General features: G+C 50.4%; 1 protein-coding gene across 4 annotated transcripts; it reads right to left on the bottom strand.

The window, feature by feature from the left end:
• Positions 1-11,445: 11,445 nt before the first annotated feature.
• Positions 11,446-37,997, bottom strand: SERINC2 (serine incorporator 2). Of its 4 annotated transcripts, none has more exons than XM_025399429.1 (11): positions 37,704-37,997; positions 37,120-37,170; positions 23,149-23,310; positions 21,810-22,000; positions 21,284-21,363; positions 20,781-20,918; positions 19,838-20,007; positions 17,586-17,676; positions 17,118-17,259; positions 12,937-13,158; positions 11,446-12,066 (listed from the first exon to the last, which is right to left on the bottom strand). In XM_025399429.1, the coding sequence occupies exons 1-11, from the start codon at positions 37,716-37,718 to the stop codon at positions 11,931-11,933; spliced, it is 1,398 nt and encodes a 465-aa protein (XP_025255214.1). In that variant the 5' UTR covers positions 37,719-37,997; the 3' UTR covers positions 11,446-11,930. The 4 variants fall into 4 exon arrangements, with proteins under 4 accessions (XP_025255214.1, XP_025255241.1, XP_025255231.1 ...); XM_025399456.1 differs by lacking the exons at positions 37,120-37,170; positions 37,704-37,997 and adding exons at positions 31,472-31,506; positions 32,818-33,769; XM_025399446.1 differs by lacking the exons at positions 37,120-37,170; positions 37,704-37,997 and adding an exon at positions 34,277-34,464.
• Between the last annotated feature and the right edge of the window lie 24,482 nt (positions 37,998-62,479).

Here is a 62,479-nt window from a genome sequence, read left to right as displayed (position 1 = left end):
AAAAAAGAGAGAAGGGGGGGGGGGGGGAGGGGGGGAGGGAGGGAGGGAGGGAGGGAGGGAGTGCAATATAGATGAACCTTAAAAACATTATGCTAAGTGCAAGAAGCCAGACACAAAAGGTCACAGAGTGTATGATTCCATTCATATAAAATATCCAGAATAGGCAAACCCACAGAAACAGGAAGCAGATTCGTGGCTGCAAAAAATGAGGGGAGGAGGAATGGGGAGTGATTGCTTCTTGGGTATGAGGTTTCCTTCTGCGGTGATGAGAATGTTTTGGAACTGGATAGAGGCTGTGGTTGCTTAACATTATGAATGTACTCAATACCACTGAATTGTATCTTTAAAATGGTTAATTTTGTTATGTGAGGGGAACCCTGGCTCTAACTGAGAACCCCCTGCAGCACAGGACAAAGGCACAGAAAAGTGGGGTGAATGATATTGAATGTCAGTCTGTTGAATGCATTGCTGTGTGCAAGTATGCTCATGTCCATGTGTGTACATATGCAATGTACACATGTGTGCATATGTGCATGCATACATGTGTATATGAATCTGTGTGTGTGTGTGTGATGGGAGGACACTTGTGCCAGCAATAGGCCATTGAGACCAGACGGAAAGAGGCATTCTCAAAGAGACCACCACAGACTCTTCTGTGAGGACCTGGACCAGAGCTCCTAAGGGCCATTGGGCCAAGACAGGAAATAGATGTTAGCTGTCAAATCGCCTAAAACTACCCCTTATTTTACTAATGAAAAAAGCCAGGCCAGAAGAGTTCTACCTCTTTCCCAGGGCCACACTACAAGTCAGTGGCACTGACTTAAACCCCAGCCAGGTCTCCAGGATTAGGGTCCATGTTTTCTACTTGAGGTGTGACGAGGGTCTTAGGTTTTACCTGGGGTATCCTTCCACTTTGGGCACCCAGCCCTGAGGACACCCAAAAGTTCTGGGCCTCCACCACCCTCTGACTGCTCAGCAGTTTCTGGATCCTGGTGGTTCAGGGGCGTGTTCCAATGTACTTCAACAACAGCAAACATTTACAGAAGTCTGCTCTCCGCCAGGCCCTGGGGAGTGGAAGGTGACAGAATGCATCAGTTATGATTCCTCCCCCCAACTTGAGCAATCCCTAGGCTTGTGGGGGCATTAGGTAAACAATCTCAACAGAGTCAGGAGGCCAACAAGGAGGCAAGGGCCCCTGAGAGGGCATCTTGACTGCTATCAAAGAGGAAACTGAGGCTCAGAGGATCCCTGACCTGGCTGAGGCCACCCAACCCAGATGCAGCTAAGCCTAGAATTTGAACCTGATAACCTACAGGTCACATTTGGCAGGCTTCCCAATCCACCTCCAGGGAAAGGTCTTGTGATTCATGGCAATATCCTGTCCCTGAATAAAGAATCTTATCACAGGTCCCTCAAATCTTACGTGACTTCCTCCAACTGTTGACGTGCTGATTAATATGTAACCTACTGACATGGAAAAGGACACTGATTTGTGTCTGAATCATGAAGTTTACTGCCTTACATGTAGAGCATTTTCATCTGTGTTATATCACCTGTGGTCAGTGATTGTAACCTCTGTATCGTGCCCTCCAACAAGAAAGGAAAAATCTGAAATGAGGAGCCCCCTGCCCCTTCTCCTAAACTTTCTTATAAAAGCAATCCCACTTGTTACAGACTTGGGAAGACGCCTAATTGTGTTGGTGTGTCTTCCAGGTCAATCCTCACATTTGGTTTCTGACAAACTTTTATCAAATTACTTCTGCCTCAACAGCCTTAATTTTGGTCAACAAACCCAATATATTTGAGTCCGAACCCATGCTTTTAGAATATAGAAGGTAGCAGAGCAGAGAGTGTGGACTTAGGTGTCACCTCGACTTGTGTCCAAATCCAAGGCTCAGCACCTTATTGACTGTGTGCCTTGGATGATACTTCTCCTTGCCTTAGTTTTCTCATCATGAAATAGAAGCATGAATATGTCTACTTCAGGGAGTGGGTGGGAGAGTTAGTTGACATGACGCATGGAAATGGTGGAGCCGCTGTCTGGCACATAACAAGTGCTCAGTAAGTATGAACCATTTACCTTATGCCCTTAACCTGCCAGCCCCAGACTTTTCAGGCTGTAAGAGAGGGTAGAGGCCAGGTGGCTCCTCTGGGATCTTCCAAGGGGCACAAGTCAGGTCCCTCTTCCAGGCTGACCTTGTGTACAGTAAAGACTTTAAGCTTGCCAAAAAGAGGTCTGGCCTTTGTCCTTGGTAAGTAATCTCTGTTTGTCTGGGGGTCTTCGGCTAGCCAGATAGCAACACTTGGATGTAGCTTTGGAAGACCAACCACATGATTTAGGGGAGGAGCTCTGGGTCACACTATCTCAGTTGATCTGGAGACTGAAATCAACCACATGGACAATCAATCAATGCTGCCTGTGTAATGGAGGCCCAATAAAAACTCTGAACTGCAGAGCTCAGGCGAGCCTCCATGGTTGACAATACTCCATGCACATCGTCATATGTGGATGCTGGGAAGTAACGCATCCTGGCTTCAGAGAGAGAGGACAGTGGGAACTCCACATCTGATACTTCTCTAGACTCTGCTCTATGCACAGCTTCCCTTAACTGACCTTAATCTTTATCCTTTCCCTGTAATAAACCATAACCCTGAGCCCAATAACTTTCAGTGGATTCTGTGAGTCCTAGTGAATAACAAAATTTAAGGATGGTTTTGGAAATTCCTGGACTTGCAATTGATGTCAGAAGTGAGGGTGGGCCTGGCCAACATGGTGAAACCCCGTCTCTACTAAAGATACAAAAAATTAGCTGGGTGTGGTGGTGGACGCCTGTAATCCCAGCTACTCGGGAGGCTGAGGCAGGAGAATCACTTGGAATCGGAAGGCAGAGGTTACAGTGAGCTGAGATCACGCCATTGCACTCCAGTCTGGGTGACAGGGTGAGACTCTGTCTCAAAAAAAAAAAAAAAAAAGAAGTGAGGGTGGTTGCCTGGGCATGGTGGCTTATGCCCATAATCCTAGCATTTGGGGAGGCCAAGGCAGGTGGATTGCTTGAGCCCAGGAGTTGGGGACCAGCCTAGGCAACATGGCAGAACTTCATCTCTAGCTAAAAAAAAAAAAAAAAACGAGGAGAAGAAGAAGTGAGGGTGATCTTGTGGACTGTGTTCCATCTCAGCTATAATTGGCCAAACCCTCACACCCTGGCATGTTAAACAAATGAGAAAGTGATCGGGTTTTCCAGAACAGCTCATAGTCAAAGAAGATGCATCCAAACCCTGCACGGAGTGCTTTAAGTGCAGTTTGTCTCTACATCTCTCCAGCAACCCTGTGCGTAGGAGCTCATCATCCCTTTTACAAACAAGGAAGCTGGGGCTCAAAGAGGTGAGGTAAGGGGAGGAGCCAGATGCAAGCCCGGGCCTGCCTGACTCCACACGCAGGATCTGACCACCATACAGTACTGCTGTCTCCCAAGGGCCCTTCTACGCTCACTGGCTAAGATGTCACCAGTCTGGGACCTCTTGGGAAGTCAAATGGAGAAAGGCTGAGGCTTTTCAGAGCAGGGTGGTATCAGGCCTCTTTGGTGACCCCATGACAACATCTTCATCACTCTCAACAGCCTGATCACAGCACTTGGCCCTGCATCAGAGCTTGCAAACACAAATGTCTTCATGCGCCAGACAGGTCCCTTAAAGGATGAAGCACCAGGTGAACGCAGAGGAGGAGCAGTGGTAAGTGGGGCGGATGGAGAAGGCGCTCCGTAGCCAAGTATCACAATCTGTGTTGAGTTCTTGTTTGATTTTTTTTTTTTTTTTTTTCAGAAGCATAGTCTGTTGTCCAGGCTGGAGTGCAGTGGCACAATCATAGCACACTACGGCCTTGAACTCCTGGGCTCAAGCGATCCTCCCACCTCAGCCTTTCAAGTAGCTGGGACTACAGGCACACGCCACCATGCCCAGCTAATTTTGGTATTTTTTGGTAGATATGGAGTTTTGCTATGTTGCCCAGGCTGGTCTCAAGCTCCTGGCCTCAAACAATCCTCCCACCTTGGCCTCCACAAGTGTTGGGATTACAGGCATGAGCCACCACACCCTGCCTATTCTTGTTTCGTCATACACAGCGAGGACCAAACTAGACACGCCTTTGGGGCCCAGCCTGCGACCTCTGAACCACATAGCCCTGCCCTTCTCCCTTTTGCAGCTTCACCCCAAACCACAGAGCTCCAGCCCCTACACTTCACACCGGCCCTGTCCTCTCCCTGCAGAGCCTCTGCAGGTGCTGTTCACTGCATGCACTCTCCCCATTCTCTGTGCCCCTCTGGGCTCTCACCACTTCTGCAAGTCTCAGCTTCACAGTCATTTCTCAGAATTGTGCTTTGACCCTGCACACCTCAGTAAATAGAGCTCAGGTCTGTTGACCCAGCCCAGGGCTCCTCCTCTCCCAACTCCTTTATAAACTCACCACTCCTGCCCCCAGGCTTTCCCATGGCTGCTGCAGAATCAACTGATGTTCATTCAGATGGTCAGCCGGTCAATCAACGAACCCGGCGCTTGCTGAATACCTTCTCTTTATCAGGCTCTGTTCTAGGCACTGGGAAACTATAAACAACAAAGATAGATTCTCGCCATCATTGACCATATGAGGAGTCAGAGAATATAATTAGATACATAATTACACCCAGTAACAAAGGCCATGCAGGCCTGGGCAACATAGTGAGACCTCATCTCTCCTAAAAATGAAAAGAAAAATTAGCCAGGCATGGTGGTGTGTGCCTGTAGTCCTAGCTACTCAGGAGACCAAGGCAATAGAATCACTTGAGCCTGGGAGGTTGAGGCTGCAATGAGCTATGATACCACCACTGCACTCCAGCCTGGCTGACAGGAAGATTCTATCTCAAAACAAGAAAGAAAAAAGGCTATGCAGAGAATACGGAGTGGGCTAATTAGACTAGGGGTCAGGGTCTCCATCTCCCTCTTCTCTTTCGAATTCCTTGCTCTACACCAGCAGGTTTGCTATAGGGATTAAAGCTCCTTGCTTCAAAGCGGGGCACATGAAACAGTTCCATAAACATTGACTCCTGTTATCATTTTCCCCCCACATCCTGCCACTTGCCATTCATAGCCACCTCCAGAGGGGCAAAAGGCAGGTGCCCCTAGAGGGAGAGGGAAGACTAAGGTGACCTCATCTGTCAGCCTAGCCTTCTCTCTTAGTACCTGAGAACTGATAGCCAGGGAAAGGAAGGGGTTATATCTTCTTTGGCCCCCACTCTCCCCAGCATGGTGCTAGGCCCTTTACAGATGTGCTCCCACTAACCCAGGCAGCATGCCATGGGGTGGATGCTACTACGATCTTCATTCTGCAGATGGGGAAACTGAGGCCCAGAGAGTCCCTGGCAGCTGGGGGGCAAAGCTGAGAGATGAGAACCTGGAGGATCTTGGCTCTGAAGCCCATATTCTTCCTGGAGTCCGGCAAGCTTCCAGAATCATCACGGCCGCAGATGGTAGCAATAACAAAACAAAACAACAAAACACTGAAGGCAACGTAGGTGCCCATCAATTGAGGATTAGTTACATAAACAATGGAATATTCATTCCATAGAATCCTATGCTGCTGCTTGAAAAAAGTCAAGTAGATAAATACTTTTCATACTCCTATACTGTTTAAATGGAGCTTTATTTAAAAACCATAAACTTGCAGCCAGGCACGGTGGCTCCCGCCTGTAACCCCAGCACTCTGGGAGGCCGAGGCAGGCGGATCACTTGAGGTCAGGAGTTTGATACCAGCCTGGCCAACATGGTGAAACCCTGTCTCTACTAAAAATACAAAAATATTAGCTGAGTATGGTGGCGCATGCCTGTAATCCCCGCTACTCAGGAGGCTGAGGCATAAGAATCGCTTGAACCAGGGAGGCAGAGGTTGCAGTGAGCCAAGATTGCACCATTGCACTCCAGCCTAGGCAACAAGAGTGAGATTCCGTCTCAAAAAGAAAAAGTAAAAGCAAACAAACAAACCATAACCTTGCATTATATCTAAAATTATTTTAGAGTGGATTTGAGGTCTGGTGCAGTGGCTCATGCCTGTATTCCCAGCACTTTGGGAGGCTGATGTGGGCAGATCACTTGAGGTTAGCAGTTTGAGACCAGCCTGACTAACATGGTGAAACCCGGTCTCTACCAAAGAAAAATAATAATAATACAAGAGTTAGCCAGGCGTGATGGTGTGCGCCTGTAGTCCCAGCTACTCAGGAGGCTGAGGCATAGGAATCGCTTGAACCTGGGAGGCAGAGATTGCAGTGAGTGGAGATCTCACCACTGCATTCCAGCCTGGGCAACAGAGTGAGATCCTGTCTAAAAAATAAAATTCAATTAAAAATAAATAAATAAAGTGGATATGACACTCAATTCACAGGTGTGCAAGAAACAGCATCAATCATTTGCTTTATATCAACATTTTCTCTCCCTTGTTTTGGAAACAGAGTCTCACTGTGACGCCCAGGCTAGAGTGCAGTGGCACAATCTCAGCCCACTGCAGCTTCGACCTCCTGGGCTCAAAGGACCCTCCCACCTCAGCCTCCCAAGTAGCTGGGACTACAGGTGCATGCCACTACACTTGGCTGATTTTTTTGTGTTTGATAGAGATGAAGTCTCACTATGTTGCCCAGACTGGTCTCAAGGTCCTGGGCTCAAGTGATCCTCCTGCCCCTGCCTCCCAAAGTGCTGGTATTACTGGCGTGAGCCACTGCACCTGACCCATTCGCTGTGCATCAACTTTCTATCCAAATTTTCCATCCCACCATGCTGGTGGGAAATTCAGCCTCAGCCCATTCATCATTCTCTCTGACACGCACACGTCCCTCACCAGGACAGAGCAAAAGTCCTGGGGTCACCTGTAGCAGTAAGTCAGTGGGCAGGGAGGGAAGAACCTAGCATCATCTGACACCAATCCACACTGGTTACTGCCAAAATACCCACTGTCCCAGCCCACCAGGGCAGACTGCAGATCTGGGCTGGAGACCATGCTTTTCTCTCTCGAGGTCTCCAGCTGTGACTCACTCTCTCCTCTCCCTCCAGGAAGCCCCTGTGCTGCCTCCATCACTGCCCCGTCCCTCACTACCCATGAGCTCCTCCATGAACCCAGGTTTTTGGAAACCAGAGTTAGGAGAGGAGTTATATTTTGCAGGTAACTCTCTCCTACTTGCTGCGCCCCCACAAATTTCCCCCAAAAGGGGGAAGGAGGCCCAAAACCTTCAAAAAACTATCTTGTCATAATTTATCCTACTGGCAAACACATATGTATATTATACAAACATATATAATACACATATGTTTATAAATATACACATTAATATGGGGAGGTTGTGCACACACAGTACACTATTGACAGCCAATGTCCCTGAGTAATGGAGACAGGTTTCTCCTGTTTGTTATTTTTATTTTCACTAAAATTAATGACCATCTCACAAGTCATATCAGTTAGCAATGTATTCAGTTGCAAGGAAAGTAATACTCAACTAACAGGGGCTTACATGTATTGGGGTTTGTTTTCCTCCTCACATAACAGGCATCTGGAGTCAAGGATAGCAGAGTTGATGTAGCGACTTAAAGATGCATCAAAGACCCAGACTCTTCCTTTTTTTCCTTTTCCTTTTTTGTTTTTTGAGACAGGGTCTGGCTCTGTTGCCCAGGCTGGAGTGTAATGGTGCCATCTTGGCTCACTGCAAGCTCTGCCTCCCGGGTTCACGCCATTCTCCTGCCTCAGCCTCCCGAGTAGCTGGGACTACAGGCGCCCACCACCACGCCCAGCTAATTTTTTGTATTTTTAGTAGAGACGGGGTTTCACAGTTTTAGCCAGGATGGTCTCGATATCCTGACCTCATGATCCACCCACCTTGGCCTCCCAAAGTGCTGGGATTACAAGTGTTTTGTTTGTGTTTGTGTGTGTGTGTGTGGTTTTTTTTTTTTTTTTTTTTTTGAGACGGAGTCTCGCTCTGTTGCCAGGCTAGAGTGCAGTAGCGCAATCTTAGATCACTACAACCTCCGCCTCCTGAGGTAGATTCTCCTACCTCAGCCTCCTGAGTAGCTGGCATTACAGGTGCACACAACCACACCCAGCTAATTTCTGTATTTTTAGTAGAGACGGGGTTTCACCATGTTGGTCAGGCTGGTTTCAAACTCCTGACCTCGTGATCCTCCCGCCTTTGCCTCCCAAAGTGCTGGGATTACAGGCACGAGCCACCGTGACCAGCCCAAATTTTTTATTTTTTGTAGAGATGGGACCTCACAGTTGTCCAGGCTGGTCTTGAACTCCTGAACTCAAGTGATCCTTCTGCCTCTGCCCCGCAAAGTGTTGGGGTTATAGGCATGAGCCACTGCGCCCGGCCAACTTCCTATTTTTCTGAACACCATCTTCTCCAGGTTGGTTTCTCATCCTCAGACTTGTTGCCTCATTGTCCCAAGACAGCTGCTGCAGCCCCAGGCACTGTGGTTGTGTCCAAAGAGGAGAAGGAAGAAGCAGTGCTGTGTAACAGGAAAGCAAAAACTCCTGGAAATGTCCATGAACATTTCCACTTAGATCTAATTAGCCTGAAGGCTCCTAACTCTGAGGGAAGCTGCAAAGTGACCACCTGGCTTTTCCAGCCTTGGTGATGGAGGCAGGAAAGGGCACAGGGATTGGGAACGGCAGGCTCCTCGCATGCACCACACTGCCTCTGTTCCTGACATGACCTATAAGCTTTGCACTCACTCTGCCCAGATACTCATTCCACAGCCTGGGTCCAAAGATGCGCCAGGACAGGCAGAGCTGCGGCTGCCACTGGTATTTCTGCAGTGATAACTGCCCAGGCCTGGGGACTGTGGCACAGTGTCCAGGGGCAGAGCATGGGCCCTCAGGGCCGAGGGCAGTGTTTTCCCCATTACCAGTCCAGCAGCGAAGCCCAGTGTGTCAGGGGCTGGCAGACAAAAAGAGCGGAATCCTATGGGCCTCTCCCACCTACTGACAAAGGAGGGGAGGTGACAAAGGAGAGTAAGAGGAAAGAGAAGTGACAGAGAGGATGGAGAAGAGGAGGTGACTGAGAAAGAACAGGAGGTGGAGGAAAGATGAGGGTTATGGAGGAGAAGGGAAGACAGGAGGGTATGTGGAAACCACAATGCTGGGCAGCAGGAGACAAGGGGGCGCCCAGCACACAGGCTAGGTGGACGTCCTGGGTCCTAGGTGGGCAGCTGGTCAGGCCTGACATCGACCAGCAGGTTCATGAGCATAGCCAATGCCTGGAGGGAAGAACAGGGGCTGAGGAGACACAGGGGTAAGCCCTACCTGGGGGACTAGAGGTGACTTCCCAAAGGTGGTGACCTCCACACTGGGGACCTGCAGCTCCCTAGCCAGGCTCCTCAGTCTGGCCCCTGCCCCTTCCCAGCCAGTCCCACTCCAGCCCAGCCCAGCAAAGAACTCATGCTCAGTACATTTGTTGAATGAATAATTTAAAACCTATAGAGCAAGCAACAAGGCTACAAAAGCTGGACAAAATTGCCCACTTAAGCCGGGCGTGGTGGCTCACGTCTGTAATCCTAGCACTTTGGGAGGCTGAGACAGGTGGCTCACCTGAGGTCAAGAGTTCAAGACCAGCCTGGCCAATATGATGAACCCGTCTGTACTAAAAATACAAATATATATATATATATATAGCTGGGCGTGGAGGTGTGTGCCTGTAATCCCAGCTGCCCAGGAGGATGAGGCAGGAGAATCACTGGAACCTGGGAGGCGGAGGTTGCAGTGAACTGAGATCGTGCCACCACACTCGGGCCTTGGTGACAGAGTGAGACTCAGTCTCAAAAAAAAAAAAAAAAAAAAAAAAAAAAGCCCACTTGCACAAATGCAAAGAAAAGGTTATCAAGAGCACAATGTGGGCTTTTTCTCCCAAGGGTGAAATAAGAAAAGCAGCAAAATCTGTGATTGGGGGAAGGAGGTTCAGGCTGCTCTGAAGAGAGGGGTCTCTGTTAGCTGAAAGGCATCAGGGACAAGAACATCTGCAAGATCCATTCCAGCAGCGACAGAAGCCCTCTCGGCCCCTGCCCCAGCAGGTCCCAACTCCCTCTGCCCTGAGCCCTGGCACCTGCCTCCAGCTGCTGCACTCCCCTCGATCTCATCCAGGGAAACCTTTCTAAAACGGCAATCTTAAAATGACATGCCCCTGCTGTGCTCCAAATCATGTAGGATCTTTCCATGGTCAGCCCACACCTTCACCACTTCTCCCATGCTCTAAAACCCTCCATGGCTCCCCACTACCAGCAGGTCTCCCCACCATGACTCTCAAGGGCCTGTGTGATTTGGCCTGGCCCATGTCTCCAAGCTCATACTAACCTCCCCACCCCATCCATCTCTGCGCTCTGGCCACCTTGGCTTCTCCCTGGTCCTTGAACCCCACACCCTCAGCTCCTGTGTTGTCCCCCTGCCCTCAGCGCTGTGGCTCCTCTTGGCCCAGCTGACTCCTACACATCCTCCAGATGCCTGTCCTGCCTCCTCGGTGACTCCACAGGTCCCTGTGCAGCCCCACCAATGCACTCACCCCAGAACCCAGGAGAGCCTTAGAGGCAGGCTGTGTTCCCAGCACCCATCCCCAGCACCTTCGTACCTATTTTTTATCCCCACAAATGGAAGAGATGAATGGCCTGCGGTCCATCGTCGTAACAAGACCAGGCCTTGGGGCCCTAGCCAGGAACCTGTCAGTCGCTCTCACATCTCTCTGCCCTTGCGAGATGGGGGCTGATGTTATTTCTCAAGAACCCGCCGTGCCAGGCAGTTTGCATGGGCTGCTCCCTCTGATCCTCACAACAGCCTAGGAGTGGGTGGCATCGTTCCCAATGAATGGCCCAGGGAAGAGAAGGACCCATCTGGAGCTGGACAGCAGCCCCACGGCTTCCGTGGTACAGAGGGATTGGGGCCAGCCTGGCTGACTCAAGAGCTCCTCCCCACAGCACCCCAAGGCCTGGGGTTTGACTCACCAGGGCAGGTACCAAAGGTGGTAATGATTCCAGGCAGGTCAGAGGTGGGCAGGACCTTGAGGCAGGCCCTGGTGAGAGGGGCCCTGAAAACCACCTTCTGGCCCTGTCATCGCCCCCTCCACGCCCCGTGACTCGCTCTCACTGCTCTCCCTCGGATGATCAGATGGTTGGGCAGCCTCCTGCTGGCCCCACTGCCTCCAGGGTCTCCTTTTCTGACCACCAGACACACCCCTTTCCCAAAACCCTGGTTTGCCCCTCCTTCCTCATTGACCCCCTCCCCTCAGGCGCTCCATGACCCAGAAGACAGAGCCCAGGCCATTCTGTCTGCCTTTGAGGCTCCTCCTGGTCTGGCCCTGATGTCCCAGCCTCCTCTGCCCTAACATTCCATTCCCAAACCCCACACCGGCCCCCATGCAGTGGGGCTCCATGCTGAGGGTGAGGGGCACAGAACATGGTACACGCACTGGCTTGTTTATTAGACAAAGTCTTAGAGACACAGTAAGGCACGAAGTCCAGGAAGGGGGCAGGGTCCCCTGGGGGATGTGACCAGGAACACCATGGCCTCAGTGCCGGATGCCTCACTGTGGTGGGAGCTCTCTGTCCTCCAGCGGCTCTGAGCAGCTGTCTCCAGCAGCCTGGCTCCCATGGAGCCTGAGGACAAGGGAGCCCTTTCATCCCGAGACGCTGAGTATGGGCAACAGGGGGGAGGGGAAGGAAGAGGCAGCTCCACCGTGTGGATGTGGCAGGGGGATGGGGCTCCTCGGACCCTGAAGGCACTAAGACTAGAGGGCCTGGCTCAGGGGCAGGTCCTGGAGCTGGGGCAGGAGTGGGGGCTCAGCCTGGCTGATTGGTGCGGGGAGGGGGCAGGTTGGCTGTCACTGAGCCGAGAGGCACCAGGTGGCAGGAGGCACCAGGTGGCAGGCTGTGAGGCTGCCTCAACTGAAGTCACGGTTGCGCAGGAGGAGTGGGGCTACCAGGGTCCACAGGTAGAGGAGCAGCCCCGCCCAGCTGGCACAGATCTTCACCCACACGGCGGTCCACGTGCTGATCATCTTCCGGGTCTCGCCCGGCCTGGAACACACCATCTTCCCCATGAGCCCGGTGCCCAGTCTGGTGACTTCCGTCTTGGCCCCTGGCCTTACGACCCAGTTGTGACCCCGGACTTCAACTCTGGCTCTTCCCCTGTAACTCCAATCCGTCTCTGACATTTTTAACACCTGGCCTTGTGACCATGGACAGAGCTCCTGACCTCGACTCCCATCTTGAGTCCAGTGTTAGTCCGTGAGATCATGACCTGCCTCCTGGTCTCCAACTTTGTGATCCTAATTCTGGGACCTCAATCCTAGCCTCTGAACTTCAGACCCTGGAGCTCCTGACCTTAGTCCTCACTGTTACCCTTGATTCTGACCTTTGATCCTGTAACTTAGGAGTAGCTCCTGACCTTATTACTGTCATTTAGCTCCTTGACCCTGCCACTTCAATCCTGGCTTTATGGCCTCCTACTATCAATTTTAACTTTAACCAAATGACCAAATATGTGACACTAAATGACCACAATCCCAGCCCTAGACCTCATGACTTCCATCCTTGACCTTGTAACTTTGGTTCTGAACTCCACATCCTCATCCTAACCTTCCAACCATGAAGCCCAAATCTGACCCCATGACCCCTGATTTTTAAACCCCACCTGCCCTGCACAGGCCCAGCCCCAGCTGCTGTGCCTTCCCTGGTTCAGTCTCCTAGTGAAGGTGCGGGAGCTGAGCAGATGAACGCACTGGTGGGGAAACTGGAGCAGGGAAGGGGCAGGCTCTACAGAGGGTCCTCAATACACACCTCCACCCCCAAGCCTTAAGCAGACATCAGGAAAACCCAGTGAGGAGAGATGTGTGGACCTGCACCCCGCACCCCTGGGCTCTGTCCATGCCCCACCGGGCTACGCACTTGTACCAGTTGGTGAGCGTCATCATGATGTGCAGTGAGGCCAGCACCAGGCAGAAGTGGAAGAAGGAGTAGCTGTAGGTGACACCGTCCTGCTCGTTGTCAAAGGCCCGGCCCTCACAGGCCGCCACCTGCTGCTGCTGCTGCTGTGTGGCCTCTAGCATAGGTGGGCCCTCCTCGGTCTGCATCAGGCTGTTCACCTGCCGGTGGTCTGAGGAGCGCAGACTGCAGGGGAGGGAGGAAGGTGGGCAAATAGATAGCCCTGGCGTTGGTCATAACACTGGACGCAAATGGTCCCAGAGCCTCGGAGGCCAGCGACCCAGTTACTGGGCCCGGGAGTTAACAAACTACTTTGCCTCTCAACTCTACCCCTACCCCCACTCCCATTTTCTGTGTGACCTTGAGCAAAACAATTAACCTCTCTGAGCCTCTGATTCCTTGTCTGTAAAATAAGGGATAATCGTACCTCCTCTAGAGGGCTGCTGGGGGGACTAGATGGGATAATGACGTAAGGTCTCTAGCATAGTGTTTGGCACAGAATATAAATTCAATCAACAGTCACTGTTGTTAGGATTGTGCCTTTGCCATTTCCATAAACACGTATCGAGTACCTAATACTACAAAGCACCATACCAGGTACTACATCCATTAAGAATGTTAATAATTAATCACACTCGTTTGCCATTAAGTTTCCATTTTATTAGTGTCAGGTGGTTTTACCAATGACCTCCCTTCCCTTCGTGCTTACACTAAAAAAAAGAACAGCAGTAATGATTGTATGTCATGCTTTCTGCGATAAGCCTTGATGTTTTTAACAGAATTTGATAGTTTGAGACATAAAAATTTTTGAAAAACCAACTCCCATTTCCAAAAAAAGTGAAAAGAAGGAGAGCTGGATTCTAGTCCCACCACACCAGCAAATTGAGAAATCACCCCTTGCTGTGCATCAGTGCGTCCCTACCCAACCTACCTACCCTATTCACCCTACCCACCCTACATACCCTATCCACCCTGCCTACCCTACACACCCTATCCACCCTATCCACCCTATCTACCCTACAACCACCCTATCCACCCTCTCCACCCTGCCTACCCTACATACCCTATCCACCCTACCCACCCTATCCACCCTATCCACCCTATTCACCTCACCTACCCTACACACCCTATCCACCCTAACCACCCTACCCACCCTATCCACCCTCTCCGCCCTACCCACCCTATTCACCCTCTCCACCCTGCCTACCCTACATACCCTATCCACCCTGCCTACCCTACACACCCTACTCACCCTAACCACCCTGCCTACCCTATCCACCCTACCTACCCTACATACCCTATCCACCCTACCTACCCTACACACCCTATCCATCCTATCCACCCTATCCACCCTACCCACCCTATCCACCCTACCCACCCTACCCACCCTATCCACCCTACCCACCCTACCCACCCTAACCACCCTATCCACCCTACCTACCCTACACACCCTATCCACCCTATCCACCCTACCTACCCTACACACCCTACCCACCCTACACACCCTATCCACCCTACCCACCCTACCCACCCTACCCACCCTATCCACCCTACCTACCCTACACACCTTATCCACCCTAACCACCCTACCCACCCTACCCACCCTATCCACCCTAACCACCCTACCCACCCTACGCACCCTATCCACCCTACCTACCCTACACACCCTAACCACCCTACCCACCCTACCCACCCTATCCACCCTATCCAACCTAACCACCCTATCCACCCTACCCACCCTAACCACTCTATCCACCCTATCCACCCTACACACCCTAACCACCCTATCCAACCTACCCACCCTATCCACCCTACCCACCCTAACCACCCTACCCACCCTATCCACCCTACCTACCCTACACATCCTATCCACCCTAACCACCCTACCCACCCTATCCACCCTACCCACCCTACACACTCTATCCACCCTACCTACCCTATGTACCAAATACCATATGGATATCTCATGCATGAGCCCAGATTGGGTGGTCCTGGCCCTCATGGGTTACATATGCTTCTTTGCTGCCTGTGCTGTAAGAACCATGCTAAGAACAGACCTGTGCCCTGGGCTCTCAGCAGTGCATGTGCCAGGGAGCTGTGGGTGTGGAAGCGGCAGGAAAAACAGCTGTGCCAGGTCAGGAAGGGGAAGGGACAAAGAACCAGGGGCAGGGAAAGATTTCCAAGCTCCTCAGCCACCGGCCACCGTGTGCTCATGGCCTCCTCCCTGGGTCTCAGTTTCCCTATCTGTAAAATCAAGGTAATCAGGCCAGGAGTGGTCCACTCCTGTAATCCAAATACTTTGGTAGGCAGATTGCTAGGGCCAGGAGTTAAAGGCCATCCTGGGAAACATAGTGTCTCTACAAAAGAAAAAAAAAAAAAAAGTTTTTTAAGTAGCCAGGCATGGTGGTATGCACCTGTAGTCTCAGAGACTCAGGAGGCTAAGGTGGGAGGATCACTTGAGCCCAGGAGTTTGAGGTGACAGTGAGCTGTGATCGTGCCATTGCACTCCAGCCTGGGTGACAGGAAGACCCTGTCTCAAAAAAGAAAAGGGAGAGGAGTGGGGAGGGGAGGGGAGGGGAGGGAAAGGTAGAGGAGAGGACACAGAGGTAATTCAAGCCTTTCCAGCTTGAAAAGGAATCAAATGTGACAAAGAAGACACATGTTTATGAACTGTACAGAACTGACTTAGAGAAAATGTTTTGAAAAAGGCCAAAACAGAACAAAATGTGAAAGAGTCTTAAAATGATCTAGCCCAGGGGCCTGGAGGCAGGGGTGCTGTTGGAACTGGGATGGATGGATGGGGGAAGATCAGGGGAGCAGAGCCAAGATTCCCTCTAGAGTTAAAGGCAGATGGAAAGTGGCGCCTGGAGAAATGCAGGGTCACAGGGAAGCAAACTCAGGGTCTGCCAGATGCAGTGTAAACAATAATTAAACCTAATCTTATGATCTAGTGACTCATAAGAACAGCTACCCACAGCTACCTAGTTGTGCAAATGTTCACAATATTATGTTCATACTAATATACAAATGTTCACAATATTATGCAAATGTTCACAATAATATGCAACACTTAATCTGGCAAATTCCTAGGCTCAAGCAATCCTCCCACCTCAGCCTCTTCAGTCACTGGAACTACAAGGTGCACACCACCATGCCTGACTAATTACAAAACTTTTTTTTTCTAGAGACATTATGTTGCCTAGGCTGGCCTTAAACTCCTGGGCCCAAGCAATCCTCCTGCTTCAGCGTGGCAAAGTGTTTGGATTACAAATAACTTACTACTTGCCAAGTTCCTTTCTAAGTGTTTTTGTTTTGTTTTGTTAATTTTTAAAAAAAAGACAGGGTCTCACTATGTTGCCCAGGCTGGTCTCAATCTCCTGGGCCCAAGAGATCCTCCCACTTTGGCCTCCCAAAGTGCTGTGAGCCACCACGCCTGGCCCCTTTATATGTGTTTTACACATACTGATTCATCTATAGCCCTTCAACAATCCAATGAGGGAGGTACTATTTTTATCTCTATTTTACAGACAAGGAAATTGAGGCTAGAGAGGTTAAGTGACTTGCCCAGGATCACATAGCCAGTAAGTGGCAATGCTAGGCTCAAATGCAGGCAGTCTGGCTGCGGAGTCCACACGGATAAACACCTACTAAGATGTTAAGCCCTTTGAAAAGAGCCGCTATGTGACCTTCAGCATGAGCTGCCTTGTCTCAGGGGAGCGTGTTGGGTCACAGACACATCCACTACAATGGAGGTTGTCATCCTCTTCTTACTGAGGAGGAAACAGGAGCTCAGAAAGGTTTAGCCACTTACCCCAAGCCACACAGCAGGTGAGAAACAGTCCCTGGATCCACCGACCCCAGTCCATGCTCCTTCCCTGACCCCACAGCTGTCTGTGCCCAACTGAACTGGCCCAGTATGCAGGAAAGGGCCATGAGCCAGGAGGCAAGGTCACGCCCACCTCTGTTGCCCATTCATGCCGTGCCCTCTGAGGGACTCAGTTTCTCCTCCCGCACAATGCAAGAGTGGGACACATTGAATTCGAAGAGCACCTTCCAGCTTGGTATCCTGGCTCCCACACCCTCCCCTCACTCTGGCTCAGGGCCCCCAATCATGATCCTTCCCCAGAATCCAGACCTGGCCATACCTGATGAAGAGGGTGCACAGGAGGAAGATGATGAGGCCCACAATGCTCGGGGCATCCCACCACTGGGTCTCATAGCCCTCAGGGCCTGCCATGACCGTCTCATTGCCCAGCTGGGTTGGCAAGTGGGGGTTGCATTTCTGTTCTGAGGATGAGAGCACAATCACCCTCAGTCCATGTAGGCCAGGCCTAGGTAGCCAAGTGGCCCTGAGGATGGCTAGAGAGCCACCCCAATAGACAGACAGATGCACAGCCAACCACCCCACTCCCAGCAACAGAGTGCTCAGCAGTCACAAGGGCAGAGAGACAACTCAGGAACAGACGGGCCCTCCCATCTCATGGGAGGACTGAGTCTCAGAATGGGCTGGAGCAGGGATGTCCCTGTCACTTGTGAGGGTCCCCAGCCCCACAGCAGGCCGATGCTGACCCAGGAACGAGGCCAGGCCTCCTTGAGCCTGGGCCCATACTCACCAGGGACACTGGATAGGGCTGACCAGGTGACAAACATGGTATAGAGGGTGATGACTGAGGCCTGCAGCAGACCCGAGTTGGGCTGGGCGTCCTGGCAAGAGTCGTTCACTGATAAGATCCCTGCCGGACCAGAGACACCCCACCCCACCCAGCCCACTCACACCAGCCAAGGGACCTCAGAAGCTCCCACCCACCTAGGATACCCCACCACACCCCACTTAGGGAGAACACCAGCCAGGCCACCTACCACCCACCTCACTAACCAAAGGCTGAGTCCTAATTCTTCTTTCTCTTAACACCCCTCAGATTACCCGCCCTCCTCCCCTGCTGAAAACCCATCTCATCACACTCTGAATTCCTTCATCTCTGCCTGGCCCGCTGCCCGGCCCCTCCCTGCTCTCTGTCTGGAGAGTCTGCCCAGCCTCTCCCACTGCAGGGCCTTTGCCCTCGCTGTGCCCTCCCTCTGACATATTCCTTCCCAGCATCTCCGCACAGGCAGCCTGTCTTCAGTATTCAGACAGGACTCCCATGGAGCCCTAGGAACCCTGACTACAGCAGCCCTGTAACTGCCAGCCACCTACCTTTCAGCCCACACCCTCTCTAATGTTCCACATTGCACATATTACCCAAAATCACCTCATTGGGCCTAGTCCCCTGTTGCCTGTCCTTCCCCACCCCTCACCACACATGCACTTAAAAACATGGACCTAAACTCTGTGATTAAGAGCACAGGTGGCTGGACATGGCAGCTCATGCCTGTAATCCCAGCGCTTTGGGAGGCTGAGGCGGGCAGATTGTTTGAAACCAGAAGTTCAGAAGTTCAAGACCAGCCTGGCCAACATGGCAAGACCCTGTCTACTAAAAATACAAAAATTAGCTGGGTGTGGTGGCAGGCACCTGTAATCCAAGTTACTTGGAAGGCTGAGGCATGAGAATCACTTGAACCTGGGAGGCGGAGGTTGGTGGCAGTGAGCCAAGATCACACCACTGAACTCCAGCCTAAGTGACAGGCAAGATCCTGTCTCAAAAAACCAAAAACAAAAAAAATTTTAGGCCAGGTGTGGTGGCTCATGCCTGTAATCCCAGCACTTTGGGAGGCTGAGGTGGGCAGATCACTGGTTACTTGGGAGGCTGAAGCACGAGAATCGCTTGAACCTGGGAGGCAGAGGTTGCAGTGAGCCAAGATTACACCACTGCACTCCAGCCTGGACAACAGAGCCAGTGTCTCCAAAAAAAAAAAAAAAGAAAAGAAAAGAAAAAGAAAAAAGAAAACCAGAGCACAGACTCTGAAGCCAGTCCGCCTGGGTTCGAATCCCAGTTCCCCATGTGACCTTGGCTAGGCCTCTTCTCTAAGCCTTTGCTTCCTCACCTGTAAAGTGAGGATGAAGATGGCGTGAGGATCAAATAACAAGTCCGAGGCCACTAACTACTGGCTATCATCATTATTGCTTCTTCCCTTCCTCACAGCCATATCTCCAACATCTAGAAGAGGGCCTGGTACACAGAAGTGCTCGAGAGGTATTTGCTGCATAAATACTGATTGCTGTGTGACCTGGGATACAGATATTACCTTCTCTGGGCTTCAACTTTTCTTACTGGGAAATGAGAGTCTGACCAGAAGGGAGGTTCCTAGCCTTTCTGCTAAAGACCCCCGAAGACTACCTAAGCCCCCTGAAGCTGCTGGTGTGCTGAGATCTCAAACCGCAAAGCACCACTGGACTCACAAGGGGCTCCAGCGGTACTTTCTGAAGAACACGCAGTTCCTCTGGGAGCTCCTGCCCATTATTCCAGATGGTCTTGGATTGGAAATGTGAAATTGCACCTTCCTACGCTACTTCCAGAGGTGTCTAGGAATCATCACCCAGGGACTCCCTGTAATGTTCTACTGATTTGCATAAAAACAAAAATGACAACAATAATAACTACTATAATAGCTAATGTCTGAGGGAAATCTACAGGCCAGGCATGGAGTGTTTACAAATAGGATCTCAATCCTGAGAATAACTCCAACAGTAGGTCTTATTATCTCCATTTTATATTTGAGAGGCAGAGAGAGGTTAGGGCACCTCCTAAAGACACCCAGCATGAAGCCATGAGAGCCTGTCTGTAACCTGGGGAGGCTGACCTGGGAGCCCACACACTCAGGCCGAGCCTCTGTGATGACAGCCCTAGCCCCAGGACCCGGGTTCCTACAAGAAGTCCCACCCACCAAGGGGCTGGGCCTCAAGCCGGGGAGGGACAGGCAGGCTAACCTGGACCTTGGGCAGGACAGCAGCAATGGACACGCAGACACAGAAGGTGAGGTTGAGACTGATGAAGACCTTGCCCTCATGGCAGCCGCTGGGCTCAGTGTAGTAGATGAACATCAGCACCACGGCCGCGATCGACAGCAAGTAGAAGAGGAGAGTGAAGAAGAGGAGGCCTGGGCCAGAGGGGTAGTGAGAGGGTAGGCGTGGGGTGGGGCAGGAGGAATAAGCACTCCCACTCCTTCAAGGGGCCTTGTTGGCAGCTCTCCCCCTCTCCAGCTCTCGGTTTCCCCATCTGAAGAATGACGTCACTGCCTTTCACCAACACCTTTGTGAGTTATTGCCCCACCCTGAGCTAACATGGTTCACCTGCTACCTTGTAATAAGGGAACTGTGACAATAAATACAATGAACTCAAAACAGTCTTGCAAAAACTGAACCAGGTACAGAGCGGTCTGCTGTTGACCCGCCCTCCCTGTCCAAGAGAGACTGGCAAGTTTAGGGAGATGTGGAAACCAAACAGCGCCCAGGTGAGCCTTTCTCCTCATTGTGTTCAGAACTGAAAGAGAACCAGGGACTCACTCTGCTACTGGGGTTTCAGGGACCAGGTGTCACTTGAAGTTCAGCCTGGGCACTACCAAAAGGGCTTCACACGCTGCTGGCTATGCATGGCCCACCCTGCAGGAACCCCCAAACAAGACCCCTCCAAGGCCTCTCCAGGTCGGCTCTCCTCGGATCCCCCAGAAGTCACCCGGGATCAGCTGGCTCCCCCCATCTGCCTGAGACAATTAGAATCTTTCCCTAAGGCAGTGGCTGCTGGGGATGCCCCCCCAGTTTTATCTAAAGTTTTATCTAAGTTTTATCTGCTTCAGAGACCCTCAATTTCTCAGGCGGCCCCAGCCCTGTCCAGGCTCGAGTCCCCATACAGAGGCAGGGTGGCAGCACTGACCTGCGTACCAGGCGCGGGAGTCGCACTCCTCGGCCTTGCCCAGCCACCGCTGGTTCCAGGAGTGTGCAAAGTCGATGAGCAGCACCAGCTGGATGAGGATGAAGAGGAAGGAGCCCACGACGCCAAAGTAGAACCAGACTGGGTGGGGAGAGGCGAGTAAGGCGAGGAGAGTCCCTCTCTCACATCTACTCATTCAACAAGTGTTTCTGCTACGCCCTGCATTGGGGACACTGAGAAGAACAGAGTCCCTGCCCTCAGGGAGCCCCTAGCTATGCACAGAGGGAAGGATATGGGTCATGGCAAGGCAGCTCCCCCTACCCCTGGGTTGCACAAAGGCCGTGTGGCCAGGCACCACAGTGCTGTCTCATGGGTGGGGAGTAAGGACCCAGCCAGCAGCCTGGGGTCCGTGTGTCCCAGCAAAGAGCAGTTCCACCACATTCCTCCAACCTGCTGCCCTGCCTCCCTCCCCAGAGCCCCCCATGCCTCCTGCCAAGCCCGCCTACTGTTGGAGAAGGAGCCGTCAGGGATGTAGAAGGCACCCACGGTGAGGCCCACCAGGATCAGGAACTTAAAGAACCAAAACCTATGGAAAGGGTGGGGGATGGACAAGGAAGCTGAGTGCAGGCAGAGAAACTGGAAGCCAGACTGGGCCTGGCCCCAGAGCCCCCTCCCACAAAGAGCAGGTGCTGGGAGGGGTAAGGATAGGCTGTCTGATGGTCTGATGGGCACAGGAAGTCTCTCCTGGTCCTGGAAAAAATGCTAAAGGGCAGGAGGAAGGACCAAGCAGCGGTGAGGGTGGTCACCCAGGTCCAGCCCCAGCTGTGTCACTGAAGTGTTGCAGGGCCTGAGGCTTGCTGCCACCCTTTCTGAGCCTTACTCTTCATCTGAGAAATGGATATAACTCAGAGTTGTTCTGCATGCTGTGGCTCCTGACTCTAAGGGTGGGGTCTGCAGATCCCTGAACAGGCAGAGGAGCAGGCAAGGCACTGGGGTAAGGTCCCAGGGTGCAGGCAGGGACCCCTCTCTCACCCATTCTGGATGGCAGCCCGGGGGTCCCGGCTGCTGCTCACGCAGAGCATGACCAGGGTGAAAAAGAAGAAGAAGGCTGCCGTGGCGAAGCACATGCGGTAGACAGCGCGGTAGCCAAGCAGGGAGCCACAGTCGATGTGGCCCTGCAGGACGGTGGGGATCCCAGCCCCCTCCTCACACACCCAGGGCAGCTGTGGAGACAGACAGAGCAGCGTCAAGGCCCCATCCCACACAGAACCCTGGCAGCTCCCTTTATAAACCAAAGCCCTGATCTCCCAAGGCTGGCCAGGAAAGAGGCTTTCCCAGCAGGGGCTGGACCAGGCAGGGAGGGGAGCCCCCCACCTCTGTCTCCACTGCCTCCACCTCCATTCCTAGCCCTCTCTGGGGCTGAAGCCCTGGGAGGCAGCTCCCCAATTACATCGTTAATGTTTATTTCCCATAGCCTCAGTAACTATGGCGCTGTCTAAAGCAGGGGTTCCCGCCGGGCGTGGTGGCTCACGCCTATAATCCCAGCACTTTGGGAAGCCGAGGTGGGCAGATCACGAGGTCAGGAAATCGAGACCATCCTGGCTCACATGGTGAAAGCCCGTCTCTACCAAAAATTTAAAAAAAAAAAAAATTAGCCGGGCTTGGTGGCGGGTGCCTGTAGTCCCAGCTACTTAGGAGCCTGAGGCAGGAGAATGGCGTCAACCCAAGAGGCAGAGCTTCCAGTGAGATCGCGCCAACGCACTCCAGCCTGGGTGACAGAACGAGACTCCATCTCAATCAATCAATCAATCAATCAATAAAGCAGGGGTTCCCAAAGTGTTCTCCACCCACCACCTATATCAGAACCACCTGAGATGCTTGGGAAAACAGAGATTCTGAGGCCCCTCTCCCATGGAATAGAGCCTCAAGGTGGGGTCTAGGAACCTGCATTTCTACTAACTCCTCAGGGAGTCTCATCTTTATATAAACTAAAATGTGTATAAGGCATGCATGGTGATGCCCACGTCCCCCTGGGTCTGTGCTTGGCTGTAAAACACTGAGACGAAGGGAAGAGTTAGGAGCCCCAACCTGGGCTTGAGCACTAGGCGGGAGAAAAGCATCCACTAGGCCAGTGTCCAGGGGGCCAATAATGATTAATAAGACTTTCCAAGGAGACTGTGGCCTAAGAGAAAGAAGAATCCCCACAAGAGGCTCAAGCCCTCCTCCCCTCATTTCCAACCTCAAATCATCAGTGCACCCAAACACCCTGCCTCCTCTTCTGGATGAGCTGTGACCCCAAGCCTGGACCCTCTATCCTGGAGCCACTGAGGCCCCTCACTGGAGGCCGCCCTGCCACCCCTGGGGCACTCACCTTGTAGAGCTGACTCTCCACGCCTGGGCTCAGCATAATGATGGACACCAGCACCCCCAGGAAGAGGAAGAACGTGAAGATGAGGCGGCTCACGGTGGAGTTGCGACTGGCAGGGCAGCAGCTGCACAGGATGCAGGGGGCAGAGCCGCAGAGGCAGGACGCCTGCAAGACAGCACTGTCACTCTCCCCTCTCCTCTTCACTGCCCAAGCGCGCACCTCCCACCACCTGCCCAGAGGTCAGCGGATCTGTGCTGCGCTAGGCAGGAGCACACTGTTCCCGAGCCCATTGAACTTCAGGTCCGAGAGGGAGGCTGGGTCATATAGGGCTACACAGCCAGTAACCACAGAACCCAGACTCAAACCTGAGTCTATCTCAAGTGATACTGTGGCTTGAGAGAGAGAGCCAGCAGGTCACACTGTTTCTTATGGAGGGAGAGTGGTTTTAAAAAAAAAAAAAAATCACAAAGCCAGCCGTCACTGATTACCTTTGTGACCTTATACAAGTCACTCAACCTCTCTGTACCTCAGTGTCCTCTTCCGTAACATAGTGGTATGTACTCCTCACAAAGCAGTTGTGAGAATGAAATGGAAATTCCATATTGTAGCCCCCGTGGGCTCCCTTTCCCCTTCCCCACTTAATTTCCCCCCTCCCCGGGACTTCCTGCCGTCAGCGAGGCTTTATGTTTTGTCAGCCTCCGCTTTCCAGCAGGGCAGGGATTTTTGTGTTTTGTTCATTGTAATATTCCTAGAAATTGGAACAGTGCCTGTCACACAGCAGGAGCTTACAGGCTATCTGTTGAAGGAATGTGAAGTGTTTAGCATGGTACCAGTCACATATTAAGACCTCAGAAAACAGCAAGTGCATAATAAACATCAGTCGGATGAACGGAATGATTTTCGGCTCTGAGGCTATACCAGCACTAGACAGCAGGTGGCGGTCTAACCCTTTCCCTCTCCAGGGTCCTTTGCCCCAGTTGCGGTCAGCCCTTCCCCTGGGCTGGCTGAAATCATTCAGGGGCTGGTGATGCCACACTATGCCACACCTGAAAAGGAGACTCTCCCTCCTGGGAGCCCAGTCCACAGCCCAGCCTTTGAGGAAACAAGCCCCACATCCAGATACCTCTGATAAACTTTATCTTCCCCTAAACAGCCCCTACTCCTCACTCAAGGATTTAAGAGCCTAGAGAGCAAGAGACATAGGCCCCGCCCTCCTGGAGCCTACACAAGCAGAAAAAACACTAAAATCGTGACTCACATCGTGATAAGTGCTAAGAAGGACGTGTGCCCACTGCCAGAAGAGTGCTAACGCGGCCTAGGTTTGATTGAGGGTGGCTTGTCAGGGAAGCCCTCCTTGAAGAAGTGACTTTTTTTTTTTTTTTTTTTTTTTTTTTTTTTGAGACGGAGTCTCGCTCTGTCGCCCAGGCTGGAGTGCAGTGGCGCGATCTCGGCTCACTGCAAGCTCCGCCTCCCGGGCTTACGCCATTCTCCTGCCTCAGCCTCCCGAGTAGCTGGGACCACAGGCGCCCGCCACCTCGCCCGGCTAGTTTTTTGTATTTTTTTTTTTTTTAGTAGAGACGGGGTTTCACCGTGTTTGCCAGGATGGTCTCGATCTCCTGACCTCGTGATCCGCCCGTCTCGGCCTCCCAAAGTGCTGGGATTACAGGCTTGAGCCACCGCGCCCGGCCGAAGAAGTGACTTTTAAGCTGAGAGCAGGCCAGGCGCGGTGGCTCACACCTGCAATCCCAGCATTTTGGGAGGCCAAGGCAGGAGGATCACTTGAGCCCAGGAGTTGGAGAATAGCCTGGGCAGCATAGCGAGACTGGATATTTTAAAAAGAAGGTTTTTCTTGTTTGCTTTTGTTTTGTTGTTATTGTTGTTTGAGATAGGGTCTTGCCCTGTCACCCAGGCCGGAGTGCAGTGGCACAATCTCAGCTCACTACAACCTTTGCCTCCTGGGCTGAAGCCATCCTCCCACCTCAGCTTCCTGAGTAACTGGGACTACAAGCACACACCACCATGCCTGGTTAATTTTTGTATTTTTTGTAGAGATGGAGTTTCACCACGTTGCCCAGACTGGTCTCAAACTCCTGGGCTCAAGCAATCTGCCCACTCAGCCTCCCAAAGTGCTAGGATTACAGGCATGAGCCACTGCACCTGGCCTTTTAGAAAGAAATATTTTTAAATAAAATAATACTCTGAGAGCAGAGGGATGAGGAGACACTGCCAGACCAAAGGAAGGAAAGAAAGTTTCAGACAGGTGGCTTTGGGGTGGGTAGGGGCTGGGCATTTGAGGAATAGAAAGAAGGCCCTTGTGGCCAAAGCTTGGTGTGCAGACAGTCAGCGGTGAGTATGAGGTTAGACAGGCTGGCAAGGCCAGACGACATAGGCACCAGCAGTCAGGAACAGGACCCTGGTTTTCATCCTAAGAGCAGTGGGCACCCACTCGAGGGGCTGGAGCCAATGGTCAGGAATTGAAAGATGAGCTTTGAAGAGAGCAGGCTGGCAGGGGCCCCTTGCTCCTCACAGACCTCCACCCGTCTTTCTGGACTGGTCACAAGGCACACAGCACGCCCTGCTGGGGGGTATCTGCCTCCCTTCCTACTCTCCCCCAGACTAGAAATGCTCCTAGCCTATCTCTCGCTCACACAGATGCTAAACAAAATGCTTTGGAAATGAAACTATTCCTCATGGTTTAAATCAAAACAGTCTACCTGTCCAGCAACTTCTGGTTACATTTTGCAGCTTCCACCCCAAGACCTGCCTCCTATCCGTGGCTGTTTTGGTGGGTGAGAGGATAAGAAATGCCTGAAAAATGTTTTATAGCCATAAAGCAGTGGTTCCAAACCTTTCTGGCACCAGGAACCAGTTTCAGGGAAGACACTTTTCCACAGATGGCAGCAGGGGTGCTGGCAGGGGGCAAATATGGTTTTGGGATGATATTATTCCACCTCTGATCATCAGGCATTAGATTCTCACAAGGAGCACGCAATTTAGATCCCTAGAATGCACAGTTCACAACAGGGTTCGCACTCCTATAAGAATCTAAAGCTGCCACTGATCTGACAGGAGGCAGAGCTCAGGCAGTAATGCTTGTTCACCTGCTGTTCACTTCCTGCTGTGTGGCCCAGTTCTTAACAGGCCATGGATAGATACTGGTCCATGGCCCAGGGGTTGGGGACCCCTGCTATAAAGAACATTCTGGTTATCAGATAGAGCGAGTTATTAGTCCCATTTTATAGATGTGGAAATTGAGACCAGAGGGGCTAAGAGACTTACCAGAGGCCACACAGCAAGTTGATAACAGCACTGAGATTCAAGTAGTATTAGTGACAGCTGCCATTTACAGAGGGTTACTCAGTCTCAGGCTCTCTAATAAGCACTTTATCTACATTAAGCTTCACTGATGCTATGAATTTTGTGGTAACTTCCCATTTTCAAATGAGAAAACTGAGACAGATAGGTGGCATGACCAAGGTCACACAGCAAGTAGGCTGAGGAGCTGGGATGCAAATTCAGATCTGTGTGCACCAAGGGCCAGGCTCTGCCTATAGGACTACGCTGGTTCCCAGCTTGCTAATTCACTGATGGTCATCTCATTTAATTTAAATACATTCCAGTGATGAAAAAACAAAAAAGCAACACACACACACACACAAACCCCAAGACCAGAAAACCAAGGGAGGCCAGTGGGTACTGATTCAGGAGCCAGGTGCCCAGGTGCCCCATCAGGTCCTGACTCTGGCTTGTTACCATTTAATTTCAATTTGAGACATCTAAGACACAAGAAAGCTGTTCCGCTTTCAGAGCGCTTGGCCTTTCAGTTTGCTCTGGTTCTTAAAGATCAAACCTCCAGGTGTTCCTGATGCCTGAAACCTCAGGATTTCCAAGGGCCTGATCAGCAGTCAGAGAGACCAGGTCAAAGAGAAAAACACACACTGCTTCCAGAGCATCCTTGGAAATGTTCATCCACCTTGGTGCATTCACTCCACCCCGGAATGGTTCCTACAAGAACCTCTTCCATTTGACCAAAATGTCATTTTATATATATTTAAATCTCTTCCTACAGAAATGCCAGACCATGGGAGTAAGGGTAGATGTGTGCACATATACACAAACACACGGAAATTCATTGTGGCACTGATCATAATAGGAAAATAATAGGGGAAAAATTGTTTTTGAGGCAGGGTCTCGTTCTGTCACCCAGACTAAAGTGTAGTGGTGCCATCTCAGTTCACTGCAACCTCCACCTCTGGGGCTCAAGCAATCCTCCCACCTCAGCCTCCCGAGTAGCTGGGACCATAGGCACCAGCCACCATGCCCAGCTAATTTTTGGTTTTGGTTTCTTGGTTTTTGTTTCAAGAAAGGGTCTGGCTCTGTCACCCAGGCTGGAGTGTAGTGGTGTGATCTCAGCTCACTGAAGCCTCAACCTCCTGGGCTCCAAAGTGGCCCTCCACTTCTGGATATCTATCCTCCGACCTCAGCCTCCCAAGCAGCTGGGACCACAGGCATGCACCACCACAACTGGCTAATTTTTGTATTTTTTGGTGGAGACAGGGTTTTCTCATGTTGACCAGGCTGGTCTCGAACTCCTGGGCTCAAGGAATCCTCCCACCTTGGCCTTCCAAAGTGCTGGGATTATAGGCATGAGCTACCATGCCTGGCCACTAGGGGAAAATTGAAAATAACAAAACACCCATCAATACACCATGGTACTCCATAAAACGGACATCTCTGCTGAATGGGGCAAATATGTAGGTAAATTAAATGTATATAAATTGTATATAATTAATTGTATATAAATAATACTTGTATATAAATAATACTTCAATTAAGTTAAATTTACAAATATAAAGATTTTATATAAAGAAAAAAATAAGTTTTAGGTTTTGTGAGCCTACTGGAGTCTCAAGAAACTACAAATAACCTAAATGTCTAACACCTGGGGACAGCTGTGGCCCTTTCACTCCATGGAATGCTACAGAGCCAGAAAGACGGAGTCCCTGGCTCCAGAGCAACATGGAATAATGCTTGTGATGCAGCGTGAAAGGAAGGCAGACTGGAAAACGGTTCCCACACTACGATTCCAACCACTCCCCTCTTCCTGCAGATGCGCTCAAGGGCAGCAACGGAAAAGCCCCAGAACACTTACAGTGGCTGAATCTTAGCACCAGCCCAGGTTCTCAGAACGAAGAACTCAGAATTTAAGAAGCCCCGGGCCTTAGAGTCTTACAGCTGCAAGGTTCCTTGGCATTCAACGAATCCATTCTCTTTCCAATGAAGAACCACACAGAAAGCATCTGGCCATGCTCTGCTGCTTGCACACTGCCAGTGACAAGGAGCTCACTACCTCCCAAGGCAAGGCAGGTAGCTCTGGGGCCGTGAGTGGTTTGGCATTATGTGAACAGTCTGTCACTGAGTCATTCACATTGTCTCCTGGTTGTCCTTAGAGTCAGGGACAGAAGTTCTTAGAACCACTCATGGGGCGCTGGGTGGGGAGAGGAGGCAGCTAAGGGCTGGATGACAGTTTTGAATTTTTCTATTTAAAACAAACTGGCCGTCTGGGCATGGTGGTTCATGCCTGTAATCCCAGCACTTTGAAAAGCCAACATGGGCAGATTACTTGAGGTCAGGAGTTTGAGACCATCCCGCCAACATGGTGAAACCTTATCTCTACTAAAGACACAAAAATTAGCCAGGCATGGTGACAGGCACTTGTAATCCCAGCTACTCAGGAGGTTGAGGCAGGAGACTTGCTTGAACCCAGGAGGCAGAAGTTGCAGTGAGCTGAATCACACCATTGCACTCCAGCCTGGGTGACAGAGCAAGAACTTGTCTCAAAAAATAAAATAAAATAAAATAAAATAAAATATAAAACAAAGTGGCCCTCCACTTCTGGATATATATCCAAAAGAAATGAAGCAGGGACTCACATATTTACACACCCATGTTCATAGCAGAATTATTCACAGTAGCCACAAGGTGAAAACAAGCTAAATGTCCATTGGTGGATGAGATGAATGGATAAACAAAATGTGGTATATCCATACCCATACAATGGAATATTATTTGTTCTTAAAAAAGAATGAGGCTGGCCGTGGAGGCTCACGCCTGCAATCCCAGCACTTCGGGAGGCCAAGGCAGGTGGATCACCTGAGGTCAGGAGTTTGAGAGCAGCCTGGCCAACATGGTGAAACCCTCTCTCTACTAAAAATACAAAAAAATTAGCCAGGCATGGTGGTACATGCCTGTAGTCCCAGCTACTCGGGAGGCTGAGGCAAGAGAATTGCCTGAACCCGGGAGGTGGAAGTTGCAGTGAGCCAACATTGCACCACTGCACTCCAGCCTGGGTAACAGAGCAGGACTCCGTCTCCAAAGAAAAAAAAAAAAGGAATGAAATTTTGACACATGCTATAACATGGATAAACCCTCAAGGCATTATGCTAAGTGAAATAAGCCAGACATCAAAGAACAAATATTGTATGACTCCACTTAGATGGAGAGAGTAGCCAAACTCAGAGAGAAAAGCAGTGAGTGAATTGGTGGTTATGAGGGGCTGCGGAGTTACTGTTTAGTGGGAGTTTCAGTCTGGCAATACGAAAAAGTTCTGTAGAAGGATGGTGCTGATGGTTGCAAAACAGTATCAGTGTACTTAACGCTACACTTAAAAATTGTTAAAATGGTACATTTTACATTATGCATCTTTTACCTCAATTTTTTTTAAGGGAGGGGGCAGGGAGTTTTCAAAGAAGAGCAGGAAGAGGGGAAAGGGTATTCCCAGCAAAGAGAATGACACGTGCAGAGCTACAGGGACACTGTATTTTCAGGGCAGCTGAAAGGGTGAGAAAACCTGCAGAGGTCATGGAAATGGTGGCCAATGTCCCTGTATGCCATGCCAGGGAGTCTGGACTTCACCCTGAAAGCAACAGGGAATGATTGCGAAAGAAGAGGAATGGCAGCAAATTTGCATTGTAGAAATCTCACTTTGACCACAAAAAGACAGGCCACGGGGTGGTGTGTGGTACCTTTGGGGGAAGGGAAGAGTCAGAGGCTGTTGTCAGTAATCCAGATGAGGGATGACAGTAAGAAGATGTCCTGGAGTTACTGTGTGCCTACTGTGTGCTGGCACTACTCCTTCTGACAATGCCATTCATTCGGGATTTATTTTTATTACAGTTGTATTTATTAGATCTCCATTTTAATATACGTGTCTTCTAAAATAAATTACCAGCCGGGTGTGGTGGCTCATGCCTGTAATCCCAGCACTTTGGGAGGCCAAGGCTGGTGGATAACTTGAGATCAGGAGTTCGAGACCAGCCTGGCCAACGTGGTGAAACCCCATCTCTATTAAAAACACAAAAATTAGCTGGGCATGGAGGCACATGCCTGTAATCCCAGCTACTCGGGAGGTTGAGGCAGGAGAATCACTTGAACCTGGAGGCAGAGGTTGCAGTGAGCTGGAATGGTGCCACTGCACTCCAGTCTGGACAACAGAGCAAGACTTCATCTCAAAAAAATAAAGTAAAGTAAAATAAAATAACACACAAACTCCTTGAAGACTAAAATAAAAGGTTAAAAGAGTAAATTTTTAAACATATATTTCGTCACAATTTAAAAAATGCAAAACTGGCCCCAGCAAGCGTGCACCTTGCTGCTTTCATGAACAACTCCATAACTGGCTGAGCCGCCCCAGGGCTAGTCAAAACACAGCAGAGAAGAGGTCAGCCGGAAATGTCCCAAGGTACACTTACTTCCCCCATGCAGTGCCAAGAATGCAGGTCCTAATGCTGGCTCTGCCACAACTTGTAGTCTGACCTCAAGCAAGTCTCTCCTCCCCTCCATGGGGCTTAGTTTCCTTGTCTATAAAATGATCTCCTGGGGCAGGAGAGGACAGTGGCTCAGAGCCCAGGCTCTACAGTTAGGCAGCCCTGGGTCTCACTGGCTTCAGCACTTCCTTGCATGTAGTCTTGAGTCATATACCACTGCGGGGTGTTTATGGACTGGCCACTGCACACCAGCTTGGTGCTAACTATGCAGCTGTACTAACCTCAGTCCCATTTAATCCTCACAACAGGCTAAGGGGCAGACACCATTGTTCTCTCCACTTTACAGACAAGCGGATGGGCAAAGTGACTGCCCACAGTCACAGAGATGCGAAGAGGCAAAGCTAGAATCCGAGTCCAGTGGTCTGACCCAAAGGCCTTTCACACTCCCTAGGATGTACAAGACCCTCTTTGCAGACTGACCAAGTCATCATGTGCTGACTTTCCTGGTGGCCCCATCCCCTGTGGACCCATCTTACCTCCCCATCCAAAGCAGGACCCACCTTCAGCCCAGTTCACCTTCAGCCCAGTTCCAATGCTGAGAAGCACAATCAGAAGATGAGTCACACCTAGGAGGGTACAAAAGTCTTCCCCACTGACCCATGCATGCAAAAAAAGTCCCTCCTAAAGTTGCCCAGAAATGCCACATAGAACTTCACTCCTGTGCAGCAAGTCTTCACTGCAACAGGATGGTACTGGTGTCCAGAAGTGCCCAACTGCGCCACTTAATGCTGTGTGGCTGTGAAGAAGTCACCTTCACTCTCTGAGCCAGTTTCCTCATCTGTGAAACAGGAACAATATTAACTGACCCGGTGGGGTTGTTGTGAGGATTAAATGGAGATATATATATACACACACACACACACACACACACACACACACACACACTGCTCACTGCAGTGTGGGGCCTAGGCCACTGCTGGACAGCTCCATGCCACGAGTGTTGGGATAGTTATCTGTAAAATGGGCTAACGATTTCATAGGGTGGAGGAGGTGGGGAGAGCCAATGAAATGGCATGGTGAGGGGCTCGGAACAGTACCTGGCTCAGTAAATGTCAGAAGCCAGAACCTCAGTAAATGACGGAGGCCAGAATCCCAAGGGGATGGCACTGAAGGGAGGGCCAGGTCCCTTGCTGATATTACTCACTAAGTTACCTCCCAATTCTTCCCTGGACCAACTCTATGCCTCAGGCAGCCAGGATGTGGGGAAGGGAGGGAAGGTGTGGGCAGAAGCCTGGACCAGGAATCAGATGTTGACCCTAACTATGCAGTTCTCCATCCTTTCCCTGTGCAACCTTCGGCAAGTCAGCTAACTTCTCTGGGCCGCAGCTTTCTCATCTGTAAACAGATGGTTTGAGCCAGCCTATCTGCTCTCAGCATTGTAGAATGCTGTGACTCAGAGACCAGCATTTGGCTTTGCATTGTCTCCAAATGGAATTCTCCACCCACCTTTCCTTGATGTTAGCAATAATTCCCACACGGAGCACTTACGATGTGCCAGGAGCTGTGCCTCATCTCCTAACAGCATTGTGAGAAAGGTCCTGTTACTGTCAACTGCCAGATGGGGTGACCAAGGCACACAGGGCTGGCAGGCTGCCCCTCAACATCTCCACCGCCAGCCCAGCCCAGCAGGGCCTGTGCCTCACCAGGTGTAATCATAGCTCACTGCATCCTCCATCTCCTGGGCTCAAGTGATCCTCCTGCCTCAGGCTCCTGAGTAGCTGGGACTACAGGGTGCATGCCACCATGCCCACCTACCGCTTCTTCTAAGACCCCAGCCTCTCACTCTAAACCCATCCTCCCTTCTCTCCATCTGTTCTTCAAACTCCACTGACTCCCAACAGCCTGCTGGGAGCAACAGATGGAAATCAGGTCCACTGTGGAAGCTCTGCCTCCCTCACCAGGAAGCAAACCTTTGTGGGCAGAGACCTGGCCCAAACCTTGAATTCTTTGGGCTGGGAGGGATTTCAGGCACCAGCTTGATTCCTCCTCCCGCACACGCACACGCACACGAAAAAAGGAGGCCTAGTGAGGCAAGAGGCTCTCTTGCCTCTCTGTTCTGTCTATGCTAATCTCATTCTCAGAAAATGGCTGTGAAGTAAATCTCTAGACCCCCAGCTCTCCCCTACATCTCCTCCTCTCTCTCTCTCTCTCTCTCTCTCACACACACACACACACACACACACACACACACACACACACACACACGTCAGGGACAAAGGAAAGCGAGTCCCGAGATTCAGCAGCCGCTGGAGCCCCTTCTCCCTCTCAGGGCCTCTTTGTGTGGGGCCAGAGGGGGAGGGGGCTGCCTGAATGAACCTCAGATTTAATGAGGGGAAGAGGGAAGGAGGGGGCCGGGGAAAGGGAGGGGAGAACGGGCCTCCCAGCCGGGGTCTTGCTGGAGCCCCTCCCCTCTGTGGCTGCAGCCACAGAACAGAGGCTGGCCTCCCCCCAGGTCCCGAACCCGCGACCGGGCACTCCCCGCGCACACCTGAACCTCCCTCGATTCCTGCTGTCCCAACCCAGAGTTCTGCCTGGTGGTCCGTGACGACCTGCACCCTCCTCACTCGAGGGCAGCTAAGAAAGTCCGGGGCTCCCTCCCCACCCATCCCAGTCTCCGCGCTGGGGCCCAGAGGGTCCGCGGCGAGCTGGGGAAGTGCCTGGGAGGCAGCGCGAGCCAGACTGAGGACGGCGGACGGGACCGCAGAGACTGAGGGACGGACGGACAGACGGACAGAAGACAGTAGAAGGACAAAGACAGTCGGAGGAACGACGGACAGAGACACGAACCAGACAAATACGAAAGGACAGGCGGAGCCCGAGCGACAGGAACAGAATGACTGGCAGGCGGCCAGAGGGGCAGGGCAGGGCACTCGCCAGGAGGGACGGGGCCCGGCCGACCCACACACAGAACCAGGGGGTCGGGGACGGGGACAGAGGCCACCCCGAGGACCGTCCCAAGTGGGGCGACGAGGGCCCACAGAGCTGCCCAGACCCCGGGCTCCAGATTCAATATCTCCAGGTCCCAGGAGGGCGCCCGCCGAGGGCACTCCCCTCCTGCCCGCGGAAACCCGAGCCGGGACCGCAGCTGCCCGGCGCCTGCCGGTCGGGACTGAGCAGGGGGACGCGGGCAGCGGGATCGGGGTGCCGAGTGAGGGTCCGGAGGGCGAGCAGGCGGGGCACTGGCCCAGAAAGACAAGTTTGCAGGAAGGAAAAAGAAGAAACTACTCGAAGCAGAACAGAAGAAAGTGAGGGCCCGCAGCAGGAACGGGCGGCGCGCGCGGGCGGGCGCCGGGGTTGGGACTCACGCAGCTGAGCAGGGAGCAGGCTCCCAGGCAGGCCCCCATGGCGGCGGCTCCAGGCTCCGGGCGCCCGGCGCTAGGCGCGGGGCGCGGACCTCGGGATCCGGGTGCCGGGCCAGGCCCCTCCTCGGTCCCGGCCCCGCCCCGGCCCCGCCCCAGCTACCGAAGCCGCTCGACGCTTTCCGGCGGCGCTCCGGGCCTCCCCAGACTCACCTGGGGCAGGTGCCCGGGAGGAGGGATCCTAGACAAAGGGGGCGGTCGGGGATTCCCGCGGCCACGCGAGCCGCTCAACCTGACCCAACCCTGGCCCGAGCTCGCATCCTGCTCCAAAGCGAGCATTCGCAAAGCGACCTCGGTTTGAGCCCGTGTGACCTTAGGCCACTGTCACCCTTGGGGACAGAAGCCAACAGGTGGTCACCGCTGACTCCTCAGTGCTTGGTGCAGAGCCTCTGCTTAATAAATAAGTGCTGAGGTTGAATGCTGAATGACTGGAAAAAGAAACTTCGGTAAGTCACTGCACCTCTCTGAGCCTCAGTTTCCCGGTCTGTAAAGTGAGGATACATACCTCATAGGATGGTTACAACACATGGTAGGTGCTTGACAAATGTAAGCCCCCATCGTCACTGTTTTCTTCTTCTTCTTTTTTAAGTGACAGGGTCTTGCTGTGTCACCCAGGCTGGAGTGCAGTGGTGCAATCATAGCACCTGGGCTCAAGTGATCCTCCTGCCTCAGGCTCCTGAGTAGCTGGGACTACAGGTGCATGCCACCATGCCCACCTACCGCTTCTTCTAAGACCCCAGCCTCTCACTCTAAACCCATCCTCCCCTCTCTCCATCTGCTCTTCAAACTCCACTGACTCCCAACAGCCTGCTGGGAGCTACACACTCCCTACAGCCACCCCTGCTTGGTGGCTTATCACTCCCTAGGGATGCCCAAACTCTGGTCCCTAGCTAAGGGGGTCAGAAGGCCGGGAGGGGCGGCCACATTCCTGGCAGATGACTCTCCAGGGGTAGGTGTGAGAGACCCAGAAGTAGGGCTCTGTAATTACTCTCCCTTCACCCTTAGCCCTGTCCTCAGCCACCTCTGGACAAGACAATGTTAGGGAAAGAAGTCTCTGTGCCTCAAAGCTGGCCCCAGGGCCAAGGAGCTGGTTGACTGCATCCTTGGGTGATTCACTGGACACCAGGCTTAGCCATTAATTGCACCAGGACTGTTCCACAAACACACCCTACACTTTCCCTCCTCCGCACTTTTGCCCACACAATGCCCTCCTCTTTTTTTTTTTTTTTTTTGAGACAGGGTCTCACTCTGTCACCCAGACTGGAACACAGTGGCCCAATCATGGCTCACTGCAGCTTCAACCTCCTGGACCCAAGTGATCCTCCCACCTCAGCCTCCCAAGTAGCTGGGACCAGCAGTGTGTACTACCACGACCAGCTAATTTTTTTAAAATTTTTTGTAGAGGTGAGGTCTCCTTACATTGCCCAGGCTGGTCTCAAACTCCTGGGCTTAAGCAATCCTCCTGCCTTGGCCTCCCAAATTGCTGGTACTACAGATGTGAGGCACTGCACCTGGCAAATGCCCTCCTCTTGAAGATCCTTCTCCTTATTCCTCTTTCTCCCCTTTGAAGCTTGCTCACATGCCATACCTCTCAGTGAAGAGAGCCACCACCATCAACCCCCCCAACCCACTACCTGGCTCCATTAGGAATGTACATTCTCCTGATTCCCCCAAGCTTCCAAACAATATGGACCTCCCTTATGGCCTCACAAACAACCTGAGCACATGCTCAACTTTCCCCATGGTACCATTTGAGCCCCACAACAGCCCTGAGAAGTTGATTAATTCCCCACCCACTCCAGTTTACAGATGAGGAAACCGAGGAACAAAGAAGTAGTGACATGCTAAATGTAAATCAAGCATTGAATAAACGTTGACTGTGATCACAGTGGTGGTTGTCACTGTTGCTGAAGGCCACACGGCTCAGAAGAAGCAGAGCTGGAAGGCCACCTGGCCTGGCTTTCACCCTGATGTCCTACTGCTTCCCTTGAAAAAGTAGAGGTGACAATATCTAGTCTTCCTATTTTTCTGTCCAGTAATATTTCAGTGCTTCCCTAACCGAAGGCCTTTAGGAGACTGTGAGCCATCCAACAACGGTCTGCTATCTAGCCATCCCCTCTCCTACCCAGAGCACAGTACAGGGCCTGGCAGTGAACGCTTGCTGGATGAATGTCTGACCTTTTACCTTAAGTCCACTTTCCTCCTTCTGCTGTGACTGACAGTCTGATCCAAAAACAGCCCTACACAGTCATCTTCTGCATGGAAATCCTTTAGACTGAAATGCCACCAAGCAGTCTCAAGTGAGCCCTCCTCACATACTCCCATCCCAGGGTCAGCTCCCTTAGACACTTCTGCTCCAAGAGCTGAATTTTTCATCCCACAACCCCTCCCTATCCATGACCTAGAACAGTAGAAAGCACCCAAGACCAAGAGGAACGACCCCTGGGATTCTTGTTCTGCCACAGATGACCATGCCCTATGCCATCCTTGGGGGGCCACTTCACCCCACAAGGGGTGTCCGTCCATCCCTTTCCCTGAAATAGGCAGAGTTGTTCTGTTTAACCTCATCGAACAAGTGTGAGCATCTGAGAAAGCATTCTCAGAAATAAGCAGTTATCTGCAAGGAACGAGGGATTAAGATGGCTGTATGTGTAAAGGGACAGCCACTCTGGCTTCAGGCTAAAATTTTCCAGAGCAAGGTAATGTGCTGCCACTGTCCTGGCCTCCCGCCTGCCCAAGACCAAGGCCAGCTGGGCTCTCACATGCCCGGCATGGAGGGCATAACTCACTGTGTGGCTGGGTCCCGGTGACTCCTCCTCTCTCAGCCTCATGCTTCTCATCTGGAAAATTAAGATATGGTTTTTTTGCCCCAGCTATCTCAGGGGACTACTGAGGAGATGAAATGAGGACATAGATAAAGAGCTTCATTTCTTGGTGTCCTAGCCAGCCCATCAGCCTTTACTCCCAGCTTTGAACCTCCTGCATGGGGCCAGAATAGCTCTGTCTCTTGCACCCCCAAAAGCACGGTCACAGTCAGCAGCTATGTGATACTGGCAAATCACCCAACCACTCGGAGCCTCACTGAAGGGCTGGAATTCAGGATTCAGCTTCTCCACCCGATGCCATGTAAACCATGTCCCTTGAAATAAACATGTAGGGGTCATTTGGTCCATTGCCCTGTGCCCATCACCCAGCCCAGACAGATGCTCAACTCCAGTTCCCAAAGGAAGCAGGCTCTGACTTCTTGGACCACCCATCCCAAGGTTCCCTAATCTGATCTCACTGGGCCTGAGTTTTTAAGTCTGCAACATAGGAACAAACTCCTGCCCCGGCCCCAGTGCCCCCAATTCATTCTCACCCCATCCCCTCTTACCATCCTCCCATCCATGAGGACTCAGATGTGTGCCGGCTTTGAGGCCTCCTATCCCTTGGGCTTCACTGTCTGTACTGACCTCTATTTCCTGCTTCTGACCCATTTACAGAGCAGGGCTGAGGCCATCCCTTATGAATATGCATATAGGATAATGAGAGCTTGGGATTGGGGGAGCATCTGGGGAGAGGTATTCACGTAGGCACCATCCACTCTGCTCTCCCCATAAACACCCCCCAGCCAAGGCTGTCCTTCCTCACAAAGTGTGCATGGGATTTCGGAGCAAAGGCTAAGGTAACAATAATCATATTCACAGCATGCATTTTTAAGAGCTTACAACATGCCAGGCACTCTGCTGGGATTATCTCCTTTAAGATGCATTTAAGGTAGGAACTATTGCCTCCATTTAGCAAATAAGGAAATTGATGTTCCAAGCAGTTAGGTAACTTGTACATAAATCATATGGGGAACATGCACAGTGATCATGTGCCAAGCCAGGGTGGAACCCAGGTTTTCTCAGGAGAATGGAATTCCAAAGCTGGTGCTCTAAACCCCTGCTACCCAGATGTTCAGGGCCAAGCCAGGAGCCCTGAGCTGTCTTGGGGCCACATCTGGATCTCACATGCCAGCAGATGAGCCCCCAGTGGTCTTAGGTGATCTTGTGAAAGGACCCAGGTCCTGGCAGGGACTCTATCTGGAAAGTATGGAGACAGGCAGACACAATGTGTGTTCACACACGTGCAGGCACACAGTGATGCAAACTTGAGCATGCACACACACACAGGGTGTTCTGCGTGCATGGATGTAACTGTGTGGGGTGGGAGTACCCCTGTGGCTGCCCAGTGTATGTGCCTCTGTGCTGCTCTGGTGACTTTTTTCCAATCAACACTTAGAGAGGGCCACAGTGGGCCAGGAGCTGGGAATACAGTGTGAATAGGGCAGACATAGTCCCGGCCTGTGTGGAGTGGATGGTCTGTAGGATTTGCTTCCCATGCGCAGTAACACTCTGGAAGGAATCCGTTTCCTTCGTGGGAAGCTACTAGGGGTTGAGAGAGAAGATGGGTAAGAGTGGAAAAGGTAGGACATCTGAGGTAGGTACCTCAAGGGAGCCTCTGGCACTTTCCAGAAATCTGTGGAGAGCCAGGGCCTGGCACCAGCTCCATGAGAGTCACAGGTCTGAGGATTCCCAAAAGTCTCCAGACGCTTTCCTTACAGATGTCCAGGGTCTTCTGTGAAAGCACATGTGGGCTGGGTGTGTGTTGGGGAGCGGGGGTGTTTAGGTATATGTGCACAGGTGAGCGTGTGTGGTTATGTGGATATGTGCATGGAATGTACATGTATAAATGTGGGGACATGGGTAAGTCATATGTGGTGTGTACACATGTAGGGTTTACATGCAGAGGTAGGGGTATGCCTATGTGTGTGGCAGGGCCTGTTACTGCAGAGGAGAGAAGAGAGGGCCATTTGGCCCAGGTCTCACATTCAGAAGCCTCAAAAATGCATCCAAAAATGAGATGGAATGAAAGAAGGGAGAGAGGGATGGATGGCTAGGTAGATGGATAGGCAGAGGGCTGGCTGTGCAGAAAGATGGATACAGGGTTGGACAAGGGAATGGATATGTGATAAAGCAGATACTGCAAAATGTTGATTGTAGCCCCCAGGTGCTCAGTGTACGGGTGCTCACTGTACCATTCTTTCAACCCTTCTGGAGGCTTGACACTTTTCATAATACAAGGTGCACCCAAAGTGGGCTGGATGTCTAGCCCCGGAGAATCATGGATGAGATGGGAAAAACAGAATGCTCTTCATGCCATTTGAAACTTACATCTAATCACTGGACCACACAGCAATGAGAAATCACATTTTTTATAATTCTTGTGATGATCTTGTGAGTGCCAATTGCATTGCATTGGATGTGTGTGGGTGCATGTGTGTGTTAAAAAACATTAATTTGCTAAATAAAAACATACCACATTGTGAACATCCTATTTAGGCATTTCTTCATTTTTAAATTACCAGGAGACTTAAAAGACAGAAGTGGTCTGGCTCGGCCAGGTGTGGTGGCTCATGCCTGTAATCCCAGCACTTTGGGAGGCCAAGGCGGGCAGATCACCTGAGGTTGGGAGTTCAAGACCAGCCTGACCAACATGGAGAAACCCCACCTCTACTAAAAAATACAAAATTAGCCAGGCATGGTGGCGCATGCCTGTAATGCCAGCTACTCGGGAGGCTGACGCAGAAGAATAGCTTGAACCCAGGAGGTGGAGGTTGCACTGAGCTGAGATCGGACTATTGCACTTTAGCCTGGGCAACAAGAGCGAAACTCCATCTCAAAAAAAAAAAAAAAAGGAAGTGGCCTGGCTCTTTCCGTCTGTGAGCTCCTGCTATGTAGCATGTGTGTATGGGTTTGCATGTATGTGCACGTGTCAGGGATGTGAGCACACATGGGTGGGTCAGACTGACACCCATGTGAGTGCCCACACAGAGAGCTCAGCCTCCTCCAAGCCCCACTGGGGCCAGCACCACTCTGAGGTGAGGAGGATGTCTTAGGACTGAGGAAGGGCAGCCACTAGCCCCAGGGCAGCATAGGGGACCAGGAACTCTGTCATCTGAGGCTTGGACACGCTCAGGCCAAGCGGCGTCCTCCGGCCAGCAGCGAGAGTGTGGGAGGTTGTTTCCTGGAGGAGAATGGGGCAAAGGCAGGATGTCCATAGCCGTCCTGGGCCCAGTGACTCCTTTCTTCCTCCCCATACATTTATATCTCCTGTCGAGACCATTCATCCTCCCCTGCTCAGTGCCTGTGGGCCCAAGCGGTCAATACCCCGTCATTGGACAGATGGAGAAATGGAGGCCTGGAGATAATGCAGCCACTCAGGCCACACAGCAAGTCAGCCCAGAGCCAGCCTGAGATCCAGCCTGGGTCCTAATCTCTGCCCCTACTCCCTGCCATCTCTGCATCTCCCTCCTTCAGTCATTTGTCCACCAGCCAAGGCCTACAGGGGTCCTACAGAATGGGCTCCAGGCCCAGCAGACCCAGCAGGGGAGGCCCCAGAGCGCCCTCCTGCCTGAGGAGGTCACATACAAAATCCAGGAAGACAGATGGGCACCAAAAACAGCAGGTGGCTGAGAGGTAGGTCCTGGCTCAGCCACCAACCCTGTTAGAGTGACCCTAGATAGCCCCCTGCCCCTCTCTAGGCCTCATTTTCTCCATCTATAAATAAATGGGTTGAGGCCGGGAGCAGTGTCTCACACCTGAAATCCCAGCACTTTGGGAGGCCTAGGTAGGCAGATCACTTGAGCTCAGGAGTTCAAGACCAGACTGGGCAAGATGGCAAGACTCCCATCTCTATTAAAAACACAAAGAAATAGTCAGGCATGGTGGTGCACACCTGTGGTCTCGGCTACTCAGGAGGCTGAAGTGGGAGCATCGCTTGAGCCTGGGGAGTAGAGGTTGCAGTGCGCCAAGATTGCACCACTGCACTCCAGCCTGGGCAACAGAGTGAGACCCTATCTCACACACAAAAAAAAGATACATAAATTAAAATAAATAGGTTGAACTACTAACAGTGGCTTTCAAATAATGTTTTGAAGCAGAATCCCTAAGTAGCTATAAGAGGAGCTCTCCTGGCCCACGTGGGGAAGGCAGGTAGATCTTGGCCCCTCACCCACTCTCCACTAAGAAGCTGGCCAAAGAATGTCCCACCAAATCACAGAAGCAGTGGACAAAAAACCAGCCTTCAGCACATAACCAGGGCCCAATTCCAGATGGGCTATTTACCAACTGCATAGACCTAGGCAAGGCTCTCCAAGCCTCAGCTTGCTCATCTATAAAATGGGGGCAACGATACCAACGTCCTACAGCTGTGTGACAATTAACTGAGATAATTCATGCCCAGTGCTTGGTATGTGGTGAACATATTAAAACTTGAAGCAACAGTGACTGTTACTACTAGTTAGCCCTCAGATGAGAACCAGCGTGAACTCACCGACTTCACCATGAGTTGTATCTCTTGTGCCAGACCCCAAAGCCAGTGTATTTTGGCAGCTACTATCCCAAATTCCTCAGCTCTGCCTACCTCTGCAGCTGCTCCAGAACAGCTGGGCATGCAGGGGCTGCTGCAAGGCCAGGCCTGGGCCCTGGGGAGGGCAAGCACAGGGTTCCCTGTAATCAGGCCAGGCCTCAGAGCAAGGCCCGTTTCATCTGGACAACCAAGCCCCTGGCAGGCCATCATTAACTCCCCGCCTCCCTTGCTCAGCACTCAACCCTGACCCAGCTGCTGAAACCTCAGAGAGAAGGCAGCAGGCGTTTAGCCAAAGCCTTTCATTCCTAGGATCCCTCCCCAGGGTCTCCCAGGACCACTGGACTCAGGGAAGGTTCTGGTGACATAAGCAGGAAGGAAAGTCTGTCTGAAGCCAGGACCTCCCCTCGCCCTACAGGCAGCAGTCCACCCTGAGGAACAACGGAGACCTGGCATTGAGACTCCTCCAACCTCAAAGTTGAAGAAAGCTCTAAAGCCATCTCATGTATATACGTACAATACTATACTATTCAGCCTTAAAAAGACAGGAAATTCTGACATATGCTGCAACATGGCTGAACTTTGAGGATGTTATGCTAAGTAAATAAGCCAGACACAAAAGGACAAAAACTGTATGATTTCACTTATACAAGGTACCCAGAGTACTCTAATTTGTAGAGACAGAAAGTACAGTGGTAGTTGCAGGGACTGGGAAGACAGCAGAATGGAGAGTTATTTTAAAAAAAAAAGCAAGATGGGCCGGGCGCGGTGGCTCAAGCCTGTAATCCCAGCACTTTGGGAGGCCGAGACGGGTGGATCATGAGGTCAGGAGATCGAGACCATCCTGGCTAACACGGTGAAACCCCGTCTCTACTAAAAAATACAAAAAAAACTAGCCGGGTGAGGTGGCGGGCGCCTGTAGTCCCAGCTACTCGGGAGCCTGAGGCAGGAGAATGGCGTGGACCCGGGAGGCGGAGCTTGCAGTGAGCTGAGATCCAGCCACTGCACTCCAGCCTGGGAGACAGAGCGAGACTCCATCTCAAAAAAAAAAAAAAAAAAAAAAAAGCAAGATGGGCCGGGCGCAGTGGCTCATGCCTGTAATCCCAGGTACTCTGGAGGCTGAGGCAGGAGAATTGCTTGAACCCAGGAGGCAGAGGTTGCAGTGAGTTGAGGTCTCACCATTGCACTCCAGCCTGGGCAACAAGAGTGAAACTCCATCTCAAAAAAAAAAAAAGAAAAAGAAAAGAAAAGATGAAAGACAAGTGTTGGCTGGGTGTAGTGGCTCATGCCTGTAACCCTAGCACTTTGGGAGGCTGAGGCAGGAGGATTGCTTGAGCCCAGGAGTTCAAGACCAGCCTGGACAACATGGTGAGGCCTCTATCTCTACAAAACATATATATATTGTTTTGTTTTGTTTTGAGATGGAGTTTCACTCCTGTCACCCAGGCTGGAGTGCAATGGCACAATCTTGGCTCACTGCAACCTCCATCTCTGAGGTTCAAGCAACTCTTCTGCCTCAGCTTCCTGAGTAGCTGGGATTACAGGCACCTGTCATCATGCCCGGCCAATTTTTGTATTTTTAGTAGAGATGGGGTTTCACCATGTTGGCCAGGCTGGTCTTGAACTCCTGACCTGAGGTGATCCACCTGCCTCAGCCTCCCAAAATGCTGGGATTACAGGTATGAAAACACCACACCCAGCCTCATAAAAAGTAATTTTTTAAAAAAATGTTTAAAAAGAAAGACAAATGTTGGTGAGGATGTAGAGAAAAGAAAACACTTGTACACTTCTGGTGGGACTGTGAACTGGTACAACCATTATGGAAAATAGTATGAAAGTTCCTAAAAAAACTAAAAATAGAACTACCACATGATCCAGCAATCCCACTTTTGGTTATATATCCAAAATAAATGAAATCAGTAAGTCAAAGAAGTATCTGCACTCCCATGTTCACTGCAGTATTATCCACAATAGCCAAGATATGGAAACAGCCTAACTGTCCATCACGGGATGAATGGATAAAGAAATTGTGATGCCAGACACGGTGGCATCACATCACGCCTATAATCCCAGCACTCTGGGAGGCCGAGGTGGGTGGATCACCTCAGGTCAGGAGTTCGAGACCAGCCTGGCCAACATGGTGAAACCCTGTCTCTACTAAAAACACAAAAATTAGCCAAGCATGGTGGCAGATGTCTGTAATCCCCGCTACTTGGGAGGCTGAGAGAGAAGGACTGCTTGAACCTGGGAAGTGGAGGTTGCAGTGAGCCAAGACCACACCATTGCACTTCAGCCTGGGGAACAAGAGCAAAACTCTGTCTCAAACAAACAACAACAACAAAAAATTGTGATATACCCACAATAGAATACTATACAGCCTTTAAAAAGAAGGACATCCTGTCATTTGCGACAACATAGATGAACCTGGAGAACATTATGTAAAGTGAAGTAAGCCAGTCACAGGGAGATTAATACTGCATGATCTCACTTATGTGAAATTTAAGAAGTTGGACTCATAGAAGCAGAGAGCACAACAGTGGTTAACAGGGGCTGGGGCCAGGCCCAGGAGAAGGGATTGAGGAGATGTCAGTCAATGGATACAAAATTTCAGTTAGACAGGAGGAATAAATTCAAGATATTTATTGTACAACACAGTCACTATAGTTATTAACAATGTATTATATACTTCAAAATCACTAAGTAAATTTTAACTGTTCTCTTTGCAAAAAAATTAGTATGTGAGGTAATGCAACTTAGCCCAATTAGCCATTCCACAATGTATACATATTTATTTATTTATTTTTTTATTTTTTGACAGGGTCTTACTCTGTCACCCAGGCTAGAATGCAGTGGTGTGATCCCAGCTAACTTCAACCTCCGCCTCCTGGGCTCAAGCCATCCTCCCACCTCAGCCTCCCAAGTAGCTGGGACTACAGGTGTGCAGCACCACACCCAGATAATCTTTGTATTTTTTGTAGAGAGGGGGTCACATCATGTTGCCCAGGCTGGTCTCGAACTCCTGGGCTCACGTGATCTGCCCACGTCAGCCTCACAAAGTGCTGAGATTACAGGCATGCACTGCCGTGCCTGGCCAATATATACATATTTCAAAACATTATATTGCACACTATAAATGTATAAATTTGTATTTGTCAATTAAATTTTTTAAAGTTCTCTGATTTGAATAATAAAGAAATAAACACACACATCTAGTGCCTTCTCTCAGTTAACAGATGGAGAAACTGAGGCCAAGACAGAAGAAGGGACTTACCAGAGCACACACAATGGGTATGCGTTGAGAGGCATTCTCTGGCTTCCTGCTTCTTCCTAAACAAGCCCTCACCCCCACACCCCAGTCTGCCCTGCTGCTGGAACAGCCCCTAACTACAAGCTTCCAGCTGGTTCTTCAGCACATCCAGAATTTCATCAGTCTTTTTAAAAAGTAACTTTGCTCCTTTACTCTGGGTTTCATTCCCTCCAGTTATAAAATCCTACCTGTTCCACGATAGCAGGGATCTTGTCTGCCTGGTTCACCACAGGATCTCAACTCCCAGAATTGCATCTGGCAGGGCATCGCAAAGGCTGAATAAAAAATGAATTTTAGGCCAGGTGTGGTGGCTCACACCTGTAATTCCAGCACTTTGGGAGGCTGAGGTGGGTGAATCACTTGAGGTCAGGAGTTCCAGACCAGCCTGGCCAACATGGTGAAATGCTGCCTCTACTAAAAATGAAAAAATTAGCCGGACATGGTGGTGCACACCTATTAGCCCAGCTCCTTGGGAAGCTGAGGTGGGAGAACCGTATGAACCCAGGAGGTGGAAGTTGCAGTGAGCTGAGATCACGCCATTGCACTCCAGCCTGGGCAACAAAGCGAGACTACATCTCAAAAAAAAAAATAAAAGAATTTAAAAATTCAAAAGAATTCACCAATGGATTCCCACCCTCGACATACTTTGATATGTCCCATTCTCGTCTATTCTAATGCTTAAACGCTTTTTAAATAAAAATCAATTTAAAAAAATTTTTTCGAGACAGAATCTTGCTCTGTCACCCAGGCCAGAGTACAGTGAGACGATCTAGGCTCACTGCAACCTCCGCCTCCCAGGGTTCAAGCGATTCTCACGCCTCAGCCTCCTGAGTAGTGGGGATTACAGGTATGTACCACCAACCCAAGCTTCTTTTTGTGTTTTTAGTAGAGACGGGGGTTTCACCATGTTGGCCAGGCTGGTGTTGAACTCCTGACCTCAAGTGATCCACCCACCTCGGCCTCCCAACATGCTGAGATTACAGGTGTGAGCCACAGCGCCTGGCCACTTAAACACTGTTAAACAATCTGGACTCACACTACCTACATAATTTCATGTCCTGTCTTTTTCACATAACATTCCATCATGAGCATTTTTCCTTGCCATTAAAATATTTTCTTAACAGCACTGAGATGGCTCCATACTCGCTGTCAGTAGATGTCCTCCACCCAGAAGCCACCTTCTTAGCCAGACTTCTGGGAACACTCAGGATGAGGCAGTTAAGAACAATGTACTGCTCACTTCCAGAACACAGTCCCCCTCCACAAACATCTACAGAATATCTGATGTGCCAGGCACAATTCTAGGCCCCGGGAGGACAGCAGTGAAACAAACAGACAAAAGTCCTTGCTTTCATAGAGCTTGCACTATAATGGGGAGTGAATGAATGAATGAACCAACGAAACTACTTCCTGTGGTTGGACATTGAGGTCAGTGCTCCTTAAACGTTCCCTCTGCAATAGCACTAGTGAACTGTAAGCAAGAAATCCCTTTTAAGTCTTACATGTTGTTGTTGTTGTTATTATTATTATTATTATTTTGAGATGGAGTCTCGCTCTGTCACCCAGGCTGGAGTGCAGTGGACGGATCTCAGCTCACTGCAAGCTCTGCCTCCCGGGTTTATGCCATTATCCTGCCTCAGCCTCCCGAGTAGCTGGGACTACAGGCGCCCGCCACCTCGCCCAGCTAGTTTTTTGTATTTTTTAGTAGAGATGGGGTTTCACCGTGTTAGCCAGGATGGTCTCGATCTCCTGACCTCGTGATCCGCCCGTCTCGGCCTCCCAAAGTGCTGGGATTACAGGCTTGAGCCACTGCGCCCGGCCTGTATGTTATTATTAACATGAATGTAAAGTCTGCATTCTATGTGGGGTGGCCAACTCATCCTGCTTTGCCTGGGACCTTTCTTGTTTGGGTACTGAAAGTCTCATGTCCTGGAAAAACTTTTTTTTTGAAATCAAGTTTCGTTCTTGTTGCCCAGGCTGGAGTGCAACAGCACTATCGCAGCTCACTGCAACCTCTGCCTCACGAGTTCAGGTGATTCTCCTGCCTCAGCCTCCCAAGTAGCTGGGACTGCAGGCATGCACCACCATGCCCAGCTAATTTTGTATTTTTAGTAAAGACAGGGTTTCACCATGTTGGCCTCTGCCTCCCAGGTTCAGGTGATTCTCCTGCCTCAGCCTCCCAAGTAACTGGGACTGCAGGCATTCACCACCATGCCTGGCTAATTTTGTATTTTTAGTAGAGACAGGGTTTCGCCATGTTGGTCTTGAACTCCTGATCTCAGGTGATCCAGCCACCTCGGCCTCCCAAAGTGCTGCGATTACACGCATGAGCCATCATGCCTGGCCCCTGGGAAAACTTTTAGTACTGGGCAAACTAGAACAATTGGTCACCCTAATTCTATGCCATATCATATCCATTTAAAAAAAAAAACAGCTTTATTGAAATATATTTCATATACCATAAAATCCACCTATGTTAAGAAACCATTCAGTGGTTTTTAGTACATTCACAAGGTTGTGCAATCGCCACCACTAATTCCAGAACATTTTCATCACCCCAGAAGGAAACCCCATGCTCGTTTAGCAGTCACCCCTCATTCACACTCCTCCTAGGTCCCAGCAACCACTCGTCTACTTCCTGTCTCTATGGATTTGCCTATTCTAGCCATTTCTTTTATGACCGTCTCCTTCACTTAACATAATGTTTTCAAGGCTCATCCATGTTGCAGCAGGTATCACTGTATCAGTGCCCCATTCTTTTGACTTGCCAAACAAGACTCCATTGTACAAATGCAAATCATACTTTGTTTATCTACTCAATTGTTAGACATTTAGGTTGCTTCCACTTTTTGACTCTTAGGAATAATGCTGCTATGAACATTCATATGCAAGTTTTTATATGAACATCTGTTTTCATTTCTCTTGGGTATATACCTTGGAGTTTAATTACTGGGTCATATGGTAATTCAATGTTTAACTTTTTGAGGAACTCCCAAACTGTTTTCCAAAGTGACCACACCATTTTACATTCTTACCAGCAATGTAAGAGGGCTTCAATTTCTCCACATCCTTAGCTATACTTGCTATCATCTGTCTTTTTTATTTTGGTCATTCTAGTGGTGTGACCTGCTATATTGGTTTTAATACGAAGTTTCTGTTCTAAATTAGTCACCATCAAGTAAAACCAACTCCCTTTGAATGTGCACCATGTCTACCATATTGCTTAGAGCACCCTAACACACGACTCAGTACCTCTGAGGGCAAGGGTGCCAGCCTGAAGTATGTGGATTAAAGTCATTTGTAATGTTTTTATATTATAAACGACACTGTGATAACCAGCCTTGTACAGATTTGCGCACCTGTTATTTTTTTCCTTAAGAAAAATGCATAGAGATGGAACGATTTGGTTGAAGGATACACATTGAAAATGTAAACACGTTGCACAAAATTTCAAAGGGTGTACAGAGAAATTAAAGTTTATTTCTTCCCTTGCCCTCAGGTCTCCTCCCCAGAAACAACCACAGGCACCAGTTTCTTAAGTATCCTTCCCAAAACATCTTAGGGTGCATATTTTTGAGGTTTTCCAAACAAATCGCCACCAGAAATTTGCACTAATTGATACACCCACTGCTGGTGGGAAAGTTTTCTTTTCACCATTTTGCCTACATTTTTTTTTCTCTTGAGACGAAGTCTCGCTCTTGTTGCTCAGGCTGGATGGAGTGCAGTGGCATGATCTCAGCTCACTGCAGCCTCTGCCTCCCAAGTTCAATTGATTCTCCTGCCTCAGCCTCCTGAGTAGCTGGGATTACAGGCACACACCACCATGCCCAGCTAATTTTTATATTTTTAGTAGAGATAGGGTTTCACCATGTTGATCAGGCTGATCTCGAATCCATGACCTCAAGTGATCCACCCACCTTGGCCTCCCAGAGTGCTGGGATTACAGGTGTGAGCCACCGCACCTGGCCTTGCCTACATTGTTCTTATGTTTTTCTTCTTGCCACATTATTCTTTAATTTTTTTAATTGCTAATGAAGTTGAACTTCTTTCCATTGTATTTTATTTGTTGTATTATTCATATATATTATTTGTATTTTTCATATGCTTATTATTTGTAATTCATATCTGGTGCCAGAATGATCTTTAAAAAAAAAAATCTGGCCAGGCACGGTGGCTCACATCTATAATCCCAGCACTCTGGGAGGCCGAGGAGGGTGGATCACTTGAGGTCAGGGGTTCGAGACCAGCCTGGCCAACATGGTGAAACCCCGTCTCTACTAAAAATACAAAAATTAGCCGGGCATGGTAGCATACACCTGTAGTCCCAGCTACTCGGGAGGCTGAGGCAGGAGAATTGCTTGAACCTGGGAGGCAGAAGTTGCAGTGAGCCTGAATCGCGCCACTCCACTCCAGTCTGGGCAACAGAGAGAGACTCGGTCTCAATAAATAAATAAATAAATAAATAAATAAATAAAATTTTAAAAAATATCTAATCATGCTCTTGGTTAACACTTTTAGAGCTTCTCCACTGCCTGAGAATAAAGACCCAGCTCCCTAACTGGTCCACAAAGTCCCACACAGTCTGACTCCAGCTGCTTCTGGCCCTTTTGTTTGGACAACTCAGTTTCCAGAAACAGCCATGTGACTTCTCTCCTCCTGGCTCTGGCAGTTATAAACATCACCTCCTCTCTGATGACTTTCAGGCTCACCTCCACCACGCATCCCTCATGAAATCACTTGCTTATAGGGCCAGCTTCGTGGGTGTATGACCTCTGCAGAGGAACCCTACGGTTAAGAAGGGCCCCTGGACTGGTTTGATGCTCTGCTGTCACTGTTTTGAAATTCATATTAAATTTTGGACAAGGGGTTCTGCATTTTCATCTGCACTGGGACCTGCCAATTATGTAGCAGGTCCTGCTGGTTTACCTTGTGCTTCTCACAGAGGATGAGACACCCCTTGACCTCAGGGTCAGTCTCACCCCCTCTTGTATCCCCAGTGCCTGGCAGGAACCAAATGAAAGCCTAAATTTTATGAATGAAATGAATGAATGAATGAAAACAAAGAAAGAATGATGGCATGAATTAAAGGGAGGAGTCTGTTATTCCTTGAAGAGTAAGGTAGGTGGAATTGCCAATGTAAACAAAAGTCAAAAAGTCATTCCAAGTAGAAGGAACGGCACCCATGGGCAAGAATTCACTGTGGGCAGGGCTAGGAGGCCCTGGGATTGTGGTTGTACCAGCCTCAGTGGAACAGCCAGAATCTGGAGGAAGTGGGAGGGGTGGGGCCATGACTGATCTCTGGAAGGAGCTGTCAGGGAGAAAGCCCTGGAATCTAGAAGAGGAAGTTCTAATTAGTGCCCTCAAAGGGACTTCTCCTGTCACTGGGGGTAGCAAGCAGTCAGGCCAGGAAGTTAAGGGGGGTCAACGGGACGGCTTGACTCAGGGTTGGGGCATCAAAGCTTGGTGATCTTAATGACCCCAATTAAAGTGCCTTTGCACTACCTGGCCTCTGACTTGGGGTCAACGCCTCCTGCCCACCCCGCATTTAGTTTAAAGGGTTTCGCTGGGCCCTAGGCCCTTCCTTGGTGTCCTCCCCAACATTCCAGAAAGTGGATGGTCATCATGGTCCCAGGACCAGTGAGACTAGTGGGAGATTAGAGGCAGCCCCTCAATGGGTGCCCTAGCCACCCATGGAGATAGAAAGATAATGACCCCTTGGGGTTTATGGGCATAGGGCTTGGCCTTCCCCAAGCAAGGGAAGAAGCCCAATGGCTGCAAACCCCTTAAGGGGTTTTAGATTGCCAACCTGGGTCCATCCACCCTTCCCCTCACCTCCTTCCACTCTCTCCTCTTCATTCCTGCCCTCCTAGCCACAGAGGCTTCCTTTCCATCTCTTGACCACATCAAGTTCATTCTTGTCTCAGCCTTTGTACGTGCTGTTTCTTACTGCTTGCAACACTCATCCCCCAGATCTAGGCATGGCTGCTTCTCATTAGGCAGGTCTCAGCTAGAAGACCAATTCCTCCCTGAAGAAGTCAACCCTTCTGCACCCCACGGCCTTGCTTAATTTTCAGACTGAGTTGGAATCCTACCTCTATTAGCTACTAGCTTGGGCAAGTTACAGAGCCTCCCTGTGCCTCTGTTTCCTCACTTATATAATGACAATAACAGCAGCATTTATATCATTCTGCTGTTGGAAGTACTAAATGAGATGACACAGGGCCTGGCACATAGTAGGGCTCCATGCATATTAAGTACTATGACAATCACTGTCTGCCCCCTGGAGGTCACTTTGGGAGAAGAGACTGTGTCAGCCTGCACAGAGCTATAACCCCAGGGCCTAAAACAGTGCTACATAAAAGGCACTCCAGAAATAGGTATCTAAATCATTGATGCATTTGTTTCTGTCTCGGTATTTTCCCTTTTGCTACTCTCTCTCGCCCAATTCAAGCAGATTGTCTGTTAGGCAAACAAGAGGCTTCCCAGGCTGGAAGGGGAGGAAAGATGGAGTGAATGGTAACTGCAGACACACCTCTGGCTCTGCAGATGGTGGCCAGAGTCCAGTGACCAAATGACCCTGAGCTGTACTGTGAACCCAACTCCGCAGAACAATTCTTGCCTTTCTAGTAATGCCCAGAAGAAGCAGAGAGAGAGAGATGTCAGCCCCAGAAGAGCCACTCAGAGCAAAAAGGACAATGGGTGTTGCAAGGTGACCCATTTAGAAAACATGCCTGAGAACACATATGGACCTACCAAGCCTTAGCTGCACATAAATTTATCTCTCATCCCAGCTTAGACACAGCTCCAGATTGAAAAGAAAGAAAGTTCTACCTCTTATACCCATAAGTCAATCACACCTGGCGCTCAAATAAAAAGTTCCCGTATGGCTCCTCACTGAGAGCCTCTCAGAGCCTCAGTTCTGCCAGTGTAAGGTGAAGGCAGTTCCATCTCTCTCCTACGATGCTTGTGCAGGTTTCAATCATGAAAAAAGTTCCCAAGGGCCAGGCGAGTAGGCTCACACCTGTAATCCCAGCACTTTGGGAGGATGAGATGGGAGGATCGCTTGAGCCCAGGAGTTGGAGACCAGCCTGGGTAACAAAGTAAAACCCTGCCTCTATAAAACAATAAAAAATTAGCCATTATGGAGCCGCATGTGGTCCCAGCTACTTGGAGGCTGAGGCAGGAGGATTGCTTGAAGCCAGGAAGTGGAGGCTGTAGTGAGCAACGATCGCGGTACTGCACTTCAGCCTGGGATACAGAGCAAGGCCCTGTCTCAAAAAGAAAAGTTCCCAAGGACTTGCTGTGCTACCTTTTTTAATCCTCTCAACAACCCTGTGAAATAAGAACTATGATCTCTGCTCTAAAATAAGGAAACCGAGGCACAAAGTGATTGTGTAACCAGGTGAGTTTGAGTAGCTGGTCCAAGACTGAAGCTCAGGTCTAACCCCAGGCCGCGCCACGCTTCCTCTCTAGGCAGAAAAAGAGGGTAATCAGATGTGTGACGATGTTTGGTAAATGGCAAAGACGCTGATATGGGGTGACAGAAGGCCGGGCAGGCACGGTGGCTCACGCCTGTAATCTCAGCACTTTGAGAGGCCGAGGCAGGCGGATCACTTGAGGTCAGGAGTTCAAGACCAGCCTGGCCAACATCGTGAAAACCCATCTCTAATAAAAATACAAAAATTAGCTGGGCGTGGTGGCGGGAGCCTGTAATCCCAGGTACTCTCGAGAGGCTGAGGCAGGAGAATGGCTTGAATCCCGGAGGCAGAGGTTGCGGTGAGCCGAGGTCGCACCACTGCACTCCAGCCTGGGTAAGACAGCGAGACAGCGAGACTTTTTTTGTAAGACAGCGAGACTCCGTCTTACAAAAAAAAAGAAGAAGAAGAAGAAGAAGAAAGAAGAAGAAGAAGGGGAAGGGGAAGGGGAAGGGGAAGGGGGAGGGGGAGGAGAAGGGGGAGGAGAAGGAGGAGGAGAAGGAGGAGGAGGAGGAGGAGGAGGAGGAGGAGGAGGAGGAGGAGGAGGAGAAGGAGAAGGAGAAGGAGAAGGAGAAGGAGAAGGAGAAGGAGAAGGAGAAGGAGAAGGAGAAGGAGAAGGAGAAGGAGAAGGAGGAGAAGGAGAAGGAGAAGGAGAAGGAGAAGGAGTAGTAGTCAGGGCGGGGAGCGTCCCTGGACAGAGAGGGAATTAAGCATGTGTTGCTCAGCACCGGCCACTGCCCAGTGGAGGTGCAATGCCATGCCAAACAGAGCTGTGGCTCTGCACAGCCTGGCCCAGGGGGGCCTTCGCTGACACCAGTTGACAGGAAAAGAAGGAGGAGCCCGGCCCCCAGAGGTGGGGGAGGGACGCGCTCAGACGCCGGAAGAGTGCACATGACTGGTGTCAGGAGGTCTGCGTCAAGTGCCAGCTCTGTTTCTAGTTCTCAGGGTGACCTCCGGCTAGTTCCTCTCCTCTCGGGACACCTGTTTTCCCATCTCAAGTGCGGATGAATCAGGGCTGGGAGACTCCGGGAGCCCGCGCTCTCTCCTAGCTCGGCTCCGTAGTGCCCCCCGGTGGACAAACTGGTGCGTGCCAACCTCAGCTCCGAGAAGAAGACCCGCAGGAATCGCCCCTTCCGTCTTGACGCCGGGCCCTGGGTGCACGCAGGAGGCGCGCACATGCCTCATTTCCAGGGCCCAAGAGGAAGGTGAAGGTTCCGAGGAGATCTGGGCGGGCGAGGAGAATCCCCAGGCTCTGGCTCTGACGCTTGTTTGCTGTGTGAATTTGCACTCACCTTCCTCTCTCTGGGCCGGCTTCCTTATCCCTAAGAAAGGAGTTAATAGGATGAGTCCTGACCTGGGAGCCATAAGACTTGGTTTTCAACCAAGTGAGTGAGCTTGTTAGTGAGCTTAAGCAAGTCCCTGCCCTACCCCGGGCCTTGGTTTCCCCATGTTCACAAGTTGAAGGCACCAAATGGCCTCAGGACCCTTCTGGCTCCGACATTCAGTAGTCCAAATGGGAACAATGTGTTTAGGGGATAAGAGGAGGTGCAAGGGACCCCAAGAAGAGTCTCTTGAGGTCTGGGAGATGATTTTGACTGGGTCAAAAATTATTAATATTTATAATTATAAATATTATATCATGGGGCCTCTGCTGTTGACAATGCCTCATGGGATGCCTTTGGCTGGGGACAAGTCCATCAGTGTATAAGAGCCGTTCGCACCAGCTAGCAAGAACAAATTGCTAAAGTTTCAGGCATTTTGCAAGTGGGCTGTTGAACAGTCATTGTTAAAATTAAATTGTATACTGGGCACAGCGGCTCACGCCAGTAATCCCAGCACTTTGGGAGGCTGAGGTGAGAGGAGGATCACTTGAGGCCAGGAGTTCCAGACCAGCCTGGGCAAAATAGCAAGACTTCCACTCTATTAAAAAATCATAATACCAGGTTGGGCAACATAGTGAGACCCTGTCTCTACAAAAAATTTTAAACATTAACAGGGTGTGGTAGTGCATGCCTATATTCTCAGCTACTCAGGAGGCTGAAGTGGGAGGATTGCTTGAGCCCAGGAGGTCAAGGCTGCAGTGAGCTGTGATCATGCCACTGCACTCCAGCCTGGATGACAGAGTGAGACCCTGTCCCCAAAAAATATGTATCATAATAAAAATTTTTAAATTAAATTGCATACATTTACAATTAAATGAATTATATTAAAACAAAGATATTAAAAATCATCACTTCCTAATTATTTTACTATATTTCACTATCATCTATTCTCTTGAGGTTACCTACATCTTTTTTTTTTTTTCATTTTTATTTATTTATTTATTTTTGAGACAGAGTCTTGCTGTTATACAGGCTGGAGTACAGTAGCACCATCTCAACTCACTGCAACCTCTGCCTGCCAGGTTCAAGCAATTCTCCTACCTCAGCTTCCTGAGTAGCTGGGATTACAGGTGCACACCATCACGCTGGGTTAATTTTTGTATTTTTAGTAGAGAAGGGGTGTCACCATATTGGCCAGGCTGGTCTCGAACTCCTGACTCAAGTGATCTACCCGCCTCAGCCTCCTAAGGTGCTGGGATTACAGGCATGAGCCCCTGCGCCCAGCCCTACATCTGTCGTTATCTGTATAGTGGAACTATGACATAATGATGTGCTTCTGCACATCTCTTCCTAACTTTTGGCTCCATGACATCATCACAGCAGCCTGAATCAGCCAAGTGGGGGTATTTACAACACAGAAATTGGTAAACAGTATATGGGGGCCAGGGGAAATTTTCCCCTTTGCCCTCTGAAGGTTCATGGAAAAATCAGCTCACAAAAGGCAGAAAATTGGAGACAAGGCATACAAAAGTAATTATTAACATGTACATGGGAGCCTGCAGCATGAAGACCTGAAGAAAAACAGAAAATTGTTTGTTTTTATGCTTAGGTTCAACAAAGTCTAGACAGCCATGTAGAAATATGACTGGATGAAAAGGCTATGATCAAATGCTAATAGACTGAGTGAGGAAGCCCAGCAAGGACTTCTGCCTAGATTCTTCCTGGCCTCTCTAAGTGTTCATTCCTTCCTTCTGAATATGGGGCAGGATTCACTCTGGAATAAGGATCTTACCAGCTACAGTCAAGGTAGGTAAGATAACTTCTTTTCACACAGAAAGGTGGAGGAAAATCCAGAGTAATGTTTTTAGGTTTTATGGCTGGCTTTGGGGGAAAAGGGTTTTGTTTTCCATGAAGTGTCTTGGGGAAAAGGGATACTAGCCTTGGGGAAAAGGGATTCTAGTTTCTACGGCTAGCCTTGAGGGAGAATGGGACAGAAAGACAAGAGGACAGGAGAAGGTCAAAGAAAAACTTTTGCTTCTAAGGCCTTCATTTTGGAGTATTGTTGTCTGAGTCCTGATAGGTACAAATAAGGAACTGATTTGTTGTTTTGCTGACTTGCAAGACTAAAGAAAGTGATAGACAAAATGTTAAAAGTGCAAATTAAACTTAATAGTTTGTCAAGTCTGGTGCTAAAGCTGAAAGAAGTTTCTGTTTAATGAATATATTTATAGAAGGGTGAAAAATATTATAGCAGTAGGTTGGGCGCAGTGGCTCACGCCTGTAATCCCAACATTTTGGGAGGACGAGGCGGGTGGATCACTTGAGTTCAGGAGTTTGAGAGCAGCCTGGTCAAGATGGTGAAACCCTATCTCTACTAAAAATACAAAAAAATTAGCCAGGCGTGGTGATGCGCGCCTATAATCCCAGCTACTTGGGAGGCTGAGGCATGAGAATCACTTGAACCCAGGAGGCGGAGATTGCAGTGAGCCGAGATAAAGCCATTGCATTCCATCCTGGGCAACAGAGCAAGACTCCTCTCAAAAAAAAAAAAGGAAAAGAAAAATATTATAACAGTAGATCCTGTAGCACATTTAATGACAATAAATTTATTAGGAAAATAATTAGCAGATTGGTATGCAATTCAATTTCAAATTCTGGTTGAATTGCAACCATAGGTTGGCTACAGATACGAGTTCAGCAAAAATTAACGAAAGCATTCTGCAAGAATCAATTGGCTGTATGGAATTTACTATCAAGTGTTTGTATATGGACCAGCATGGTGCCTCCCATTCATAATGCTAGTGCTTTGGGAGACCCATAAGAGAGGTTTGCTTGGGGTTAGGAGTTTAAGGACAGCCTGGGCAACATAGCAAGACCTTGTCTAAAAAAAACAAAACAAACAAACAAACAAAAACTGTTTAAATGATCTGGGTGTCATGGTATGAGCCTACAGTCCCAGCACTCAAGAGGCTGAGGCCTGCTTCGATCAGGTAGGCATTCCTGGATCAGTCGGTCTCAGTTGCTTCTGAGGCCTTTATTTTGGGGTATCCCCTCCCGGAAGCTGGAGGGGCAGGAGTCAAAGCATACAAACATGGCCTCAGGGGCCACACCTAGTGGGGAGCAGTAACTCTCAGAGAAGGAGGGTAGGGCTCCCGAAGGTTTATAATATTGAACTAAGTCATAAATGAGGCCTGCTGCATGCCCAGAACACACTGGCAGAGCAGGTTTCCTTGCATTCCCATCATTGAGAAAGCCCTCTGTCTAGGTTGAGTAACCAGCCGCCATGTGGACTGTCCATTATCTGACGGCGTACGCTATCAGTGGAAATGCCTTTATTACATATTTGACAATTTTGTCTGTAAAAAGGTAAAAAAGACTATGTCTTTCATGCAGACATCTTCCAAATATTGTGACTGTAGTGAAAGAAAATCATCTGTGTTCCTCCAGCCAAGTGACCATCCTGGGGACTCCTGGGACTGACCATGGACCCCAGTCAAAAAGACGCTGCATCATAATCATCTTTTTTCATCATTTCACAGAGGACCTGAGCTCCTCAGGGGCAGACCCTGGAACCACTGGGTTCACAGTGCCTGACATGCCCAGTACAGTCACATCAACAACTGACGGAGCATGCTGTCTGTAGCAGGTTAAAATCCCAGCTTCCTCTCCTACTAGCTGTGATCTTGCTCAAGTTACTTAACTTTTCTGTGCCTCAGCTTCCTTACCTATAAAATGGGGATAAAAAAATATTACCTACTTCAGGGCCGGGCGCGATGGTTCACGCCTGTAATCCCAGCACTTTGGGAAGCCAAGGAGGGTGGATCGCCTGAGGTCAGGAGTTCGAGACCAGCCTGGCCAACATAATGAAACCCTGTCTCTACTAAAAATACAAAAAATTAGCCAGGCATGGTGGCAGGCACCTGTAATTCCAGCTACTCTGGAGGCTGAGGCAGGAGAATCGCTTGAATCTGAGAGATGGAAGTTGCAGTGAGCCGAGATCGTGCCACTGCACTCCAGCCCAGGCAACAAGAGCAAAACTCTGTCTCAAAAAAAAATAAAAATTACCTACTTCATAGGGTTGTGGGATTAAATGAGTATTTATAAAGTGTTGGAACAGTGCCTGGCACATGGTAAATGTTCAACAAGTGTTAGGTGTTTTTTGTTGTTTTTGTTTGTTTTGAGACAGAGTTTCACTCTTATTGCCCAGGCTGGAGTGCAATGGCGTGATTTTGGCTCACTGCAACCTCCCTGCCTCCCAAGTTCAAGCAATTCTCCTGCCTCAGCCTCCTCAGTAGCTGGGATTACAGGCACCCACCACCACGCCTGGCTAATTTTTGTATTTTTAGTAGAGATGGGGTTTCACCACGTTGGTCAGGCTGGTCTCAAACTCCCGACCTCGGGTAATCCACCCACCTCGGCCTCCCAAAGTGCTGGGATTACAGGTGTGAGCCACTGCGCCCAGCCAGGTATTATTATTGGCATCTTATCCTCAGCTGGGTCCCTGTACACACCCGGCCAGGTATTATTATTGGCATCTTATCCTCAGCTGGGTCCCTGCAGGCTGACTGGGTGGGTGGAAGAGCTGGCATTCCCCTCTCCTCTATCCTCCATGGCCAGCCCAGCAGGTAGGCTAATGTGCATTTGGGGGAGGGACTGTTTGGAGCAGGAGAGTGGAGGAGACCCCGGCAGCCCGAGGGAGGATCGAGTGAAACAGCCCTGTGCCCTGGTGGGATGCCTGGACCCATGCAGCCGGGAGGAACTCTGGCTCTAGGTGAGGCTCCGTGGTACTGGGGCTGATGTGAATGTATGTGTCTGGGGTGGAGAGGTGGGTGTGCCCTCAGTGGTGATGGGTCTAGGGGAGTGAATATTTGTCCCTGGGTGAGTGTGTCTCTCTAGCAGGATGGTGTCTGTGGGACTGTGAGTCTCCAGGGGAATGGTTGGAATGTGTTAGGAGCAGGGCTAGCATCATTGGTGTGAAACCAACCTGTGTGGTCAAACAGAGCCCTCAGAATGGCCCTGCTCTTGGTTTAATAATCTGCTGTCATCATCTTGAAATTTTTTTTTTTTTGAGACGGAGTCTCGCTCTGTAGCCCAGGCTGGAGTGCAGTGGCGTGATCTCAGTTCACTGCAAGCTCCGCCTCCCAGGTTCAAGCAATTCTCCTGCCTTAGCCTCCCGACTAGCTGGGATTACAGGCTCAGCGCTATGCCCGGCTAATTTGTGTATTTTTAGTAGAGACGGGGTTTCACCATGTTGGCTGGGCTGGCTTCGAACTCCTGACCTCAAGTGATCCACCCACCTCGGCTTCCCAAAGTGCTGGGATTACAGGTGTGGGCCACCGCCCCCGGCCTTATCTTGAAATTCTTAATAATTGTTGAACGGGGCTCACATTTTCACTTTGCACTGGATCCTGCCAATTTTGTAGCCAGTTCTGTGTAGGGGCTGTGTGTGGATGGTCCACCCTCGGCCAGCTGCAGGCCTCTGCCCCAGTCTCTAATGCCAAGTATGTGGTGAGGGTATGTGGGTGAGGTCGTCCGTGTGGATGTGTCTGGGGGTGTAGATGGTGTCTGGAGGTGTCTGGAGGTCTGTGTGGATGTGTCTGGGGGTGTGGGTGAGGTCGTCTGTGTGGATGTGTCTGGGGATGTGGTGAGGGTATGTGGGTGAGGTCGTCCGTGTGGATGTGTCTGGGGGTGTAGATGGTGTCTGGAGGTGTCTGGAGGTCTGTGTGGATGTGTCTGGGGGTGTGGGTGAGGTCGTCTGTGTGGATGTGTCTGGGGGTGTGGGTGAGGTCGTCTGTGTGGATGTGTCTGGGGGTGTGGGAGAGGTCGCCTGTGTGGATATGCCTGGGTATGTGCATGTCTGAGATGTCTCTTCTGGACTTGGGAACCAGAAAACCATGCTCTCTGAAGGGGTTCCCGAAATCATTAGAGAAACCTTACCTCACCCCCGCCGCTCCAGACACAAGGGAAAGCTCTGTGCTCAGTTCCTCCCTGCACACCCTAACCTAATCTCATGCCCCTACAGCTGGACCTCTTTGTTACTACGGAATTCCAACCCCCTTATCTGCTGCTCCTGTCCGACTGCACCCCTATCCTGTGTGGAAAAGATGGAATGGCTAACTGGAGACTTCTGAGATTAACAAATCCTGAGCAGAGCGCAGGACAAGCAGAGAGAAAAAAGGAAAGGGAATACAAGCTGGCTAAGCTCCCATTGTGTTATCTGTTTCCACACCTTGCAGGGATGTGGAAGGGCCATCTCCCTGCTCCCCAGACAAAGCTACTCCCTGTACCTTCTATTAGAGCTTCCTGTGAGGAGAAGCTGGAATAGATGGTCAGCAGTCCCAGTTTTCATCCCGTGTGTGTCCCCAACCCATTCTGGGACCCTGGACAACTGGTCTTCCCACATCCAGCCTGTTTCCCCATCTATAAACCAAAAAAGTTGGAGGTTCCTTCAGCACTCCCACCTGACTTTTGGTTTTCTACACTATCTTTGACAACCACTCCTGGCTCTGCACAACAGGACTGTGACCCTCACCCTGGGCCAGCTGCAGGCCTCTGCCCCAGTCTCTGATGCCAGGTGCAGTCACCGACTCCTGGGTCTGGGAGCATTTACTCCCATTAGACAGATGGAGAAAATGTGGCCCCAGGAGGGGACCACACGCAGTAACTTAGTGGCAGGGCCCAGGTTCAACCAAGTCTTCCTACCAACCCTCCCTCCAAGGCTTGGCTGCTGCGGCCACCATCACTGGCTCTGAACTATAAGCAAGATGCTGTCTCTTGGGAAACTCAGCACCCACAACACAATCTCTGCCCCTATCCCCACTCCTATCATTCTACCAGTCACAAATGAGAAAGGGCATTCATCCCTCACTGTACTGATGGAGAGACTGAGATCCGAATGGAGAAACTGAGATCCAGAGAGATGCAGTGGCTACTCTAGATCATTTAGCCAGGAGCCTCCTGGCTCCAATCTCGTGGCTCCCCAGAAACGCATTTCTTATTTTCCCAACCCCCTACTAAAGACCTCAATCCCTGCTAAGCATCCAGAGGCTCTGGAATCTGAGGGCTCTCTCTGGGCCCCTCCCCCATCCAAGGGATCCAGGGCGAGACCACTGTGTCTGTGTGGGGTGGGGCTGGGGTGAGTGGTGCTATTTCCCAGGGATTGAAAAAAAACCTCAAGAGGGGCACTGCTTGCTCTTTGCAAGTTGACTGGACCTCCATTCCCACCCAGGCTGCAGAAAGGACATGCGGAGGTAGTGGGGACGGGACAGCAGGCAGGGGAGGGATAGCCAAACCTGCTTGAGGCCTAGAGAGCAGGGCTTCCATTCTTTAAATTGGCCTCCCCAGACCCTCCAGGACCATATAAGTGGGTTCCAGCACCCTTCCTGGCTTCCACCAGTGAAGATCCCTTTTATTTCCTGGACTTCCACCTAAGAATTTGGGTTTTTTTTTTTTTTTTTGAGATGGAATCTCGCTTTGTTGCCCAGGCTGAAGCGCAGTGGCATGATCTCGGCTCACTGCAAGCTCCACCTCCCCGGTTCACACCATTCTCCTGCCTCAGCCTCCCGAATAGCTGGGACTACAGGCGCCTGCCACCACGTCCGGCTAATTTTTTTGTATTTTTTTAGTAGAGACGGGGTTTCACTGTGTTAGCCAGGATGGTCTCAGTCTCCTGACCTCATGATCTGCCCGCCTCGGCCTCCCAAAGTGTTGGGATTACAGATATGAGCCACTGTGCCCGGCCAGAATTTGTGGCTTTTTTAGACAGAGTCTCACTCTGCTGCCCAGGCTGGAGTGCAGTGGCATGATCATGGTTCACTGCAACCTCGACCTGGGCTCAAGTGATCCTCCCACTCAGCCTCCCAAGTAGCTACAACTACAGGCACGTGCCACCATGCCCAGCTAATTACTTAACTTTTTTTTTGTAGAGATGAGGGTCTCACTTTGTTGCCCAGGCGGGTCTCAAACTCCTGGGCTCAAGCGATCCTTCCACCTCAGCCTTCCAAAGTGTTGGAAATACAGGCATGAGCCACCACACCTGGCCTAAGAATTTGTTTGAAGATAGGGTTTAATGGAGTAAAAATAGCCCTCAAACCACAGCCATGAACTCACTTTACTCAGATGGGGAAAGAGCTTTAGAGGATAAGTGGTTTGTCCCAGGTAGCACAGCAAGGCACTGAGGGAGCCCTAATGGGACCCACACTCCTGTCTCCCAGCTGCCCCTCCTTCTTCTCAAGGCTGCCTTTCAGATCCTCCTGTAAGCAGGGCCTGGGTGGGGAGGCTTCATGAAGGCTCAGTGGGGGACCAAGTCTGGGGTTCAGACAACAAACTGACAGCAGACCTGTTTTCGGTGGAGGCTTATACTGTGGTCTGCCCTGAGAAGAGGACAGAGAGATGAATAAGGCACAGCACCTACCCTCAGCAAGCTCCCCATCTGCGCCTGAATATGGGGAGAGTGGGTTCCCACAAAGCTAATTCTAGACACCTCCCCTTTCACTCTAAGTTTTCATTTTCCTTAGCCATGAGCCCTCAATCTTACCATTCTGCCTTTCTCCTGATGTCGCTATCCTCCTCCCTCTTGTTTCCTTCCACCCGTCCTTTCCCCTCCCACATTACTCTCTTATCCCACCCTATTTTACAACCAGTAGCCTGGGGAAAA

The sequence above is a fragment of the Theropithecus gelada genome, chromosome 1, assembly GCF_003255815.1.
Source record: "Theropithecus gelada isolate Dixy chromosome 1, Tgel_1.0, whole genome shotgun sequence".
In the NCBI taxonomy this organism is placed as follows: Eukaryota; Metazoa; Chordata; class Mammalia; order Primates; family Cercopithecidae; genus Theropithecus; species Theropithecus gelada.
This window is presented reverse-complemented; position numbering and strand designations above follow the sequence as displayed.

What these genes read in the sequence shown, in the direction of transcription:
- SERINC2 (XM_025399429.1), bottom strand. An exon ending in CACCGGGACCCAGCCACACA is followed by an intron (nt 23,311 to 37,119) that starts GTGAGTTATGCC and finishes GCTGTCTTGCAG; the next exon opens with GCGTCCTGCCTCTGCGGCTC. An exon ending in AGCCCTATCCAGTGTCCCTG is followed by an intron (nt 17,260 to 17,585) that starts GTGAGTATGGGC and finishes TCTCATCCTCAG; the next exon opens with AACAGAAATGCAACCCCCAC.